The sequence below is a fragment of the Pithys albifrons genome, chromosome 29 (genome assembly GCF_047495875.1).
Source record: "Pithys albifrons albifrons isolate INPA30051 chromosome 29, PitAlb_v1, whole genome shotgun sequence".
NCBI classification, from domain to species: Eukaryota; Metazoa; Chordata; class Aves; order Passeriformes; family Thamnophilidae; genus Pithys; species Pithys albifrons.
The window spans coordinates 5076620-5147809 of NC_092486.1; the positions used below are offsets into that span (position 1 = coordinate 5076620).

Sequence of the window (71190 nt, forward strand, 5' to 3'; positions counted from 1 at the left end):
GACAACACTCAAAACAAAGATGAGACTTGCCAAAGTGCTGGTTCACACTGGTGAAGCAGAGCTGGCTGCTTTTCTCATGCAAATGATTTAATAGCTCGGCTTCAGAAGCTTTGCAGGTCCCCTCAGTGCCTGCTGGGTGTATCAGAGACTTCCCCCACCTTCCCTGCCCTGCTCACCAGCTCTGCTTTGCTGCCCACCAAGTCAGAGCAGCAGCAAAGGGCCCATCACTTTGCTTGTAGCTCTGCTCTGTAGGGTTTTAGGTCAGAGGGGATGTTTGTTTTCCCTGTAAGTTACTTTGCTTTAGCTCTTGTCCTCCCTTTTCCTTTGCCTGTTCCAATTTGACTCAGGAGTAACTTACCACAAATTCCCATCCAAATCCACTGGGGATGAAGCAAGACACGACAGTCACTCAGTCACCTCTTGGTCTGTTCCAGGGGATGGATCCTGAAGTCTTGCAGGTCCAACACGTACAGTCCTCAGGGCCTCAGAGCCCAGGACTCCCCAGCCAGCAGATTGAATTCTGCATAACATTGGCCCTTCCCTCTGCCCAAGCCAAGGAAAATCAACCTGAGAATTTGGGGGGTAATCATTTGGGGGTTTTTACATTAGCTTTGCCTTTTTACATTTTAATGCATCACTGCACTAATGAACTAAAAATCTGCATTAGAAAGTGAGTCATGGTGGGAGAAATCGAGACAGCACTCTGGAGGTTTAGAATGATCTGAGGATCTGAGCTGGACTCAGGCCAGACCTCTCCAAAGGAGCAGCTGCTTAAACGTGTGGGAACAGTCAAAGGCATCACCTGAGCATCCTGTGCCTCACAGAGGGCAGGCTGAGTGAAGAATCCACACTGGTACCTGTTAGAAGCAGAGCCTCACTCCTGGCAGCCCCAACCAAAATGCCCAGTGGCACAAACCTCTCCATCTTCGTGCTCTGCAAGGCTGAACACAAAGGCAGCCTCCTCACAGCATCCATCTGAGGGCCCCCCTCATCCCTGGCACTGCACCATCATGTTTCTGGCACTAGCAAAGTTACTTTTCCATTATTTAATGCTGTGCACCTGCTGGGTTCCACATTCCCTAACTCAGATAATAATTTCCTCATTAGGAGAAGCCATTGAATCGATAGCACCGAGCAGTGGGTGAATTGAGGTCGTTTGTCTGCTAAGACCAGCTCTGGTCTCATTAAAAGTGTGAGTGCAGCACTCCCCTCACTGCAGCAGGGCTCACTCTTCCTCCAGCCTGGAGCTGGGCTGGTGGGGAAGTGCTTTTTCCTCAGGATTTTTTTTTTTTTGTATTTTCCATTTGTATATCAGGGTTTGCACTGAGCCACTCCACAGCCCTCGCTCCTGCCACTCCTCCTGCACATCCTCTCTGTGCCACAGCAGCCGAGTTCCACCTGCCCCCTGTGCCACAGGGGTCACTGACACCAGGATGGCTCATGAAGCCAACACCTGTGGAGCTGGGAAGGGCTGGAACCTGGAGATCAAGCAGTGCCATGGTTCATTCTGGCACGTTACCTGAGCTGCTGAATCGCTGCCACAAACAGCTCCCAGGCTGGGGCCACCCCTTGCCATTTTACAAGTCAAAAACACTGAGCAAAACTGTGGTATTTAGCTTGGAGCTGTCACAACAGGCACAAAATCTTGTCCTATCCTCTTGTCAAATGATCCTTGTTCTAAGGGGAAAAAAAAGATTAATGAATGCATCCATATGAGCCATTAAGAGCAAAATAAAGGCAGAGATAAAGGAAGATAGAGGCAAAGAATGGACATGTTTTCTGCCAATGTCATTCTTTATACAATAGACGCAGTTTCCTTCTTTCTTTCTTTAGATGGAAGATGGGCTTGACACCATCTCATCAACAGCAGCTGTAATAACAGTTCCTTGCCATTAATATGCAAATTGAAACACATACACTGATTAAAAACATGTTAGACAAAGGCTTTTGTCAGAGCAGGTGACAGGGCTCAATTAAGGAGCAGTGGCCCACCACAAAATTCATCATAAAGTCTCACACTTGAGCCCAGTGCAGGAACTTCAGTGGGGAACACGCCACAGTGCTCATGGATATCTGCTCTCCCTCTTGAGATCCCAAATGTTCAAGCCCAGCCTGGGTCCTGTCTGTGCCCAGATGGGCCCCAGCCCTGGGGATTCTCCACAGCCTCTCCTGGTGGGAATGGGCTGGTTGGGTCAATGCCCTTGGACAGCACAGCCCGGAGGAAGAATCAGACTTCCATGTACTTAATTTGAAGATTATGGAACGTGGTTTTAAAGGTCAGGTCTTGCTAATTAAGTTGATGCAATAGGAACTTAACAAAGGAAGCAGCACTTGGGAACCAGGAGCATTCTCCTCCCGTGATTAATCCCCGGGTGAAGCCGCGTGTCTCCGGGCAGCCTCACCTACACCCTGTTGCCACAGAGCTCTGTTGCCTCCACACAGAGCCAGATAAAACATATTTGAGTTGTGCTGTGTCTGAGCAGAAACCACCACAGTGCTCTGCCCTGATGTGGCACATCTGCCCCAGAGCCTGCAGAGCTGCATTAGTCCAGGTGACAAACTAATGAAACACATCTAAAAGATTACAGTTTTGGTGTTAATAATCACATTGCAGCTGTCTGCCAGTGCCAGCACTATTCCAGTTAGCACTGCTCTGGAAAGGTTGTGTAGGGCAAGACCCAACCAGAGTGAGAAATTACTGAGATTTACTTTCTTTACAGAATATCTTGCACAGAATTTTAAGCTGGGAAAACATTTGGCCAGAACAAAACTAAGTTCAGTAATGTATAGATGGTATGCATGAAAAATGCAGAGTGTGTGTTTGGAGTTTTTTTTTAAATTAAGAAAATAGATGCAAATGTTTTCACCCTTCAGTTTAAAGTAACCCTGGGGGATGAAATGGTTGCACTTTCAAAGTTCTCTCGTACATCTGCTCACAGCATTTCAGACTGGGGTGGTTGGACCAGGCTCAGCATCAGAGATCTGGAGGCATTTCTGCAGGGATCACTGACTTACCACGAAGAGATTTGTCTTTTTACGTCTTGCTTTGAAGGTCTAATGAACTTAGGAAAAGCAAGAGATTAGAAGGATTTAGGAACCAAAGCCTGATTGACTGGACCAGGACAATACTGGCAACAAATGCAAATATTGCACTGCTCTGTCACTGGGGGTGAAAGCAGGAGAGCCAGAGGGATGTGGTGGGACACCTCACTCCCACCTCCCCTGCCTCCTGCCAGCCAGGGCAACGTGGCAGGTGGGATGTGGGACATGGGAATCCCATCAGCAGTGCTGACCCTCCTGCTCTGCAGTGCCACAAGACAAACCATTCACCTGAGAGCTGCCAGAGTGGCATAAAGTCGAGATTTTTCTAAATTAGAGGCAGGTCCTCTGTTCTCTTAGACCAAGCAAGCCACCAACTCCAGGCCAGGCCACAGAGCCAGGGCAGAAGGACAGCCAGCCTTGCACGGAGGCCAGGTCCAATCCAGCTCACTGCAGAGCTACCTCCACACCTGCCTGAGGAAAGAAATTGTGTTTATGCTGTAATTAATTTGCTGCAATTAGCTTGTAGTGATTATTAGAGCACACAGTTGGAAGATTTTTGTTTTTCTCTCCTGACAAAAACGCCTCTGCAGCACCCTGTGTGCCGCTTGGGGGAGGGCTCCTTTGGGGGAAGGAGGCTCAGAAAAGTCAGGCTGCTCCCACATGACTGATGTGCCCTATTTCTGTAAATCATTCTCTCTGTAAAGAGGCAGTTTAGCTTCGGGAACACTGGCGGCTTGTGTTATTACCCAAAACACAATAAATGAAACCACCCCACAGCTATGAAACCCAAGGAGATGTTTACTCATCTGTGAACAACCCATTCTCCTCCACACACGAGAGGCATCGATGCAAGAGCACAGATTAATCACACAGAGCTTCTGCAATGGCTCTGGCTGTCCCCACGCTGGGAAGGAGGTGATGCTGCAGCGCCCCTGACCCATCCTTTGGCAGCACCAGAGGCTCAATTACCACCCAGAGGGCTGAGGCTCCCGACCAGCAGAGCCCTGGGCAACCCCTGGGATGTGAAAGAGTGAAAGTCTCTCCTCTGACTCGTCTCCTCCATGCTCAGATCCCCAAACTGGGCAGAGGGAACAAGCTGCTGGCTGGCACCCTGCAGAGTCAGAGCTGGACTCAGTGCAGGGATAACGCTGTGTCCCCACTGCCTCTCATCATGTCCCTGCCCGTGCCAGGTAACCTGTTGGCAGCCAGTTACCTGCCCAGGACTGCCCATCTGGCACAGGGTCCCATCCCACCGTCCCTCCTGCAGATCTCCAGGAGGGCTCTGGCTCCCAAGAAGGGCTGGTGGGCTCAGCAGCGTCCGGCCTCAGGCTTGTATCAAAGTTGATAAAGCAAACAGCTTCTGTGGAGCCTGCAGGAATCCTACCAGCAGGGAAAGGAATTCACACTTCCATTTTTGTGTTCCTTACTCATGGAACCATTTGTTTCTCTAGAGACAAAGAGGGAAGGGAAAAACTCATCTGTTACACAATCCCCGTGATTCACTGATGTTGCTCTTTATGTGTTGACACAAACCATGCTGGAGAAGGTGAAGAAAGTGTGTTTATTTCTGATTGAAGACTGATTACATCACTGTCATGGATAATGTAAGAGAATAATCTTATACTCTTGGGAGAAATCTAAGAATAAATATGAAAAAGTAAAATAGTTTGTTTCCACTGTCCCTGAAGATGATGGATGAGTAAGTGCTGTATTTACAGGATAGTTATCATACTCTAAACTCTGTGCTGAATAAATATTGTCTTGAAAGGGTAAAAAAATCCATCGAAATATTTTAACTCACCACAAAATTAAAAAAAAATCCATGTATTTGTCCAAAGCGAAGGTTAGTTACATGTTAATTATTGAATCCACACAGGATCATTGTCCAAGAAAACCTCCTCTCCACAGAAGCAGCATCAGTGCTTGTTCTTGTCTCCACTGATGAGCTACTACTGGTTCTTGAGGCTGCAAGAGAGAAACAAGGCCAAAGTCACTCTCCATGCTGGTGTGCCCATCCCACTCTGGAGCTCTGCCCATCATTCCTCCTGCCTGGGCAGAGCAGAGGGGACCTGCCATTGGGCAAACCCACAGTTCTCCACAGAATGACTAAAGAAATGCTTTATGTGAGCCATGAGGAGACTTCAAATCTAGAAAGTGTATAAATAAACTCTTTCCACCTAAAGTGTATTTGCAATTTTAAGGGTCTTTTTGCATTTTATGAAAGAAAGCCACCATAACAATTTGGAAAAAGTATCCTTTCTCTACATCCTGAACTTTAATTTGAGAGCCTCACAAACCCTGCCCAACTTGACTCCTCTGTGGCCCAGTGTGGCTCAGCTGATGAGGAATTCCTCATTGGAATTGGTGTTGGCAAGCTCAGGTTTAATCTGCACACCTGACACCACGACACAAAGTGCACAGGCCATTCTGGGGCTTTCAAATTATGATCAAAACAGAAGATATCAGAGATATCTTTATTTGCACTTACATTAAAACAAAAGGGAGGCAATTTAGACCCATGATGAGAGAAAGTATTACACACTGTCTCTTCACAGGCAGTGCCATTTTTCAGCTGTTCTCTGGAACTGAAGCAATGACAAATTAAAATGCCTTTCAATTCTGTGTACCTTTTATAACTATTCATCTTCTGGAGTTGCTACTGCTCTAAAGGCTTCTTTAGGCATCAGCCACTACCCATTACAGAAAGCACATGAAAATGTTACTGCTACCAATAAAAGCTGCAGCCACCAAGGTAAGAGCAAACTCACTTGGCTTGGGTGTAAAGTACATGGTACAACTCAAGTATTTACTCTAATTTCCAGAAATGTATTGGAAATCTCGTATCAAAGAGCACACTCATTCTGGGTGAGGATGTGTGGGAGGAGCCCAACCTCCTGGCACCAGAGACAGGGCTGGAAACATCCAGAGGAAACAGAAATCCCATTTGGCATTACACCTGCCCCACATGGAGTTGGGCCAGGCAGCCCCAGAGCCTCCCATGCGTTGGCTGTGCCAGACACACAGAGCCCAGGACGTGCTGCAGCCACAACAGGCTGTCAATATTTGTTCACACCTTCTTAAATAGACAGGAAAAGCGATGCAGACACAGCCATGGGGAAGGCTGACATTTCTCGAGGCACGATATTTACAATATTTTGATTAGCTCTGATTCCTGAATAGCCAAGCAGCTTATGGTGATAAATACCCTGTTCCAATTAGACATCTGTGTTCTCAATGAGGGAAAAAAGGGAGGGAAAGAGAAAGGAGCGTGCCCAGGCCCAAGCCTGCTGTCCCTGCTCCTCAGCAGGACATCAACCACCTGGGCTTCCACAGGGTGCAGCCCAAAGTCGAGGTGAAGGGTTGTACAAGAAGGGCTGCAGAGCCACCTCCCCAGTTGGACACGACAATTCTCAAGCCTTCAGAATTCATTTTGACCACAGAATTGGTTTTACCCCAGTGATGGCTGAAGGAGCAGGTCCCCTTTCTTCAAAATCCTAAAATTAATCAGGAAGTTAAGAGTCTGAAAGGAAAACCCAGACACATATTAACATCTATGAAAGTGTAAATGAGTGGTTACAAAACCCTGGAATACATTTATGAGCTCGGGATGTGGCAGAGAGGTCTGGCTGATCAAAGAGACAAAATGAAGGCGAGAAGATAAAATTCTTTTTTATAGAAGTGGTAATCATTATCTCCACATAGACTCTTAATTACTAGGGCTGGATCTCAGCCTCCCATTGCTGACAGCCCGAGTGGTGGAGGACAGCTCCCAGCTCACAGCTCTCAGCTCACAGCTCACAGCTCTCAGCTCACAGCTCACAGCTCACAGCTCACAGCTCTCAGCTCTCTCTCTCTGGCACTTTATTGCAATGTGTGAGAGATCCACAGCCAGCCCAGGGATGGGATTTACCCCAAGTGTGGGTCTGGGCTCTGTGTTCTGCCAACACCACCTCTGGTCCTTCCACCCGCATGCTCTGAAGAGACACTTCAGACCCAGATCAGGTGCTCTGGAGCATCTTCTCCAAAACACAGCCCTTTTCTCCTGGCCACAGAGATGTCCCAGCACTTGCCCCCAGCTTGTCCCCAGCCCCTTCCCAAGAGGGAAGCACTTTTTCCAAAGCCCCAAGGTAAACATTCCACACCAGCACTGCTTTAACCCCGGAATTTGAGGATCCTCTGGCTCATTTCACAACTACTGGGACTTCAATCCCCGTTGTTTGTTGCAAATCACTTCGAGCAGTAAGTTTTTCATCTTCGCAGTTTACACAAAGCAGAAAAGAGGAAGGTTTTGTTTCTGCCAGCCCATGGCAAGCAGTGAGGAGCAAGGCTGGCATGTGCTTCCCTCCCAGTCCTTCAGAGGTAACATTCACAGCTGGCATTTTGGCTGCTGCTGGTCCCCACAGGAAGAGCTGCTGGTGCCCTCCGGCCCCGGCCCCTGCCTGGCACCCTGCCCAGCACTGCTGCTCCACTGCTCCTTGTGGGGAGGAGGGAGGGAGAGAGGAGATAAAAAAACCCACATCTATTTCTGAAAAGCAAGTCAAACAATGACTCAATCATCTCTACGCAGTTCATAAATCCCTAATTAAAGGTTTAGTGCTCCTCCCCGCTGCAGATGTTCCAGAGTCCATCCACATTCCAAACCCTGCTCTGTGCATCGCCCATCAGAGCTCAAACCAAGCCCTGCACTGCCCACACATCCAACACAGCGTTTTTCCTTAATTTTCAAATGTACAGCTCAAGTACCTGCACTCTGGAGAAAGAATGGGACAGGCAGATATATCTGCTTTGCATATTCACTGGCCAGAGGGACTGGCTCAGTATCAGCTCCTGCCTCCTGCATCTTTTATTCAACACCAAAATACCAGCCAAGACACTTCCAGCTTTTCCCCCAAGCCCTGTTTTCCTGTTCTGGTCAAACAAATGTAGTCAAACATTTGGGGAAGGCCCTGAAATTCCTGTGAAAGCCCAGCTCTGCCTGCCAGACCACCCAAGGAAGAGGAGCTCAGCTGCAGGGTAAGAGCTCCAAATTCTGTGCTGCACATGGAGTTGCAGGACCCCCAAGCCCATGCAGGGCAGTGATGGGGTCCTGGTCACACAACAGCTCACAGTGTGTACAGCTGGTTACTTAAGGCAGGGACTCTCTGTGTGCTGCTCTCTGCAGGGCTCTCAAAAATAACAATAAATAACCACAATGCTGATCATTCCTCATAAAAGTTCTCTCCTGTAGCAGTTTTCCAGCAGACCCACCTGCACTGTACTTTTTGGGTGCTATCAGCTTCCACCATGCAATCACATTCCCTGCTCACCTGTGCTGGAGCAAAATCCCTGTATCCCTTCATCCCTTCCCTTCATAAAGTGCTGCCCCTTCCTTCAGGCTTGTTTAGTTTTTAATTATATGAAGTATGACAGCTACATAAAATGTTTGTTGCCTTGGTAACTGCAGTCCACTGGCTTCAGCCTGAGTTAGGAGGCAGAGGACAGTCTTGACATTAACCAACAATAATGAGAACAGTAGAAACCAGTGGGAAAATGCTGGCTGATGTCCAAGGAGGGGACAGTCCTGTCCCCCAGTGCAGAGCACCCCTGGGAGTCACAGTGCTGAATGACCCAGTGGGACACCACGGCAGTGGAAACTCCGCAAAGGACCAGGTCTGGATTTCCAAATTCTCTTTCTTTGTATAGAAGAGGTAATTGCTCATAGAAGGCTACAGAAACATAGATGCAGCCCTGCCAAAATCTGTTAATGGAGGCACATCACTGACACCTGAGAGCCCAAGGCTGCCACCTTTTATCTTGGCCCAAAGCTCAATCCTTCCTTGGCACCTGCGGGTCCAGGAAATTGGTATTTTTCAGGCAAGAATTGAAGATGGACAAAGACTCCTACCAGGGAAAAGGTGCCAGGACAGAAAGGGATTGCTGCTTTTCTAGGGTTAATGGAGCCACATCATTGGCATCTGAGAGCCCAAGGCCACCAACTTTTACTGTGGTGCAAAGCTCAATTGTTCCTACTGTTTCCCAGGAACGCCAAGATAAATCTGTTGTTTGTGCTGCCCAGCACATCCCTTTGCACTGAGAATGGGCTGTGCTGAGGGTGCACGTGCTGTTGGTCACTCCTACAACAGCCAAGGCACAAATAACTTCCCAGGGTGTTCATTCACAGCACTACAAATGGAGATTTCTTCATCTCTGCTAATTGCAGGAGACTGCACAACAGAGCAGAAGGTGTAGGGATAACCCAGAGGACCAGGCACCCTGCTGGCACTGCAAAGTGGTGGCACATCTTTCTGCACATCTCTATTTTCCATCCATGAGGTTGCTCCGGTTTGAGATTAACTCCTTCATCCTTCACAATAATACCAGCAGCCACCAAAGCAATAATCATACAGCCTCAGAAGGACTGGCAGGGGAAGGATAAATTACAGCTCTGGGCCCGGGCAGCACAGCACAGATGCTCTTGTTCCCGTTTCCAATGGGAAGAGCTCTCAGCTCTATTTTCCAGCAGTGGGAATTTGTTGCACTGGATACAGACCCCAACCCCTCTGCACTGTCCCCACATAACCTGGCCGAGCAGGGATCACCCATCAGGGAGCTGTGCTGAAGGAGAAAGGGAGAGGGAGGCGACAAAGGACCTGCTGAAGGTCACAGACTGCTCATGGCACAACCCAAACCCACAGCTCACCCACCTGACCCCAGCCCTCTGCTCCACAACACACCTGCACCAGTAGGTGTGCTGGATCACGACATTTGAAGGATTTTAAATGCTCCCTGAATAAATAGGATAGAGCTAATGTGAATAATACTTGGAATCTGTGAAGGTCTGACATCACCTGGGGAAGGGCAGGGTTTATCCTTTGCTGGCTTATCCCAAATGAGCCATTAGTGGTTATTGCTGGTTCTGCTCATCCTGTTCACCTTTCAAACTGCCCTCAAAGCTACCTGAAGCACTTCAGGTATATCCCTTTATATCCCTCTCCTAATCTGGGCAGTCCTGAGTGCTTCAGCCTGAAACAGTTCCCAAATGTAAGTGCATTAAGAGCGATTAATTCATTAATCTACTCTCTGGTACCATGCATCTTCATCACTTCATATTAATAATTTGCACTAATTGACAGAGCAGACTCCCCCCAGTTCTCAGAGCTGGGTAATACATAATTGCTCCAAATCACAGCAAAACCAGTTTCACTGGGAAACACCTAATCCCATTACACTCTCAATGTCTCTTCTGAGGTTTCACACATGAAAGAAGCTGCAAACTCGGTATCATTAACCACAAGTCAGCAGGGCTCAGGAAGCCCACGTGTTCCTCAGGATGGAGGTTTGCACAGCCCCCAGAGCACAGCACAGCACCCCAAGTCCTGTCCCCAGAGCTGCTCTGCTGACAGGGCTGTCGGAGTGCAAAGCACCATTACAGGCAATTCCCCCTCGGCAGACACAGCCTGAGTGGGGCCCACGGGGAGAAGCTCAGCAATACCCACTTGGTCTGATGTTTGGAGCCCTTCAGGTGTGCGTGGTACTGCTCTATGGAGTTCAGGGTGACGTTGCAGGTGTTGCAGGTGTAGCTGCGCTTCAGGCCTGCGAGAAAAACCCAGAGTGTTAATTAACTGTGTGTGGCTCTTGGCTCCAGCTGTGCCACCCAGCGAGGCAAAAATCACCTCCAGGATACCAAATTACCAGAATTTGATCTCACTGGAGCTCCACAAAGCTGCTCCTTGGTTGAAACTGGTTTCATAAAACTCAAGCTTAACCCCGTGGACCATCATCAACCCCATCAGCAATGGGAAGGTGGTCCCAGCCTGAGCAGTCTGTGCCAGGAGCTGCTGGTACATTCCCTTTTGCATCCTCAGCACTCCCTCCCCTGCAGCGTGACACGCATTCATGTAAAATTGAATGTCCTCCTATCCCCATTAAATAAAATATTAACAAGTCAAGTCATTAATGTCATTCTGCATAAAATGCATTAAAACCCATTCCAGGGGAGTTCTTGTTAAACTGCTTCTTACTAAGCACAAGTGACAGCACAGAATGAGAAGTATTTATAAGGCATACAAAGAAATTATGAGCTGAGATAGAAAATGAAACTCAGCTCTTTGCCTGACTCTGCAAGACAGTGTCTGCAATGCCACCAATACACCTGAGAACAGAAAGGCTCCAGGTGACATCCCCATGCCCTTGTCCTGCTGTACTGCAGAGGGGGCAGTGCTGTAGTTTAGGGATTCAGGGGACTTGTTGCAGAGTTTGACTCAGCCCCAGCACCAGACAGAGTCTGTTACAAAACACCCTCCCTGTGCAGCCCACCTGCCTTGAGAGCTTGGCCATGGGGGACACCAGACTTGAACTAAAACTGCTGAGATGTGACCTGACAGAGAAAAACCTGCCATTCTTCCTTCCTGTGCCTGGTACAGTCTGGGGAGGATGAGAACTGCCAGATGGAGTTCTGCCAGCACCTCCAAACCAAGTCACTCCACGCTGCTGAACCAGACACAGACTGTGGGAACAGAGCCTGGAATTTGGGGTTTGGTACCCACCAGGTTTTGTCTTTCTGTGATGTATGCCAGGGCTCAGGGGCAGCCAGGGGAGGCAGCTCTGCAGGAAGAAAACTCCTAATTTCTTCCTCTTTCAGTGTATGTCCACATGCTTCCCTGTCCAGCAGGAGCAGAGGGGGTTCCCCTGGGAGCAGGGGGATCTGGAGCAGCTCTGTGCCATGGCTGGGAAGAGAGGGCTGGAGCCTGCCCTCCACTCAGCCAAGGCACAGGGATACGTGCCCATGCACTCCCCTGTGCTGCAGCTTTAACTCAACACACACTGCAGAAAAGGTGCTCACTTCTCCTTTTTTTTCCCTCTATCTCATTTCTGAGAAGAAAATAAGACTTCAAAATTGCAGGATGAGCACTCGGTGAGAAGAACCAATGTTTTTGTTTCCTATAAATATCAGTTGTCCAAAAATACATCTCTATTCTTATTTCTCCAAATACACATTCATATTTATCAATAAATATTTTATTACAGCCATTATCAAAACATCAAAGGCTGCTGAAATGTTGTACTTCAACTGACACTGCTTGTTCCAGGCTCACACAATGCATCAAATGTTCATCTCCCACACTAGTCAAAATAGAATTAATATTTAAGCTGTGATGGGAGAAGCCACCAGGGATGCAGGGGAAGGAGATGACTTGCATTCCAGGAGCAGGGAGAATATGGGGCCACAGTGCCCACCACGGTCACATCCCGCCAGCACTGACCCCCTGGACACGACAGTCAGATAAGGTGACAGCCTGGGATGGGCCAGCACCAAGGACCTCTGAACTGCCACTGTTATCTGGCAGCCAGACATGACGTCACCTGCCAAGGTGAGGCTGTTTTGTCAGGCACAAGGTGGATCTCGTTCTGTGTTGGCCACTGCAGAGATTGCCTTGTAAAGATCTGCCCTTGGCTGGCAGCTGGATGGATCCAGGAGAGCACCTATGGATGGGCAGAGATGGATGGAGGGACAAGGCCCAGTTAAGAAAAACTGGGAAAAAGAAGGTTTCCCAGCTGGCAGGCTCAGGGACAGCACCACATGAAAGGTAAAAACCAACAGCTGATGAGGCTGTGAAGGCCTCCAATTTCAACTCTCCCGGCACAAGCTAAATGAATAAACCACTTCAGAATCGATTTATTTACAGTTAATGACATCCTCGGCCACCCTTGAGTTTGGCACAGCTCACAGTACTGAGCACTTCCATGTTATTGTCCCAGGTTTTATTCCTGCATATTTCCAGCAGCGGGCAGTGACTCAGCCACATGAATCATTGATGGCACCGTGAGTCACACTAGGTAGCAAAGGAGGATATGGATAACCATTACAAGGTTTATGGGAGATCAAGAACAGCACAATATACTGTATAGTCATTAGGATCTAAAGGAAAATTGTTTCATTTAGGAAGGAAAAAAAAACAGTTATTTTAAAATGTTATTGCAAAGCCTGGCAAACCAAACCTCTCCCATATGGCTCTGAACCAAACCTGCCCTGCTCCCTCAGTCTGTACACAGGATGGTATGGTAGCCCAGACCTCAGAGGCAACAGGCTTGTGCCTCTCCTGTAGCTGCACCTCAGGGCAAACAGGAGCTTTGTCAGGATTCAGTCCTGGACACATCCTCAGCTGACACAAACCACACCTCTCTGTCACAGGCTCCAGCTGCTGAGCCCACCAGGCTGGCCATGGCTCTGCTCTGCACCAGGGCAGCTCCCACAGGGGTGCAAAGCCCAAATCTGTGTGACCCCAGGGCACAGTCCCCACAGGGACCCTGCAGAGCTCCTCCCATAGGGCCAGCACAGATGGACAGACACCCAGACAGAGCAAGGCTGCTCTCCCTTCAGCAGCAACACAGAAAACTTGTGTTTAACATCCCCGCAGAAAATGCTCAGCTCCCCTTGCTGCTGCTGACCCAGGGCCATCACAGTGTTTTACAAGCACTAATTAAATCACAGAAGACAGCTCTGTCCCGCTCTCCATCAGGGAGATGTAGGGAGTGCTCTGCCTCCAGCAACATCCTCCCAACCCCACCTCCCCATGGGGCCGAGCTCTAACATGTTCTCCTCTCCCAGGGAGAGGCCACACTCGCCCGAGGACAGGCGTGTGTGCCAATGGAAGGGACTATTTTAGGAGAAGGCAAAAGAGATACCTAGGAAACAACTTTGATGGGATGCTGCTAGAACTGCAGGCAGACATCCTGGAGCAGGGGATTTTTTTTCACACAAGCAGGAACCTCAGGAAGCAGTAACAGGACCCTGAGTTCCCTGGAGCAGTGACCACAGTGGGCTACAGTCACTGCATCCCACGGGGAGCAGATCCCTGATCTCCACGTGCCTGTCTCTCACCTCTCAGCTCCCCCAGGTCCAGGGTCTTGCCCAGCTGCTCCAGGAGGTCAGCCCTGGCCGCGTTCTTCTTGTGCTTTTTGCCATCATAGTGCTGCTGTGCCATCATGGGGTTGTTGAACCAGGCTGCGCAGAGCTGGCAGTACCGGTCCGAGTCCCGGCGCTGGGGCGGGCACGGCACCGCCGGGGCACTGTCCGTGTGCGGCGCCTTCAGGGAGCCCAGGGCAGCTTCTGCAAAAGGCAACGTTCAGACATGAGCTTTGCAGGCTTGTGCTGCTGCCTGAGTAACAGCAGACCCTGAGGCAGATCCCACATTAGACACGGGGAATAATTAGCAGCAGTTACAGGGTCCCAGTGGGTATTTTGGATGGTAGTGCTTGGAAATCTACCACTTCTCATTAAAAAAAGCAGCATGAAAGGACAGCCCAGGACTGTTCCTCAGCTTTCTGCATTTCAGGAGCTGGGGAAGGAGGATGCTCACAGTTCAATTGCACGTCTTAGCACTGTTGTGACTAACTCTGCTAAACTTATCCTGCTTGAATTGCTACTCCAAGGAAAAATCACCAATGGAGAATAAATATACCATGCAGAGCCATCTCCTCATGATAGAGAGACAGATTTATCACTATCTCAGGATTCTTATTTTTTAATTTATTTGGTCTCAGAAGAAAAGGGAAAATGATAGTCATAGTAAATTGCCACAGATGAAAAAAAAATACTCAACAGTCAACCCCATCCTTCAAGGATATTTACACAGTGAATTGTCAGCTAACAGCAAGCCTTGATCTTAACTCCATTTTCCAGCCCATCCAGGAACACAAACACAACTCCCAAATCATTCCAAAATAAAATGGGTGATTAGTCTTTCTATAATGGAGTGCACCTTGTTTGACACAGTTTCCCAACTTTGCACAATACAAGTCACAGAGCCACAGAAAAACAGTTTAAAGTAAAATAAAGTTCAGATAGCACTGGGATACAAAAATATACAATGACTAGCACTTAATTATCACACTTCATTCAAAAATTCCCTTTTATGTGGTTTTCCTTTTCTTTTCCAGATGAAATGTCTGCTCCCTAAATAATTAACAACCTGCTCTCTCCGTGGTCCCGGAATAGGCACATTTGGGGGCGGTGAGAGGTGTGTGGTGGCTCTCTTTGATCAGGAGATGATCCAGCTGAGTCCTGATGAGCACACAGGGCAGTGAATGCCAAACCCACCTCACTGTCTGACACCAGGAATGGCAAGAGGGATATATTTAGCCATATAATTATGCCTGGAGCCCACTGTGATTGACTCCACGGCTTGAGAAAGTTAATATTGTTATAAATCTTCTGCTGACCTCCTCGTCTATTAACTTCCTTCGAGGAAATTCTATCTTACATATAACATTACTTACAACCTTATCAGTTTCCAGGGGTTTGTAAGCTTCTATTGTTTTTGGTGACAGCTGCCAAGGTATCAGAGTTCCGGTGCTGCCTCCCAAGAGCTGCCACGGGCAGGCAGAGGGCAGGGACAGGGCCCAGCTGCATTTTGCTCCTAAAATCAATGAATTTTCTGCAGTTCCAGCATGAGAGACACAGCCCAGCCCCTGCAATGTGGATGTGGCAGAACTGCAGGTGCCAGAAGAGCAGAGCCGGGGCCAGCACGGCCATTGGGAAGAAAATTGGGGAACTGCAATATTGCCTGTCCAAACTGGGATTACACAGACTCTGTAGGTGCTTGACTCACTAAAAACAAGAGCAGCTTGCCTATTGCAAACACATTTCTGTGCTCCAGGAGAAGCCTCCCTGCAAGAAGGGGTCCATGCCCAGCCCCCAGTGATGCCACAGGGACTGGGAACAGCCCCAGTGATGCCAGAGGGACCCTCTGCAGTACCCCAGGACAGGGCTGAGCTGTGCTGGGGCACCAGACTGAGCTGCAGAGATGTTTGGACCATTATAAACAACCAGAAATTTCAGCAGCCCAGGAGCTCTGACAGATCTGACTCTCTCTGCAAGCCCCAGGCTATAAAGTTAAATCTATCCCATCTTCTGGTCAGCTTTCTCCTTGTTTCTATGTTTGCTGCTGCCGGAGGGGAACCAGGGAGGCTGAAGCTCACAGAGCTGGTGGTGTCCACAGGAGTTACATCTCCCACTCTCTAAGGGAACCCGACAGAAGCATCTCTGCTCTCAGCCGGCCCAGCAGCCCCACAGTTCTGAGCCCTCTCCAGACTGGTGGCTTGTCCTCCTCCAAACACAGTGCAGGAGGGAGGCTGTCAGCAGGATGGCACCACAGGCCCCCAGCCTGCTCTGAGCCCACCAACACACCTGGCTCCCCACAAGCCCATGGGCTGCAGCCCCATGGCACAGATTCCCTTCCTGCATCACAGAGGGGCTGCCACAGGCAGGGATTTCCTCTTAGCACTCAGTACAAAACACCTTCTTGTGAAGTCACATTCCTCAGGTCCCACTGACAACCCCCACCAGTCCTAAGGTGTGCTAAGCCTAGCCTGGCAATTAATGAAAACATCCCAAGTTTACCAAATCCTCCTGAAGAGAAACGGATGAATGTTGACTTCTCCACAAATGTGAATTTATCATTTTGATATGCACCACATAACTGCTACAAAACAGCAAATGCCATCATTCCCTGAGCAGTGACATGAAAATTAATAATAAACACTCACAAAACGTCAAACGTTAAAAATGTTTCTCCATCTAAAACACAAACATAAAAGCTGAGAGTTTGACTATTTCAAGTATTTCAAAATGCTAAATAGCTCATGACAGTCTGCCTTACGCTCCCTTTCACTGTGGGAGGGAAGTGAGAAAGTCTTACTTTGCTGCAAGAGGCAAAATACAAAGTTAGAAACACTTTAGCACTCCAGCGATGAACTCCTTTCTCACATGCAAAGCTTTTTATTCTGAGCTGGATTTAAATGGCACCCAACTTTTCCATTGGCACACTCCAGGAACTCAGCATGAGGACAAGAAACACCTGAGCCAGAACAAAGGGGCATCAAAAAAATCCCAGAAGTCCAGGATTGAGGGAGACTCCAACTGCTGCTGGACAGATCCTTGCACCCAAACCCCAAAGTTATTTCCTCTGTCCCCTTTGGTGTCCCAAAGCCAGGGCTGTTGCCACTTCCATGGAACAATCCCTGCAAGTCCCTGCACTTGAAGGCAGCAGCTCTTTCCCCATAATTCTTTGGTTTATAACTTGTGGTGATGATGGGATCCAAGCTGACAGAGGATGTTGGAAATGACTAGAGGAATTCGTCAGCAAGAGCAGTGCCATAAAGCCTCTGAGAGGTACAACCTTGTACAGCAGAGCAACAGGAAAGATCACAACTATTTCACTGTCATGATGAGACATCGTTTTTGTGAGAAACTCAACTGTTGGGCACTTCTCCCTCTCCCGAAAGCACCAGCAGAGAATGAGAGATCTGTGTTCCATCTGGATGCTAACAGCAAAGGGGAAGGTGTACCTCTGCAAAAGGCCTGAGAATAGATGTGATTTTCTTCAGGATTGATGAGAAAAAAAAAACAGAATATCAAGCAGCAGAATATCCTCCCTGGGACTATCCAGCACATTCAGGGCTGTGCTTGGTTGGCTCCCAGGACTCACGAGCACTGGAATCTCTGAAGCTCTGTCTGAGAGAATTAAGGCTCCCTGGTGCCAGCCACAAAGGACTGGGACAAAAATCCAGTGGAAAAATGCTGGGGGAAAATGTAGGAAGCCCAGAAAAAAGCTGTGTCCAAAGGGCTTATTTCTGACAACTCCTGGAGAGCAAGAAGGTGCTTATTAATGTATTCCTGAGCTCAGCTTCATCTTTTAGATCAAGTGCCTGGAAGAGTTGATGAGTCCTTGAGTTGCTCCTTCCTAGTGATTAGGATGGCTGAAGAACCCATTACTCTGGAGCACGAAGTGTGGCTCACTTAGAGCCCTGTGAGGCTGATTCAGATGAATAAAAAGTGAGGCAAAAACACAATGCAAGGCTGTAGCCCTTGGCAAGCCCTGCCTTGGCCGGGCCCCACAGTCCCTGTACCTGCCTGCACAGTCCCCACAGCAAAGGAAGTGCCACTGGCAGCAACTCTGGGTCAGATCTGTCTGCAGGACCTCAGCCCGGAGAACAGGGAGTGCCTTGCTCGAGCATTCTCAGTCCCCACAATCAGAGAGGAATTATTTTTTTGTCACAGATTATTAGCAGTTTTCAGGGATTTTATGGTTAAGCAAACAATAAGATGGCTAAATTATCCAATTCCAACATTTGACTTTTTAAACGTGAAAGTTAATAGGTTTGCATTAGTGGAATCACTGTGGAGGAAAGCACAAAACCCAGCGGGGCAAAAATCAAGAGACAATCAATCCAAGAGTTTTTAAAGCCTGGATTTCCCTCTGAGGTAAGAACAGATTATGCTCCATTCTATACAGTAACACCAAAGGTTTGTTAAACATATTAGCTGAGCCGTCGAATAACTGCTGATAATTAAAGCCTGGCTTGGCTATCTCTGCCCAGAGGAGACATTGTCTTCCTCTGAGCAAAACACTTTGGAAACGTGGAGCCAGAGATAGGGCTCTCACCAGGGCCAGCCCCAGCTGACAAACCCCTAATCTGCACGAACAAAGCAGACAATAACGAGCATCAGCAATTTTTAAAGGTTGTTATGACAGCAACACAGATGAATAGCTGCTTCTGCTGGCCACCACCACTCAGCCATCCACTCTGCATCTGTCTCTGCCCCCACACACCAAGCTGGTTCCTTGGCCAAGCCCCCCTGTGCCCCCCACACCAGCCCCCCCTGCTCCGCTCGCTGCCTCTGGACCTACCTGTGGCCTTTAATGCTGGTTGTTCCCCTAGCAACAGTTTTAACCTTTTGGCATGGATTTTCCCTTGGTAATGCGAGTCGGCCACCACTGCTGAGGTAAAGGACATGTTACATAGTGTGCAGCATTTGTTCTTATCCACTGAGTCACCATCACTGCCCTGCGTGGAGACAAAAACACAGACAAAACAAAAGAGGTGTATAAGCCCACCAAGCACAGTCACAAAGAGAGGAATCCAGGTGGTTATGCCAAGGCCATGGCTGCCAAGAAGTTTCCCTTTCTCGTGTCTGTCAGCCTTGCTCCCAGATGGTCCCAGCCCTGCCCAGCCTTGGGACACCTCCATCTCCCTGGCACCTTTGCTCTGTTCTGCGCTGGGAGCTCAGCCTGTCACTGTGTCCCCACAGCCACAGGGCTCCTGGCATGTCCCCCAGCCTCCCTTCCCTCAGCCTTTATTCCTGTTCTCTAGCTGAGGTCACACAGAGCTGGAGCTTCCCCACCATCTGACACCAGCACCTCCTCCTGAGGCACTTCTGGAAGAGACCCCAAAACTTCTGGGGGATGAGACCTGGGGGGGAACAACCCCCTGTGCAGGTGGGAGAAGCAAATGGACTGTCTGGAATCATGCATGTCCCCCCAAGCAGGATCCAACACCAGCCCTGGGCAAACCCTCCACCTGACCCACCACTGAAGGTCATTTTCTCCCCAAAAAAAGAACTATTAAAAAAAAGACCAATTTTCATAACTTTTTTGTTGTTGATAACTGTAAATCAACTTAAACCTTAGGGAGAAATCTCAAGAGGTGATTAGTACTGTTCTGAGTGCAATTTGCACTTCTTTTAAATAGCTTTCTCTCAAGATATTTTATGTCTTCAAAGGGAAATCACTTGAAAGTTAAGAGCAGAGTAAAAAATTTCCAGACTCTATTGATCATCAGCGGTGGCAACATATAAAGAGCCTCCAACAGAGCTCGTTTGAAAAGCTGATACACTTCGGTGTTAATGCACCAGGGTCTCTTCCTCTGCCAGGGCTGCTCTTCAGTGACACTTCTTGCTTTCCAACCTACTTTCTCAGCTAGACTGCAGTTAAAATAAAAAGCAAAAAGCAAACCCTCAGAGACCCCTCTGACATGTCAAGCAGAGCCCAGGGTCCCACTTACAGTGACCCACTGCACAGCTCAGCCAGGTTCACCCAAGTCTCTGGGCGAGCACCTCCATGAGTGGGTAGGGGGTTCACCTCCAGTGGAAGAGGGGCATCCCCAAACTCTTGGTGGGTCTGCAAGTCCCTTTGCACACACATGACAGACCTCTGCTCCCCAGCAGACAGTTTCAGCCACCAAGAACAGCTCTTCATTAGCAGGATGCAGGAGGTGTTCGGGCTCAGGTGTTATTAAGCATTATCCACATTCCCACCCTCCATCAGGAGCATTGCCTCCCTTCCCTCCCCCACCATCCAAACCCCTGCACAGAGCCATGGGCATTCCATGCTGATCCAGCCCTGAAGGGTAATTATGCCTTCTCATTTGTCAGTGGCTGTTTTACCTGTAACCAGAGGGGCTGGGGAAAGCCGAGCCGGGTGTCTTTTGTCACCCGCTGAGTGACACCACACGGACAGGATTGTGCAGCCAGCTGGTGAAATCACACGCCTTGTCTACCAGGACACCCGAGCTGGGGCACAGGGCCCTGCTCCCCATCCCTCCTCAGGCTCCTCTGAGCTTCCATACACCCACCCAGCAGCTCCCTAACCCCGTTTTGCCAACCAAGGGTATTTCTCCCCTTTGCTCCTGTAGCCTTCTCCAGCTGAGCCTTCACCGTGATGCAGCACAGGAACCACTGGCTTCACACAGACTGAAGCACAACAGGACACACCACAGGCTCAGAGTCAAAGCATCCATCTCCCAACACTGACATCCCTCTTCTTCCCCCACTCCATAGCTGTGCTGAGCCAGCCTAATTTATAGGGCTTCTTTTGTAATATTAGAAACTTCAAAGCCAGTCTGGTACATCCGACAGAATTAACTTCAGTTATTCCATTGCCTGTTAACAAGCTGCTAAAAGGCATAATCCTCACATAAGGCCAGGCACTTGCAGCCTGGTTGCTGGATGTTCCTTAAACAATCCACAGAAAAAGTAAGGATTTTTATTCCACAGATACAAATCTGCTGTCTTCATTTCCTAGGTTTTACTTAGAAGAAGAGATTACACAAACCCTTGAATGCAGCAGTAGAAACCACAGCACTGAAAGCACTGCAAAGTAACTTTTAAATTTGAGTTAATTTTCTGTGCATGAAGGTGTTGCTGTTAAAGAGCTGCTTTCTGTAACGCTCCACAGGAAATTCAGGCCATTCCTATTCCGGAGCCTGGCTATCTCATGGCACAAAAAAAGGAGCAAGTACCAGTTTACAGCTCTCTAAAGCATTTAAACCTGCTGGAGAATGATTTCAAGTCTTCCACTGCTAATTTCTTTCACTAAACCAACACCTGATGCATTGATTGGAAACCTCTGGTTGAGAAAAAAAGACACAGTAAGAATATTGGCCCTAAAACCAGTCGTTTCACCTTGGTCTCAGTGGAGGTGCTGAAGATTTCAGCTACAGCACATGGTAAATTCTGCCCCAGAACTGTTAAGGACTGTGATTTCCCCCCTGATGGGGAGCTGAGGCTGAGCCTCCCCAGGCAGCTGCCCTGGGCTCCAGCACCACCTCACAGCACAAGCACCACCTCAGCAGCAGAATCTAATACCTTGCTGGTTAAGACAAAGCTGGTTAAAGCAGTTTACTATCTTACAGTACAAGTAGGGCTAGAAAGGATTTGAAGGCTTTTCTCCCATCCCAAAAATTGGGTTTTATAACACATCAGACATTTTCATCATGTCTGTTCAGGTCATAACCAGGGTCCTGTTAGTTAAAGGGAGTGAGAAAAGGCTGATTAAATCTGATTTACCAACCCTGGGACTTGAGGAAATGACTCCTGATTTTCAGCAGGGCCCTGACACCTTCTCAGATTACTTTCAGCTGAAATGTTAAGCAGAAATAAATGTCAAGACACGAAGTTCTCCCCCTCCTCCACAAAAAATTAAACAAATAATGAAGAGCACAACAACCGAGTCCTTATCCAGTGCAAGACTAATTGCACTAATTGCATTAAGTGCCTCCCACTTCTCTCTCCAAAGGGCTAACGGGTGTTTTGGGAATGCAGGGTGTTTTTGCAGTCCTCAAACAACAGCCAACACCACCCCTGGCCTCAGAGAAAGGTCAAGAAGCAAATGCTGCTTCTGATCCCTTTGCATGGAGCATCCACAGCTGCAGCTGCCTCTCCCTCCTGCTGCCACCTGGCAGAGGGACAAGGTGTTAGTCCTGTGGTCAGCAGGACCCAAACCCAGAGGGATAGAGCCATGTAACAGTTTTGATGAAAGAAAGGTTAATATTCCTTTTTAAGCTGCAGATACTTCTACACGAATTTAATTGGTTTTCATGGATTATTTCTAATACTCATTAAAGTGGCTGTGCCATGGCCCAGTGACACTGCTGGGATTGGGCACCTCAGCCACACATGTATGTGGCAGGGCTGTTACTGTGCAGCATTAAAGATGTCCTAAATAGTTCTGCTCTCTCTCAAAGCAAAAGCTTGGATTGTATCTGATCAGCAACAAGATTACTTTGAGCTGTAAACATTGGCAAATTTTCCCTGTTATATTTTTATAACACAAATAATTTTAGAATTTAAGTCTGGCCTAGCCTAGCATTCACCTAGAGCATGAGAACAAATTAATCCACCCCCCACTGGGGCTTCCCTTGGCACAAGCACCAGCAAACACAGAATTACATTCCTTCTCCATGTTGCCTTTCAGAAAAGAAATGGCAAATAGGTCAACTTTAACTTATTTGAGGACTGATTGGTTCTCTGTCCTCCAAATCCCCGTGCTGAGGTGCACATGCAGTATGTGGTTCCTTGTTAGACATAATCAAACCCCTTGGAGGATCATGTTCCCAGTCTGTATGTGCCTGCCCACTGCACCTTTCACACTGTCATTAATAACTCAATAAAATCACTGTGAGATCCTGTTGTCGAGGGGCAGATTGCATCTGCAATTACTCTGTGTGCAACAGAAAAAAAGCTCACTCATGTTTTAATTACTGTGTGAAGGAGCTTTCAGACTCCTTGGGCAAAATTTGCATGCTTCCCCTTTTAATTAGAAGATATGTCAGTAAATATCATTAGCACTCAGCCCCAGTCACACTGGACTGGTTTGGGTGCCGTGTGCTGGGAACCTCACCACAGCTCTCACACCATCCCCAGAATGTGGGAAGGAACCAAATGAATCCTTTTCTTACAAATTCAGCCTCCTTATTGCCTGACAAATGGCTGTGAGCTGGTCCAGTTCCTGCCCTTCATTTACTTGCACACAGCTGAGGAACCCAGTGGGCAACCCTTAAACCAGCAGAGAGTGTGCAAACTTGGGTGAGGAGCCTTGAGATCCAGCACCCTGTTTGCACTGACTCCCAGAACAGCAGGACTGCAGAGCCCTTGGAGGGCTCAGGCTGCTCTCAGGAGCCTCTTGCTTGCCCTGGGGGTTTTCAGCCACAGCACAGCAGTGGCACCACTGGCATCCTTTGATATCCTGCTGGCAGGAGGGCATGGCACCCCATGCCAGGTGTACACACACAGCTCCTTACATGGCACCAGCACACCAGGTGTGCCTATGGCAGCTCTGCACAGGGCACAGAGTGCCAGATATGACACACAGCTCTGTACGTGAGCACATGGCACTGCCACACCCCGCTGTTCCCCAAACACTGCCCAGGGGTGAGCCCACCCCTCCAAGCAAAGTGACCCTCGGGAGCAGTGGAAGTTGGGGGAAGGGGTCTGGAAGTGACCCCAGTGCTGCTCCACACACAGCCCCCCCAAAGGCCTTGGCAGCAGCCCCCCAGAGTGGCTGTGCCCCCTTGCCTGGAGGCACGAGCCAGCACTCCCACCACCCGCCCTGGGTGCTCACCAGCAAACTCAGCCATCACACTGAAATGGAGTAAGCCCTGGGCATTTGTTGTCAGCATATTTTTTCCTATGAAACAACATTCAATAACTAAAAATGCAATTACTGTTGCTGATGCACATAATTCTTGTGTAGTTTATTGAAAATTATTTCCAGTTACTTTGCATTTCAGCTCATCTAAATGTTACCTCTGGGCACCTGATCGTCTGCAGCTGTAACAGAGAGAATGTTGTAGCCCAGAGACAGTGATTCACAGAGCAGCTGAATAAACAGGGACTTGGATTATACCCACGTTTTCTGACCGGAGCTTTTTCGCTGGGCAGCCTCCGTCGATGGGGTGCAGCATGTAATAGAGGCGGACTTTGCTGGCATGCTTCCGACTCTGGAAAACAGAAAGAGAAGGAAAAGGAGAACTGAAGTGGCAAGGAGCAAGAGACTCTGCTGCTGTGCTCACTAAAGCAACCCGCAGTCAGATTTCACACCCCCTTGGGGACATGTGTCCAACACCGGAGAAGAAAAGGGGGAAGGACCCAGGTGAGGAGCCTCTGCACTCCACAGAGGTTTCACAGAGCTCTGCACCCAGCTGAAGTGAGCTGTGGGATGAGTGTGGCACCCGCCATTAGCAGAAGAAATGATCCACCCTGGCCAATCCTTAAGTCCTGCTGTCTGCAGCCTCTCCAAGGCACAGCAGGGATCGGGTGGAGAGTGAAGGGCAGGATTTGTTTCCAGACCATTTCCATGGCGGGGCAGATGGAAAGATGGGTTTACTGAGCTGAGGATGGCATTGTGAGGGGTCAGAGGCTCACACACAAGCCAAATCCACAGCTCCTATGCTTCCAGAATGATAAAATACAAAAGGGGTGTAAAACCTTTCACACTGCCCTTGGGCAGGGCTGGAGCTCACTGGCAGGTGAGGGTCAGAAGGGACAGGAGACTCCCTGCTCATCCCAGCAGCAGCAGCAGCCAAAGCAAATCCTTGGGGCTTGCAAAATGCAGAGGAAGATTTCAAAGCTTCTACAGCAGGAGCACAGACATAAACCTTCAAACCCCTGACTTACAGTCAGCTCTTGTCTTCCAGCAGATGCAGGGAGGAAAACCCTGCAGCCACAAAACACCTGCAGCCACAGAATACCTGCAGCCACAAAAACAGCTGCACCCAGTGTCCAGACATGTGGGCAGCTGCTACCATGCAAATGCCTCCTCCAAATCTCCACTTTCTGGTTGTCCCACAGAACAGCACTGCAATATTATAACTTCAGATCACAGAGCTGCAATTTTAAAATATTAAATTATCATTAGTGTGTTCTGGAACATTCTTTTTCCTGTGATATGAACTTCCAGCTAAATTTGCAGGGAGCTATAATTTGTATTTGTATGCAGAAATGTGACTATGCAATATTTTTTTTTCCACAGAGCAGATCAGTCAAGATAAATAACGTCAAGGATCTGTCCTCAACTTGTCTCCCTGCTGCATTTAGCCAATGTGACCTGCCACAGTCACAGCTAAGTGCAGGAAACCCCACAGCTCCAGCCATCAGATGAGCAGCCCAGACAGCACCAGTGTAATTAGGGAATGACAAAATAGATGTTTGAAATGCAGGGACAGAGGTGCAACGTCACTCCTGGTGCTTGGCCACGGTCCTGCTTCCTGCCCGAAGCACCACACAGAGAGCCAAACACACCCCAAAGATGATGTGGGCAGAGCATTCCAGCTGGATTCCCTCCCTGAGCATGGACACCTGGCAGAGCAGTGACACCTGGCAGAGCAGTGACACCTGGCAGAGCAGCCAGCCTGCCTCGAGTCAGCCTCCCCCCATCACGAGGCTCTTCCCTTGCTGAGTTCATCCAGTGCCTCACGATGCCCACACACACAGAGCCTGCTCGGTTTAGAGGGTACAAACTTGGCAGGGGGGGTTGCTGGGTGTGTGTAAACTGCAAAGGCAAGATGTTCAGAGGAGTCATTGTTATGGTTCTGCTCCATGGCGCTCAGCTGGGCCATAAATGATGCCCAAACGTCGGCGTGAAAATGCAGCAAAGCTTCAGCCTTGTGTAAAACATCTCTCACCTTTACTTACGCATTTGTTTGGATTTATAAAAGCCAGGGTAAGGAAATAACTTATGTTTGGCATAATCTAAAACCCCACAGCTCCTTATGCAGCCTTATTATCCTACAGTTATAAAAGCAGAGCTTAAAATCCTCCCTGGCCTCTGCATGTACGTGGTGAGCATCTCCTTCCCTCTGCGGAGGGAGGAAGCACAGACCATTTGTCATCCATTTTATCTCTGGTATTTTCTACATTTACATGTGTATTTATCATCCCAACACCCCAGCAGGAGCACGGCAGGACCACTGTGATTATTCTGAGTGTGCTGCTCACAAACAGCCCGGAGGGTTTTCCTCTCCCTCCACAAAGCAACTGAAAATCTGCAGCTCCAAGGCACGAGGAGGGCAAGTGCCAGACACACAGTGGGGCCAAAGGAAGAACCGTGAGCAGGAGCCAGGAAACCAGGACAAACTGGGATCAGGGCACCTCCAGCTCCCACACTGAGCCACCTCACCACATGCACGAGCCTTGGAAAACACAACCCCTGCCACATCCACAGTTTGGAAGCAGCACAGTGTCTGTGCAGGCACCTCCAACAGCCACCACAACTCATCTTGGGTGCAACGAGGGTGTTTCTGTGCCTGTGAATATTTCTTTTGTAGCTCTACAGAGTGTTACACCAAAGGCATTTTCACTTCATTTCCCTGTCTCTAGTGGGAACAGCACCTTTCAAAGGCATGAAGTCTGGCTTAATACTGTAGGCTTGAAAACCAGCCCTGGCCACGCAGGGAGCTGAGAGAGAGCTGGTTTTCACACGGCTGCTGCAGAATTCTGCATTGCAAGCTCGTGTGCTACTCTAAGGCTCATCAATAAAAGTAAATAAATGGATCATTTCTCTCTCTATCAAATCTACTCCAATACAAAGGATCGTGGCAGAGACAGCAGAGGTCTGGCAATTCAACTCTAAAACATAAAATGCCAAAGCAGAGCTAAACTGTGCTATGAAATGCAATTTGATTTTGCATAAATCAGGTTTTGCAGCACACTCTGCCTGGAGCAAGTGGCGAGAGCAGGCAGTGAGGTCTCAGTGGGAGCAGGGGCAGCTGGAGGGGCTGGTTTGGGATGCACAGCCCTGCCTGCCCCGGATGATGAGGAGCTGCTCATCCCTGCTCTGCAGATCAACAGCTCTGGGGAGGACTGACACCTCTCCCCTCCCGGGCTTGCCAGGCTGCACAGACACACATGGATCCCCCATCCCTGTGTTTGCCCAGGGGTCTGGGAGAGGAGACCCCTCAGCCACACGAGCTCAGCACCTCACCACAGCCCCAGATCTGCTCCCACTCTGCACCACTGATTCCAGCTGTCCAGACAGTCTAAAACAGTTCACCACCTTGTGAGGGACTCCTTCCCATCCGCCCTCACCAGGTGCAAATCAACCATCTCTGCACCTTCCCTCGTGCTGTGCTGGCATCTGATCTCATGTTCCTGTTCTCCACAGAACACTTAATCAATCCTCGCCCTCTCCTGTGCTGGAAGCTCTGTGGTTTGGGTTAGTCTGCCCTTTCCCTCCTGCTCTCTCTCTGTGCCCTCTCCTCCAGCCAGAGGGACCCCAGCACTGGGGCACAGGTGGCCACACTGAGCACCAGCAGAGACATGAGTGGGAGAGGAAGGAAGGAACCACCCTGGAAGCCCAAATGGCCGCAGCTTCTCTTAGTTCATCAAAAATTCTTTTTCAGAAGCCCCTGGGTTGGGTTTTAATCCTTTTAGTGTACACTGTTGATTTCTTTGTGTGCTGGCAGTTTCTTAATTAAATTGCCATGCAACATGCAGTCACGTGATTACACCAAGTTTATTATCTGTATTGGCCCTACTTGTAATCTCATCAAAAGAGAGAAAGTTATTTTGGCTGGCCCAGTTCTCCAAACGTTGTGCAGAAACCCAATTACATCATCCTTCAGCCCCTTTCATGGAGCCTGCTGTGCCCAGGAGCTGTGCCAAGCTGGAGGGCTCCAGCTCCCAGTGCGGGTCCCCCAGTGCTGCTGTGCCTGGCTCTGCACTCATGTTCTCCTGGAACCTTCCTCCACTTTCCAAGCCCATGGAGAGTCAGCCCTGATGGTGCTGAGAGCGTGGCCAGTGCATTCCATACACTTGCTTGTGAATTACTGGACCTGCCAACTCAAACAACACTACCCTGGATTTCATAATCGCTGCCTAACTTCCAAATTTCTACTGGAACAGAACCAATCTATTCCTCCCTCTGTGATATAACAACATCCTCTGCAATTTTTAAATAGAGGGCAGAAGTATTTTCAGCAAACTCCTTCCCTTTTCTGCCTCTCCTACCCACGCGACCAGCAAACCCTGTCAAGATCCTTGTCGTCCACCCAGAGCCAAACTCCTGCTGTTATTCCAGACACTGCTGGTTGTCAATGTCCCTTTTCTTCCTTTGTAATTTTTGCAAAGCCTCATTTATAATTTATGGTCATTTCTATCAACTTCCCCTTTTACCTCCATGAGTTAATTTTTTAAAAAGCACCTGCTCATTCTTGTGCCTTCCTGGGCACACAGATACGTGTCCACAGCTGAATTTTCACTCCCAACAAACCAGCTGCTTCAAAGCCACAGAGAGGAACATTACTGGTTTGGGCATGAATTTGTTTACATGCAAAGGCAATTACTGATGATCTATTCAGCCAAGCAACCACTAGCTCCCTTCATCTTCCCCACATCTGTGATCATTCCTCCTGGCTTCCCAGGCTGACTCCAAGTGTGGATCCTGAGCCTGAATTTTCAGTCTCAGGAATCACCACTGCAGCTGTGATCTTTAACTTTACCTCCTATATTGATTTTGACTGTAAAGTATTTCATGTCCAACACACTGCTGGGGACCCTGCAGAGAGGAAATAACTACTTAGATGCTGTTGCTGGAACAACATGGCAGGAGCAGCTGGGCTCAGAACGTGGCTCACACGGTCCTGGCACCCACCAACCTGTCCCCCAACACCCAGGGTCACCACAGGATCTGCTCCTCCCCAGACCTACCAGAAGCCCCTTCCCACATCACTCCCTCATGTTCCTTCTGCAGTGGATCTTACATCTACACAAACACAACCATGCATTTACTTCCCCATCAGTGTTGAGGGATTTTTCCAGGCAGTGCAACCCCCTGAGCAACCTGATTGAAATGAAGGTGTCCCTGCCCTTGGCAAGGGTTGCACTAGACCTTTAAAGGTCCCTTCCAACCCAATCCAATCTATGATTCTATGAACATGCCAAGGGAAAGGTGACACAGGGACAGAGTGAGTAGGCTGGGAACTTAAATGTGCTCCACAGAGCAAACTAAACCCTTCCTGCTTGTCTGCAGCTGCAGCTCAGGCTCCTCAGCTTAGGCCAAGCATTGAGTACCAATGTTTGAGGTGTGGGGGAACTTCACTGCTGGTACAGCCCCACCACCCCAGTACCAGGTGGGCAACAAGAGTGAACACAAACTCAGTATCTCTGGTGCTCAGGAGCTGCCCAGCACTGGCTCTGCAGAGCAGCAGCACCAGCTGTGATGCTGTTGTTCCCATTCCAGTGTGAGTGTCTGAAACAAATCCCTGCTCCAGCACGTCAGTGCCAGTCACTGCGGAGCGCCGAGCACGGGGGCGGCTCTGTCACAACACACGAGCAGAACGAGAGACTCTGCTTTCAAACACTTGGAACCCCCACCCAAACACGGGTGGCAAGTTTAATGTTTTAAAGACAGCAAGAGTGAATACCTGGAACAAAGAGGTGCCCTCCTGTGCAGGAGGATCAGGAAGGGAATGCTGTGGAAAGGCAAGAGCTGCAGGACTTCTCCTGGGGGCACTGGCCAGCACAAGCTCCTCCTGGGTAGCAAAGCAACCTTTCATTGCTTTCACTCCATACAGGCTTAATGTGACATCCCTTGTGCCTCTCCATTGCTGCTAACACTGGCATCCCATTCCCAGCCTGCTTTACTACTGCTCTGTAAGGACCTTTGAACTTCAGCTATTTTTAGCGAGCAACAGATCTCTGCACAGAGGCAGCTGGAAGGACGCTGTGCTCAGCTCAGGGCTTCATCTGCTCTGCTGTTGCTGCTGTTTAGCAATACATTTTGACACTGGGAGTGCATTAAAAGTAATGTTCAGCCATAAATGTTGACAACAGAGCAGTAACAGGGAGCCTTGTAAAGTCCCATCCCATCTCCACTGGTTCCTGCAGCAGATGTGACAGAGGACCTGCTGCTGTCCTGTGTGTCCCCACTGTCCTGTGTGCAGCACAGGGGACAGGCAGCATGAGCCCTGGGCCCTCAAACACTGGCACCCACCCACCTCTCTCATGTACAGTGGGTGGCCACACTGATCTCAGCATATTTTAACTGGGGCTGTTACCACAACATGAACTGGGTGCCAAGGAATCTGCACACACAAAGAACAGCAGCACCTTCAGCACCTCTGCAACACAAACATGCCCTCAGTAGCTTTTTCTCCTCAAGCCAAGGTTCTTCTACCAAACACCAGCCCAGCCTGAAGGATAACAGTAATGTCTGAGCCACCAAAACCCATGGACACCATGGCAGAGCAGATTCCAGCAGTGGTAGGGAAGGATGTAGGAACAACAGGTAGGATGTCCCTTCCACCTTCATCCTCTGAAGGATTTACATGTTACAGCCACCAAAGCAAGACACAATGTGACAGGTGAGCAGCAGCAGTGGCAGAACACAGGAGAGAGATCCTGGCCAGCAAATGTCACCTTCCCTTCCATGATCCCTGACATCAGCAGAGCCCCGACACACGAGAGCCCTGTGCAGCCTTTATTTCCAGCTAAAGCACATCCTTTCCACTCCTCCATCCTGGAAGTGCCTGCAGCATCTCACACAGGGAGCTGGGAGCAGAAACAGAACATTCCAGTTCCTTGCTTTCTAGCACAGCATTTATTTTGTTAAATAGAGTATGTGCTCTTGCAGCGCATTAATATTTCAGACACAGGATTGCCTTTCTGAGCACACACATCTTGATCCTTAAGGCACTAATGTGCCAATAGTAAACAATGTTTATTATTCCTTCAGACAAGCCATCGCTTCATGCCGTTTCCAGCCAAGGACAGCCCAACTGGAAGCAGATTAACCCCAGCCCTGCTCCTGCCCACGCAGACAAGGAGTATTGATGAGCCTGTCGATATCGCTCCCCTGCTCCGCTCCGGAGACAGAGTGGGAAATTCCAAGGAGCACTCAGCTCCGGAGAGGAGCCAAAGGGCATGGCACTTTATTTGTTCTTCCCAGCTTCCTCTGCATTTGAATTTTAATATGCTTTGCCTCTGCCCTCCCCTGCTGCTCCACTGAGAGCATTCAGGCATCATTCCCTCCTCTCAGGGGGTGAGCTGACAATTGCACTGCACCTTCTTGGGCTGCTCTTCCTCCAGACCCAGCACCTTCCTTCATTTTAAATGGAAAAGCAAAGTACCATCTGAACACCTGAAGCAATAAAGATTACAATGGAGAAAAGCATTATAGCAGCTTGAGGAGCAAATGTGGTGATGAATGTGCAGCTCAGGGTGAAATCTGAGAGCAACTTTGCATATGAGGCAATTTTCCTGCAGGATTTTCAAGAGCAAACATGAAAATAAATGGAAACATCTTCCTAATGGCTGTGAACACTTCTACACAGAGATGAGGACTCAGAGCTAACTAAGAAACCTTAGCTCTTTCTATTTTTATTTTTTTTAGCTTTTTAACTTACAGAGCAGCTCACCAAAGTGATTGATACAACCTCTCAAAGACAGAGCTGAAAGGAAGTGTTAATTTACAGGTGATCCTGAGAGAATCCAACAGCAAAGAGGCTTCTGGCTCCAGAGGGAGACGAGATGCAGAGACACAGAAAAGAAAGAACTCAAGTCTGGGGCACAGACTTTCAGTGTTATTGCAGCAAGCACAGCACATCGACAGTGGGACATGAAGCAGAGTGAAATTCACTCTCTGCACTGGCCATCACCCCATGTCTGGCCACCTGGCAATGGCATCACCCTGCCTTTCTCTGCTCCCATTCCCTTTTGTCCCTCCCCAGGAGGAAAGGGGAACCAGGGCACCCAAGGGACTCTTGGCACGTCACTGCAGCACAGAGAGTCTCCCAGAAGGGGCTGTCTCAGGCATCCACACTTGGATGCTTTATTCCAGGGAAGGGAGTTTTCTGATACTTCAAGGGACAAATTAAGATAATCACTTGCTTTAACAATTAAAGTGTTCAAGTGCACACTCTTTTGGGCATCGACACCAACGAGTGAGACAAAAGCTGTCTGGCACCAACCCCCTGGGACCCTCAGCACTGCAGTGTGCACAGGGCTCATTAAAGTGCTTCCTCCTTTGGGAATGCCATTACAAGCCAACATCCCAAGGCAGCTACTGGGCTCAGCTCTGTCCTGGGGTGAACCCTGGAGAGGAGGGCAGGACCTGGCAGTTTCACCCACATGGGAAGGAGAGCCAGGGCACAGCAGATGCATCAGACAAAGCCAGAAATGCAGCTACACAAAGCACATGAAATAAGGGCAGAATTTGCTGTATGTCAAGTTGGAAGCTAAAATATGCTGCAAACACTCTGATCCTTTTGTCATTTTTCCACTACACTTGCCCTTGGAAATAATATCGCTTAATATTGTGTGACTGACATAAAATTATTTTTTATTCCTGGCAAAGTAGCGCAGAAGAAGAGAAGAGTCATTGGTTGGTGATTTGGAGAAGGAGACAAGACAGTGATTGGAATTGACTATTTCTGTTTGGCAAGATAAAAACATCCCCCTTTCATAGGCTGTTTCCCTCTATTTTCTTACAGAGAAATGTCTTATTTTGCATGCACAGAGAGCCAAGATTCCAGTCCCTGGCACAGGAGCTGCAGAGCTCACTCAACTGCGCTAGCGAGGCAGTGGATCAATCCCCTTTCTCTCCAGGCTCTGACTCAAGAAGGGTAAGGGCAATGCTGACCAAAACAAAGCCCAGCATCCCCAGCTCCACAGACACTGAGAGACAGCAGTGCCTGTGGGCAGCCAGGGTGTCCACCCTGGGGCTCCTGAAAAGGGATTTGCAGGAAATATAAGTCTTCTGAAGCTGATATTTCCACTATGAAAAGAATCGGGTTTTAATTATATAACTTTTTAAAATTAAGAAGGAGGGGGAAAAAAAAGGGATGAAAATTGTGAGCAGCTACTTTGTCAATTAGGAAGAAACAGTGAATTTTACATTCCTGCTATTAACTAATGGCCTGCAGCAAGGCCTGGCAGCCTCAGGCAGCAGGATGGAGCACCCAGCTCCACCTCCCTGGAAAACCTCTGGATTTTTTCCCTGTCACACTCCAGAGTGGTGACCAGAACAGACGCCCCAAAGGGATGAACTTCTCCATCAAGAGCAGCAGCTGCTGCAAGGCCAAGGCAAAGTGTGGCACAGCCACGGGGCAGGGGCACCCCCAGCCCCAGGGCCACCTGAGCAACCTCCCCAGTTCACTCCCTCCATCCCTCTGCTCCGTGTTATGCAATCCACAGGCACGATTTGGGAATGACATTACTGTGCCAAACGTCTGCAGCGTCTGCTGGGATTTCACAGGGGATGACAAACGAGCACAACACCTCGCACTAAAATATACAACAGAAAACCGTCTTGTTTTCCACATTTCAAAAACATCTGCTATGAATTAATGATTCAGCTCATACCTACAGTGACAGGAGCAGAGGAGAAGAGATTGGCTGAGCACCCTGTGGCTCACCAGGCACTGCTCCTGCCTCCTGTAGGCGAAATTCTGCACCCACAGTGCCCAGGATCAAGACCTGAAAGGTGTCCCTAAAACTTCAGCCTTCGACTTCCCAGGAGCTGCCAGGGATCTCTGCTGCACACCAAGGGCAGCCAGAGAAGCAGTTACAGCAGAGCTCTTAAGAAAGTCACCCAAACAGACATGTAAAGTGCCTTACAAGGAAACGTGCATTCTTGTTCCCATTGTTAATTAATGCAGCACAACATCCTCGGATCACGTACATTCAGCTCCTTGTGTGTCTGCACTGGCCACACAAATGTCTCCACTGTATATCTATTACAAAACACTCGAGTCAGAGCAAATGTTTGGGGAAACTTCATCTTCCAGGTCCCTGGGCACAAGCTCTGTGTCTGTTGGAACACTATAGACACTGTGTACCCAAAAGCAGGCACAAAATACAGCTCCTCTGAGTGCACAGGTCCCTCATCCTCCACTCTTCACACAGAACCACAGAATTGTTTAGGCTGGAGACTTCCAAGTCCACCAAATTTAACTGAATAATTTCATATTATCTAAATATCTGTATTATCTCTATATTATATGTGACAAATATACAAAGTTAATATGGTTTATTCTGTACACACACACTATGCAATATAAATGATGTAAACATGGATCACTTCTCCTGGAGTCCTCCAGGAGAGGCTGGACCATGTGACACATCCCTCCTCAGGCTGACATCCCTGGGGGAGGACAGTCCCTGTGTAGTTCATACCATGCAAGGGGTGATGGACTGTGATCTGACCCCTTGTGCACAGCCATAAACTGAGACCCTGCACCTTCCCTGCATTTGGACCTGAAAATCTGTTCTCCCACTGGGTGAACACTGAGAGCTCACCATGGCAAGATCCACCCCAGGCTGCTGCAGACTTGCTTGGAGCACGTTCCCCACAGTGCAGGGAGCAGGTGCTGACACACAGAAAGACAGTGGGTTTCCTTTCCTGAAGGATTTTACATCAGCATATCCCTCAATAATTTCCTCCTTACTTAATAGGAATGTATTTAAGTTTGGTTTGAAGATATGCAGTGCTGTTAATTGCTGTTGCAACATGTCACTAATAATCCACACTTTCTAATTGTTCATTGCTTGCTTCCTCTTAGGTGCTTAAATACATTCCCAAATACTAATCTATTCTCTGCACAATCAGTGATTCCCACTCAGCAAGGCACAGTGCAGCAAATTTAATACAACCTGAGCTCGTTTTGCTGCACTCTTAATTGCCCTCCTTGCTAACAGTGTTTCCTTCAGTTCTGTCTAAAAGGCAGCCTGACTTGGCAAATTCAGACAGAAGAAAAAGCCAGACATGCAGCAGACACGGCTGCAGTGGCTTCACTGACAGAGTGAGACTCCACCAGTAGAAGCAGTTCTTGGAATGCCGAGTTTTCCAGAGGAACTGCGACAGCACAGCCACAGACGAGAACATCCTACCACAGACAAGAACATCCTACCACAGACGAGAACATCCTACCACAGACAAGAACATCCTACCTCGTAATGGGCCACGCGCTGCGACTCGGAGATCAGCTGAGCACTGCACACCTTGCAGTAGCTCTCAGTGAACAATTCCTGGTCGATGTCGGAGGATTTCATCTGTTCAGGACAGAGAAGAGACAAGAGGCAGAATCAGTTACAGATGTGTCTGACGAGGGCCCAACAGAGCAGGGCAACCCTTGAGCCCAGTGCTTCTCGTGACCAGGAGGGAACAAACCAACATTATATAGGTGCAAATATGACAGTCCACACCATGTCCACAGGTTTATACATCACCAGCCCATGCCAGAAGTTTGTTCCTCACGCTGGCACTGCTGGGGACCAGTGGCATGTCCCTTTACCTGCTGCAGTGGGGGCAGCTGGACACACACCTGTGCCCAAGCAGAACCCAAGCCCTGAACACCTTTGGCCACAGACACAGCACAGGCTCCTGTGCTGCCCTGCCACAATATCCATGTGTGGAGCTACTCGTGAATGGCTGTTCTTCTCCATCACCCTTCCTATGCAGAAGCACCATGTACAGAACCAGCTGAGGCAGAGATTGCTCAGGGCTCAAAACACACTTAACCATTTGTTATACAACACTGACGAGCTTATAAAGAGTTTTACAGAAAAGGCAAACAGCATTACAATCTGGAGGAAGGTGGTTTTAAGCTGCAAGAGCACTCTGCTGTATTCCTCAATTTAGACGTGAAAGGAGATTGCTCAGATGATTTGCTGGGCTGTGCTGCTCTCCAGAACTTCCAATGAGGACACTTGCACCCACAATGAGGACACTTGCACCTACAAAACCAGCTTGCTGAGAGTTCTGGTTCACAGGAACACACTCCTCCTCTGTTCATAGCATCCTCCTCTGAACTCATAATGAAGAAACATATCAGGAATGTTGAGACTTAAAACAGACTGAAACCCAAGCAGAGACAGAAAATAAGAGAAGCAGCTTCATAGAGAGAATACTTAAAACCAACCTCTGTGCAAATTAAGAGGGAAAAGAGAGGTTGATGCCTTCTAACTTATGCAAAGATAAAGTCTATTAATTCACAGTTATAACAAACCTGGGCACAATGAAGACTGATAATACAGCTTTTGTAGAGTCCATTCCACTGATTGGGAAGAAAAATATGGAAATGAACAGGCTACGAGGTGTCATTAGCAAAGTCAGGTGGAGAAAGGCCAGTCAGTGCTGGGTGCATGGCAGAGCTGGAGGTGGTTTTGCTGAATGCCCAGTGTCCTGCTGTCCCACAGTTGTTGGGGTCCCTGTGTGTTTTATACAAACAAGTAACTGAGTTAACATCAGAGATTCCCAGCCTAGAGAGACCAGCCAGCCCCAGCTTCAGGAAAAGGTTTGTTCAGGTGTTCTGGTTTATCAGACAAAAGACACAAGTCTGGGAGCTCCTCCACTGCTGCCCTTGCATTTTGATTCTGCAAAGACATTTGCTTGTTTTCTCTTGATATCTGCCTAAGTTTAATCTTCATTTACTCTGTCCAGAGAGATGCTGCATTAAGAAACTTTCAAAGACACCAAAAGGCCCTTTTAGGAGTACAAGAAGTGTTGCAAAATCGCATCAAAGGGAAAACAAAGTGGGGGGAGAAATCTCACTTAAACTACAACAGATTGACACAAGGCATACCAAAGACTCTTGTCAAACCTCAATCCAGCAGCCGAGGCAGAGTCAGGTAACATCACCTTCATTTGCATGCAGCCTGCAATGCTCACAATACTAACCCTCACTGCAAAAATCAGAGTAAATCAAAAGCTTCTCAGTATTAGTTCAGCTCCCTGTGCCCTGATAACAGAGCCCAGGTCTATTCTGCCTCCTCGACTGGAATCATCTGTCTCCCTTTAGAGCAGTAGGGGCTGAACAGGCTTATCCAGGAACAGGATCTCAGGTGTTTCTCTAAGCAGTAAGTTCTGATACAGGTGTGGGATGTGTTCCCCTCAATATTGCAGGTCCAGCACCAGGAGAACAGGGTGGTTATGCTGATGATGTGATTGCTTGCAGCACAATTCATGTGTAACTATTTGAGTTACCTCATAAAAGTCTCTCTGGAATAGCAGACCTTCACATAACACACCCAGAGCACAGTTAGACCCAACAGAAGCTCCCGTTCTCCCGCCCTGCTCCCAAATCCAGGTGTGTCCCTGTGCCCTTGGGAAGGGCAGCAAGCCTGGCATTGCCAAAGCCTGCAGGATGGCAGAGTCCCTTTGGCTGAGCACATGGGTGTCCTCATGCCTGGGATCCTGGCCCAGGGTTTCACTGCTGATTTCCCAGGCACTGCTTTTTCCCAGTGATGAGAAGGACAGCAAGGCAGAGGAGAGAGGAATGGGGATTAGGGGGAACAGGAGAACAAACAGAAGAAAAGCTTTCTTCATGCTTTTGCATGAATATATTAGGCTAAACTGCTGCAAGGATTCAAGCATATGTAAGCTTGGCTATTAAAAATAATTAGAAAGCTCTGCTAACAATAACTGCCCTGGGTGAAATTAAATTTTGACAAAAAAATAATAGATTCACCTTAGCAAAGCAGATTTCCACACAAGCAATCCACTACCAGCACCCATTTATACAAACCACCCTTGCAAAGTTGCCACGAGACCCAGACAGCTCCAGCACAAGCTTAAACTGAAGTACCAGCCATTGACTTGAGAAAACAGACTGTTACCTGTCCCACAGAAATGCAACTGAAGAGCAAAAGCCTCTTCATCAGCAACTGCCAAAGGATGTCCAGGAAAACATGCAGTGAAATGAATGTGTGAACACTCCCATTTCCATGTCACAGCTTTTAAAACTGCCACAATCCCCAGGGTGGCACTGGCTGCTCTCACACACAGACCACAGGGAAGGTCCAGGGCTGATATTCCCCTGGGGATCTGCACAGGGACTCTGTTCCATCCTTTGCTTCCTGCAAAGGGACAGGTGCAGCGATGCTGCAGCCACAGCAGGGTCACAGGAGGTGGCCCCAGCTGGTGGCACCTGTGCATAGTTGCAAGGGCTCCCCTCTGCAGCATGAGGCAGACTAGGCATGAAACCCTGGGAAAAAGAAAACAGCTTTGTGCTGTGGGAGCCTGGCCTAGAACAAGTGCTTCCTCCTCTCCAGGAAAGCTCCCCTTCCCTGCTTCTGTCTCCTCTCAGATACTCCCTGCATTGCTGTTCTGTGGCTTAATCCATGCAGTGATTTATTAACTTCTTCTGCCTGCAAGTGTCATAAAGGGAGTTCATAAGCAATTAATATTTATGTATTTCTAATCACTGAATTCCACTGTGCCTCTCCCTGCCCACACATGCCTGACTGCTCCAGGACTGACCAGCCCTGGGCTGAGATCACCACACAGCCTTGTCTGCCAAAAAGGAGGGTTTTCCCTGCCCACAGCATGTCCTCAGCTGTGAGGGACACTCGAGGGGACCCACAGATGCTGAGCAGCATGGGATGTGTCCTTCAGCACTCTCTGAGGCTTTTCTTCCTGAGAGTTGAAGAATAAATGTGGGATTTGCAGCCTTGTCACCTGGACTGAAAGCACTGTGCTGAGTAGAAGTACTTGGTCTGCACACCCAGATGTAAATACCTGAAACACCTGGAACCCTCTGCCTCAGGTGGGGACATGGCAGGGCCTCCACCACAACCACTCATCACTTTGCCTCTTTCAGGGGGGCTTATTGTGGCCTCCTGTGCTGCAGTCCAGTGCAGAGTCCCCTCCCTGCTCCAGATCTGTGACCTCTGCACGTGTCAGCTCAGCATCTCCAGCAAGAGCTGAGTGTGTCACAGGAGACCTCGTTTGCAGTACCCTGTGCCATATGGCTGCGATTCTCCTCAGCAGTTTCAGTGACTGTAACAGCTCAATGAAAATCAATTTGACGGGGCTGACTCCAGTTTTTGGCAACAGCCAGAAAGATGCTAACTAAGTTGCACTAAATATTAGAGGACAGCAATCCACAACTGACATCAGAGGCACAGGCAAAGCCAAATTCCTTTTTAAGGAAATGCTTTGCAGCAGCTGAATCCCACCAGGAATGGACATGGGCTGAGTGTGTCCCTGTCACACAGGGGAGTGGTGAAGTGCCCCTGTAGTAAGTGTTTTTGGGATCCAGACCCAGCAGAACAGGTCCTGCTGTGGCCATGGGATGTGGTGTCCTGTCCAGCCTGTGACTGGGAGATCCAGCAGCACAGAACTGCCTCGGACTGTCCCATCCCAGCCCTTTTCCCAGTGCTGGGAGGCTGCTGTGGCCTCCAGCACCCCGAGTGCTCCATCTCAAGGTGATGAAACAGGAGGAGAATTGCACTCATGGAACAGGCTCAACCATCACCATCCTGGGAAATCAGGCACTTCAAAAGGCAGTTTTGCATTTCTTCAGATGCCTCAGTGTGAGCACAGAGACAGAGTTGCTGAAAGCACATTAATTATTAGTAAAGACTTTTTTTCTTTTTATTGCAAGACAAATTAAACAACAGAAGAAAACAGGAGGTGTTACATGAGATGTTAATCCACAGGAGAGTGACAGCAGCAAAAGCCACAAATAATTCATAACATGAAAGTCAGGACATTTCATTTTTGGCTTGTTGTTTGTATTTGGCATTTGTGCTCATGCTCAGTTGCCACTTCTCTCATGCCCCAGCATGGAGGTTTCAGAAGCTGTTAATTCTGGGAAAGGTGATTACAGGCCTTCAAGAGTAAATTGGATAAGGGACCACAATTTTTTTCTTTCCTCTTGACTGGAAAAACACAAGTTGCTGAATCCAGTGCTTTACCATATGGCAATCCTTGTCCTCTACTGGGCAATGGGAAAAATGAACCTATGCAGGAATTCCTGGTGCACCACAACCAGCAGGTGATGGACTGAGTGCCTCAGGGACCAGACTCCTGGCAAGGTGCTCCAACTATTCTGTGATTCTGTGAGTCCTTCCCAGGGCAGGGCCCTCAACTGCGAGTGATGTAACAGAGCCCAGACAATCCTGCATCCCAGAGGTGATGGTGGCATGTCCCTACCCACGAAGACTTCCCTTGGAGCCACATCTCCAGAGGATGCATGTGCTATTTTCAGGTTTTCCCCTTCTCCTGCCAAATCAAAGATGCTCCACGTTCCTCCAGCTGTGTTGCACATCTGCTGTCCCTGCCATGCTTCACCTTCGCTGCAGTTCTTGGTTGGTTTGGGGTTTATACCTATTCCCTCCATTCCCTGAATCCTCTACAGAGTCAATTTGCCTCACTTCTGCACTCAGTCTTTGATGCATTTTGACACGCTTTATAGGAGCCTTGAAAATCAGAACAAGATTGTGTGTGGCATGACTGGGGAGCAGGAGGGATCCTGCACGTGGCTGCTCCATGTGTCAGCACACAGAGAGAGGCTGTGGAGAGCAACAGAGATGGTACCTCAGTGCAGATGAGGCTCAACCTGAGCAAGCCCAGTGCCCAACTTCACACAACTTCCCCCAGAGTAAGCAGGCAAGTTGCTCCTTTAGTGGGATTGACTTCTTGATGGAAGCACCCAAGGCCAGGCTGGATGAGACTCTGAGCAACCTGGGCTAGTGGAAGGTGTCCCTGCCCATGGCAGGGAGCTGGAACGAGATGAGCTTTAAGGTCTCTTCCAACCCAAACCATTCTGGGATTCTGTGTTTGCCAGGACTAAGAAAAGGACACTCAGACAGCAACAGTGTCCTCTCAGTGGATGGAGATCATGTTTTTAAAAAGATGCAGCCTTTTAAAAAAAGCTCCTCCACCGTGGGGAGGAAATTGCCAGGGATGTCTCACTGAATTCCCAAGATTCATGAGCTCCGGGGTGGGAGGAAAGGTGCCAGATGTTCCCATCTCCTCACCTAATCATCAAGGTACCATTTATAAATAGAACCAAGCAAGAAAATAGCCTGATGAACACATCAGAAAAAGCAGTGTCCTCTGGCAGGGGGAAGCCAGGAGGGACAGGTGATGCCTCCAGGCAGAAGACCAGCAGGGCCAAGGCTCCAGGTGTGCCCCTGCAGCCCCTACCTGACCCATGCCAGGCAGCACAGCACCCACCTGGCAGGGGAGCAAAGGATGAGACTGAGCTTACACGTGGCAGTAAAATCCAGCCAGTGACTTTTTGACCTCCTGCCTGTCTGAAGTGGAAACAAAAAGCAAGAGAAGGAAATTACAGGCACACAAATCCAGAGAGCAAAGGACAGATCTGAGTGTGCAGCGGAGACAAGCCCTCCATGCCCTGAACTGCCTCACGGGGGATGAGGAAATGACACTGCCAAGTTTAGAGGGTTCTGCAGTTCTGGGAGTGGCACCATCCCTTCCCTACAAATGTGAGTATCCCGTTATGCACATGAATTCTTCTAATTATTCACACTACATCGTGTAGCAGGGTTTAATTGCAGACATGTGCTGACTTGAATAAAAATACATTTTGAAAAGGAGATTGATATATTGAGACTGCTTAATACAGTTTGTAGGAACTGAACAGAGAGCAATCACATTTTGTGCCTCAGGGCAGTGATTCTGCATCCTGCACACTTCAAGGATGGGGCTCTGTCTCTCACTCCAGCACAGCTCGACCCTTCCTTAGCAGCAGGGACAGCCCAGAAACCCGCTGAGAGAAGGGTTAAAAGCAGACCCGTGCAGGCTCTGCAGAGGCTGCACCGAGATGGAGGGGCTGCTGGAGTCAGAGACAGAGGGCAAGGACTCACTTGCCCTGGCATGGAGAGGAAAGGAGGCACCTTGGCGTGGGGATCCAGCCGCTGTGGGCACCTCCCTGCAGGAACAGATTCCCCTTGACTAAACCCCGGCCAAGCCCCAGCCTGGGGAGGACGCCTGGTCCCACGCCCTGGTACCTGCTCCCTTCCTTTCCCTCGCACCCCACCACGCAGGGGCGCGGGTTTGGCAGCTCCGATGCCCCCAGCCCCGAGCCCCGGCTGCCCCCGGGCCCCCCAGGCTGCCCGGGCCCCGCCGGCCGTCGGGGCGTCGCGGGAGCCGCGCTGGGGGCGCAGCGCTCACACGCCGCGGTCCCCATGTGATGCTCGCGTTGCCATGGAAACGGCGGATTCGCACAAAAGACCCCGCACCAACAGCCTGCGCTGTGCGCACCCCGAAAGCGGCGCGGAGCAGCTCCCGCACAGCCCTGCCCGCCACTCGCCATCAGGGCACCACGGTTATTTTTGGATAAGCAGGACCTACTTTTTTGCTGTGGCTCCCTAATAACAGACAAAACGGCAGGAAGCGAGGCGAGCCCAATCCCATGCCGGCAGCCCGTCGCCTCCGGTACTTTGCATAATCAGGGCTTGTCAGTCCCCATCAGCCTCAGCTCAGAAACCCAAGAGGCAAAGCCATGTAAGGTGGCAACGGGCTTAGAAGAGGCCTCGAGAGAACAAATCTGTCCATCGCTGATGGGGGATTATTTTAATTCTGGATCCCTGATGAAATCCTGGATGCTGGCCTAGCTAAAGCACCTCTTCTCAAAACCAGCTTGAGCCTCAGCAGCACTAACCCCAGACGAGCTTAATGTTGCTGCCAACAGCACTAAACACTCCCTGCCCAGCACAGGTTAACCAAGTAAGAGACAGCAGAGACAGAGATGCTCCTGGTTATCCCTGCTGTCAGCAGAGCTCCAGTGGGTTGGCTGAGCCTCTCCCCTCCCTAGGATGGTCCCTCACCCATCCTGTATTTGCCAGCCAGAACTGCCTCACCAAGTGCCACCTGGTGAGGATTTACAGGACTCCAGGAGCCTCCGTGCTTGCAACAACTGATGGATTCTACTCCCTTCAGCCACAGCTCCCTTCTATAGCAGAGCTTCTTGTCATCAATTAAATGATTGAGGAACAAGACACCAGGAATGCAAATGCTTCCAGAGTCCCCCAGTTGGCACAGGGGAACTAAACCCCTGGCCTAATTTAACTGTGCATCCAAATTCCACATTCTCTAGATTTCATTGAACTCCTTCATATTGTCATGTAGTCTGTCAATCAGCTTTGTGAGCACCAGCAAACAACACGAAGCGTTACCTTAAGTAAAACTCAAAACATTTACATCCTTCCTACAGCTTTTTCTTTGCCCATCCTTGATTTATGAAAGAGAAAACAAAACTCTCCTTTCCTTTGCATTCACTCTCTTGTAAGAAGCAGGAGCATCTCCCACGCTGAGCAGAAGCAGGCTGGACTTTTAAGTTTATGTCAGACCTGCCTTCCTTGTGTTTGGAAGCATCTCAGCAAGCCACTCAGATAATTCATGCTTCATTTTCCCCTCTGGAAAAAACCACTATTCTGTCCCTTACCAACAGATGAGCAATGAGAAATGGTTCATCAATGCCCACTGCAGCACTCCAGCTCCATGTGCCAAAGGGTCTCCAGAAATGCAAACTGTTCTATTTTTGTCAGTGAGAAATTAAACTGCCATTGCAGAAGGGCTGGAGTCGGGCACACTCCAGGCTGGGCAGAGGCTGCTCCTTTCAGAGACCAGCTCTGACTCATGGGATTGGAAAGGTCTCCCTCTCCCTGCATAGTCTGGGGACTCCTATTCCTACAGTATTTATGAGGCATCCCCTGTGGTACTGGAAAGCCACAGAAAGGCACTAAAACAAGTTAAGGTGTTTCATACAAACATTGGTTTTCCAAGTGGGGTTTGTAGGTTATCCTGCAGCCATAGCCATCAGCCTCCCAGTCTGGCTAAGGAGGAAAAACCGTTCAAAAATGGTTTGTGCATGTTCAGCAAAACCAAAAACATTCCCACTGCTCTGCAATGTCCTTTCTTGCCCGCTGCCAGAGCAGGGCATGAATTGCTCCTTGTGTCCCTCTGCCTTCAGTACCCAGATGTGAGAATCCCCCAGAGCCCCCAGTCTGCTCCCTAAGGAGCCACAGCCCAGCACCTCTTCACACACTGACAATTAAAGAGAGAAAATAATGGGTCCCCACACTCTCTGTGGCTCCTGTCCCTGCCAGACTCCCATGAACTACAGCCGCGTGCTTGAAAATTAGATGGATTAATTATCGCTACAATTAGGAGTATCATGAAGCATCTCTGGTGGCAGGAAATAATATTGCCATAAACTTGTCTAATTGCTCAATATTTTCAAATGAGCAGTTGAATCCACAGTTATCATCTTGATGCTTTCACCAGTGGCATTGTAGGATGGAAAACACAGAATTGATTAATTAGTTTTCATTTTAAGTCAGGCTAAACTCTGGCTCTCTGTGCCACGTGCTGTCACTGCAGCCAAGACTCTGAAGCTTGGAGGTGGCAAGCACAGACATGGAAGATACCCTGGGATGCAGGGATATGGTTGAGAGCAGGGGAACTGCCAGCCTGAGCACCCTCAGCACACAGGGAGGCCACAACAGTTTCTGCCTCTAACACCCCCAGCTCACATGTGCTTATTATATATCAGATAATAGAGGGGCCTGCACAGCATTCTGTGCACCAGTGGGTTTAACTGACTAATTTATGGCTTCAGAAGCAGTGGGTGTTCAATTCCATCCCATTCCTGGGGCTTCTGACGAGCCTCTCCAGGCGCTGCAGATCCAGAGCTCCAAGCTCTCCCCGTTTTCTCGGTGAATTTTGAAACCAGAGCATGTCTCACCTTCGCAGTTCTCTGCTGGGTGTCACGTCTCTGGCTGCATCCTTCAAGGCAGCTTTAAATATCAATACCTCACTTCACCACCAGGTCCACCCACTGTTTTTAAGCGGCTGGATCAAATTTAGGAGCAGCTTTGAGTTCACAGTGCAGTTCCCCACATCTCCTCGTGTTCATACTGTTTTCTGAGAGCTGTGTGTGCTGCTCCATCTCAGGCAGCTGGAGCTTTGCTCAGGCGTCCTGTGTGACACCCAAAATAACATGTATGTGATACATAAGCAAGTAGATTAAAGCAAGACAGGTGACCCCTCTAGGGCTTCAAGTACTGAGGCTGATACTGGAAAGGTTTATTTATACTCTCCTATCTGCAGGATTTGTTTCACAAAAAAAAAAAGTTGCCTTGGCAAGAAGCAGGTCCAAGCTTAACTACATCTTCTACCCAATTTCCCCTTTAACAAGGCAGAGTAAATATATTTCTGTTTGAAATTAGGAGCAGCAATATCCTTCTCCCCTATTGCTTTCTAAATGAAGCCCCTGAAAGCCTTTTTTGAAGTTTCCCAGTTTCATTTCCAGACCTGCTTCCCTCTGAGCTCGGGAGAAATGGATTAAACAGGCCCTTTGAAGTGCAGCTGCCCATGAGCTGCTCTGGGGCCAGCTCAGCTCAGCTTTCTGTGTCTCCTGGAAGCAGGACAGTGGCCACCAGAACTCCCAGGGCTCAACCTCCACATACAGGCAAAAAGCTGCCATGGGGTGAGTGCTGCAACCCACATGTGAGTCCCCTGGCAGCAGAGTAAAGGCCTAAAACCTGTCAAGCATTGCACAACAGGCAAGTTTTGATATTGTGAATATTCATCTCTAGCTATTTCTAGTTAATGGGACAAAGCAAACTGTCGAGAAAAATGGGAACATTACAGTAAAAACAACAACAAATTAAACTCTAATGCAATTAGAGAGCAATTAGGGATCTATCCTCTGGGAGCATTTTGGAACTCTGGGCCTTTCTCAAAATCTGATCTCTCTGCAACTTTATTTCTTTCTAGTTAATAACAAAGAAGTGAGTGGTTTAAATCCCCCCAGTCCCCTGCAAAACGCCATCTCCTGCTCTGCAGGAGCAGAAGGTGGTGGCAGGTAAAGCATTCACACCTCTGGGCTGAGGAAAACGCAGCTGTCAGCAGAACAGGGGGCAAAGAGGAGCAGAAACCACCACCTGTGCCTGCTGCAAGGTGACCAGACACACAAAGACCCAAATGCTCTTGTGCAAGAGCCAGGCTGAGCAGGCACGAGCCAAGAGCAGAGCACGAGCAACCCTGGAAAACCCTTTGTTTTCCTGTGCATAGCTCCAATACGAGCCACAGCCCAGAAAAATAGGTATTTAATTCCTCTTGACTTTTTCAATGTACTCCCTTATGCCTGTAGATAAGCCCCTGCATAACCAAACCTTTTGAGCTGACTGCAGGATGGAGCAGGGCAGCCTTTGGGTATTGGTCCCTGCTGTGCCCTGGGCAGGGCACAGGGACCCCTCAGCACCCAGAGGTGCCCCATGACCTGTGCACTGCCTGGGCTGCCTCCCTGTCACCCCAGCAGGTCTGCAAAGGAGCATTTGGCAAAGCCTTCCCTGGAGTGCAGAGGACATTGAGTGTGGTGTCAGCAAAGCACCCTGGAAATTGCAGGAGAACTGAAATGAAGGGGCAAGGATGCCCTGTCCCATTCAGCCATGTCTCCATCCAGGCTCACCACACACTGCCTGAGGGTCACAGCAAAGCCTGGCTCTGTTAAACCTTCCTCTGGGGATGCAAACCCAGAGACCCCTCTCTGCAGAGGGTGAGGTGGTGCAGCACCGAGCAAAGCTCCCTCCCCATTCCCTGAGGCTGCTGCTGTTCCTGGGGGCAGCCACGTCTGCACTTCACAGCTCCAGTACCTCTCAGCAAGGGGGGTTTTTCATGCTTTGAAAGGAATAATAAAGCTTCCATATGTCCTGCTACCTGCCCAGCAGCTGTCAGGGATATGACCCCCTCTGCATTCAGCAGAGGAAGGCACCTGTGCAATAGAGAGAACTGGGAACCTTGACCTTCATCCATTTCTGTATCCAAATCCATCCTTGGGGACATCAGCAACCCATTCTGGCCTAGAAATTGGCCCAGTTCTGATCTCTCAAACCAGTTCTGGATCTCAAGTCACACCTCTTTTCCTTGAGAGCTTAACCCAGATAAAGTGAGACACCCAGATCCAAAAATGCCCAGGGCACCCAGTGCAGGGACCAGCCCCGAGAGCCCCAGAACCTGTCTCAGACTGTGGCCATTTCTGGGAGGGTTTGGGGAAGCCCTCCTGACTCTGAAAGAACACCTTGCAATGGAAAGAGCTCTGCTTATAGACTCATGGGTCTCAAAAAGATGCCAATCTTTGGTCTAAAGTTGCTTCTTGAACAATTCTCAACAATCCCCCACTATTGTTGCCTCCCCTCAACCACTGATACAGGGGATGAGGGCTGTCTCTTGCGGGGCTTGGGGATCTTTCCTTGCTCCCTCCAACACTCCTGCAGGGAGGGATGATAAACCCACAACCAGACCAGACCAGTCATCAGCATTCCCAGGTAAATCCACAGGCAGGAAATGCAGGAGAGGTGGTGCAGAAGCCATAAAACCCCAGGGAGAGGAAGCAGCTGCTTGCTGGGACTGAGGTGCTCAGTCTGCAAGGACCAACCAGATGCACCAATTCCTCTGCAAACTGGAAGCAGCAAATAAACCAAATCCAGGCAAATATCAGCAAAACTCCTTACACAGACACCTTTCCAAGAGGGCACAGTCAGCAATGCTGCAAATTGCTGGGGAGGCCCCTCAGGGTGCAGCACACCTGGGAAAGGGAAAGGCAGCAGCACTGCACCTGCTCTGGGCTGTCCGGGGCACAGGAGGACAGAAGGCTGGATGTGGGACTAAAGTTAAGTCTGAACAACTCAGAGCCAAGAGAAATGGCTTCTGAAACACCCCAGCCAGCCAGGCACACACAGAATCATGCAATGGTGCAATGTACGGACAAGGATCAATTATTTGGAGTGACTCAGAAGTGACTAAGAATGATCAGATAAGATCAATTGTGAGCGCTGGAAATCACCCCAAATTGTGGAACAGTCAAACCCCAGGACATGGCCAGAAGGCAGGATCCTCCTCAGGGACAAGGATGCAGGAGGCACTTGCATCAGGAGGTTTATAACCCACAGGTCTACACTGTTTTGGGAGTAATAAGGGATTCCTGAGCTTCTGTTTCTGGTATAATCAGGGGGAAAGACCCACTTTAACTCTAGAAAGCTCCTGTGCGGCCCCTCCCTTCTGTCCCTTCCTACAGTAGATGAGTCACTGTCTAGAACCTTTAGCAAAATACCTCTTACTGCTTATCAGGTCCCTGTCATTCCCCTCCCCACGGCACAGTGCAAGAAACGTCGGGCAATGCTCCAGGTCACTGTGGAATGCCAAGGGCCCCAAAGCTGAAGCCCCTCTACCCAGCGACCCCCTGTCCGATCTGCCCCTGCCCAGCAACATCCCACCCCCCCAGCACCTCTCACCCTCCGGGGCTGCTGGTTGTGTTTTGCAGAGGGACTGCACGTGCTCCTGTGAGAGCAAACAGCACAACCTCCTGCAGAAGATGCAAACTGGTGATTTTAACTCCTCAACACTCCGCAAATCTTTTGCAAATCTATTCATCCAATACCGCCCACTCGGGTAACTTCAGAATCGCAGAAGGGCAAAAGGCGTGTGTTGCTGCCCCAAGGGCAGCAACCGGAGCATGATTAGCATCAGGGACCGGGAGGCACTGCCCAGGTCGGGTATCACCCGCCGAGGAATACGGATCGTCAGCAATCCAGACGGCTCGGGGTCAGTTGCCAGAAATCCTCCACGCAGCCCAAACCAGGTGCCACCTCGCTCATGTTGTGTCAGGGCCAGCTTAGGCTTGGCTCTGACCTACGGACACCCCCCGTGCAACACGTGGGGCCAGGGGGCTGCACGGACCGACCCCCTTCTCCGGCCGGAGCAGCCGCCGCAGAGGGTCAGGGCTGTCCCCGGGGACAGCGGCCCCAGCCTCCAGCTCAGCCGCCTCCCTGCAATCCTCTTTTTGCTCTCCACGACCCGCTGGCTTGGGAAGTTCTCCAAACTTCCCAAACACAGAGCACAGGCTTGTTTTCCTGCGCCTACAGAAAGCGACGCTCGCATCCCGCAGCGCCCGGAGCTCCCGTTCCCACGCCGGACCGCGGGGACGCCTGTGCAGAGCCCATCCCACCAAAGCCCCTCGCGCTGCACTGACCATCGGCACAGGCGCTGCATCCCGGGGGTCCCGCACCCAGGGGCCTGCCAGGTGGGCACAGCATCCCGAGAAAACTCCACCGGGAAAACACCAACCCCTGGAGCGGGGCTGGACCGCTGGGGGGGCGTGCGCCGCTCAGCGCCCACCTCCCCTCCCGGCGCTGGTCCGGGGGTTCCCGCGGGGCAGAACCGCCCGCTGCCCGCAGGGACGGACCCGCATCCCGGCCCCGTCTGCAGCAGCGCCCGCATCGCCCGAACCGCCCCGGCAGCGGCTCCCGGCGGGGACCGGCTCGCCCCGCACCGCCCGCGCTCACACCGCTGCCGACCGGCTGCGATTCCCCCGCAAACTTTCCTGCAACTCCCATCAACAGCTCCCAGCACCAGCCCCGCTCGGGCCGGCGGGTCGGTGCCCGGTACCTTCGGGTGCTCCCGGTGTGCTCGGCGCGGTGGGCGCTGCCGCCGGGGCCGCTGCCTGGGGCGCGGCGAGGCCGCTCCAGCCGGGGCCGCTCCCGCGGGGCTCCGGCACCGCCGCTGCCGCAGCTCCGCGCCCGCCGCTCCGCCGAACCCAGGCCGAGTGCGGCGGGGGGCGGCGGGCGGGGCCGGGCCGGGGCCGCGGCTCCTCCCCGGCAGCGCCATTGGCTCCTCTGCGCTCCGCAGGGCCGCCCTCCCGCAGCCCCCGACCCGCAGCCCCCCACAGACCCCGCTCCAGCAGCCCCCGACAGATCCCGATTCCCGCAGCCCCCGGTCTCCGCAGCCCCCGAAAGATCCTGGTCCCCGCAGCCCACGGTTCCCGCAGCCCTCGACAGCCCCCCGGTCTCCGCAGCCCCCGGCAGCCCCCGGTTCCCGCAGATCCCGGTCCCGCAGCCCCTGACGGTCCCCGCAGCCCCCGGGACCGAGCGCCGGCGTGGGCAGTTCGGGACACGGCAGAGCCGCCCGGCCCGGCCGCCACCCGGGGGACAGCTCTGTCACGAACAGAGAAGCGACAGGACAAGGGGGAACGTCTTTGAACGGAAAGAAGTGAGATTTGGATCAAATCAGGGGTAAGATTCCTCCCTGTGAGGTTGGCACAGGTTGCACAGAGAAGCTGTGGCTGCTCCATCCTTGGAAGTGTCCAAGGCCAGGCTGGAGAGGACTTGGAGCAACCTGGGCTAGTGGAAGGTGTCCCTGCCCATGGTAAGGTGTTGGAACTGGATGATTTTTACTGCCCCTTCCAACCCAAGCCATTCCACGACTCTGTGATTTTCCTCACTGTGAAAATAGAAGGATGTGCAGGTCTGATTTGCAGGGCAGAGGCTGTGAAGGGTATCAGAGGTGCCAGGGGGAATATATTTGCTTACAGACTCATACTTTTGCAGATGACACACTGATTTTAATGCCCTGGATTTATGGAGCCAGCACGCCTGGCACTGCAGGCGCCTGCACAGCACACGGGGACAGCAGGAGGCAGTCCCTGCACGGGCAGGAATGGCTCCCTCAAAGCTGTGGCCAGAGGAGAGCAGAAACCAAAGGGAATAGGATTCATCTTGAGCCAAAGGGTCGTCACGGACTCAGAGGAAGCAACAGGCAATGAACAAGTCCCCAGACCAGTGGCAGAGCAGAGGAGGGCAAGGCAATAAACAGGGGAAGGAGAAACTGGTGTGGACACAGACCCCTGAAAACTGTGTGCAATGAGGAGCTGATCCCTAATGTAGCACCAGGCACTTGTGCCCTGGAGTCTGTGGTGCAGAGCCAGGCTCAGAACAAACCACCTGTCCCTTCTGAAATCCAGTAACAGCTGAATCTGGAAAGAGGGTGGATTTCCCTTATTTCTATGAACAATATCCCCAGGCAAAGCCACCTCAGAAGTCACACTGACAGTCCTGAAAGCCACAGTGTGGGAGGGCACAGTCCCATCCACCATCCTTCTGCCAACACACACCTGCAGCAATGTCATCTCACCGCCCTCCCTTCTGCCTGCAACGGAGAGGAGGGTGAGGACTGGCTGGTACCAGGGAGTGTTTCTATCCCAGCTCTGCTGAATTGGCAGGTGCCTCATTTGCCAGCAGATGAGCCTTGCAGGTGAGGTAAGAAATGGGGAGGTGGTGGAGCAGAGAGATGTTGTGCTTCAGGCCCTGCGAGGTGACGTTTCCAGGTGTGCAGCTGTGCAAACAGCCAGGACAAAGGCAGTTAATCTGGCTCTGCTCCACCTCCCTCCATCCCATAACATCCCTCAGCAGGGATGAGGGTGCTGGGTCCCCACAGGGGAGGGGAGATGGCTTAAAGGTGATCAGGAGGAACAGGGGCAGACTCATCTTGCATGCCAAGACATGGAAAGCATCCTTTGTGCCTTCACTTCCAAAGCTGGGTGAAACTGTGTTCATCATTCTCCTCCTGAACATCTGGTTAATCAGGGTGGATACAGGACTCCCCCTTTTCTCACCAAACTGCTCTGCTGTGCAGGTGCCAGCTTTGCCAGAGCCTGACAAAAGTGCTGCACCTTCAGCAATTCACCTTTGTGGAAAACACTTGTGGCACAGATCATGGAGCACCAGCAACAGGGGCCTGGGACCTGTGAGAGCTCTGCAGGCACCCACAGCCCAGCTGTGGCTCAGGGGCACTAAGGGGGTGTTGGCAGGACCTGAAAGAAATGAGTCTGTGTAGTTTGATTTGTTTCTAGTAAATATACTTTGTAGACAAAGTAAATATACTTTGTCTCAGGGATTTTGTTTGTGCAATGCACCAGGCTGAGCCACGCCAGGGCCCTGTTTCTACCAGTTACCTGCGGCCTCACCTCATGGGGAAATGGACTTTAAGTCACCCTCTATCACACAAATATTAGAAAGAAGAGAAAAAACTTCCCCAACAAATTTTCCATTTCCACCTTAATCTGCTTGACAGCAGATTTAGTAACTATCTGAGCTGTGATGCTTCACGACCCTGCTTGGCTCTTTAGCTGTAAAAAAAAGTGCTAAGGAGCATTTAACTAAGACTCCAAAACTGACACAAACCCTTTAGAGCCGCCACCTGGAGCCTCAGATACTTCTGTGCTAAGAAGGGCAGATCAGACAATATTTGCAATGATACAGCTGCCATCCAGGGAAGGGATAGTTCTTAAATCTCTTCCTCACTTTTTTTTAGGATTATATCATTCCCAGGAGCATCCCATGCTCCCTGATAATGAATGGCAGAATCATCACAAAAAATGTTGGAAATAATGTTGAAAATTCAGCTTTTGCTCCATCCCAGCACCCTGCAGGGCTCAGGAATGTGTTTCCCAGCCCTGAGCTGGGCTAACTTTGGAGCAACCTGAAACACATCAAAACAAGGAGCTGTAAAGCAGCAGCTGTGATTGATTAATCACAGTAGCAAAGCTGAAGGGTTTGATCATTTTCTAAAGCTCTTTAACATCTTATTCTCCAAAGAGGGAGAGGTTGCCACTGCCACAGAACAAAGCAGAGCACAAACTGGAGCTGATTCTTCCCTGGAAAGGCTCTGGACATGCTGTGCTGCCTTGGATGGTGCCCCCGCATGCAGAAGATCAAGACAGATGAATGAACTTGCCAAGCTGATGCTGGCTGGGAAGGAAACACTCTGATAATGTTTTGGGCTGGTTCTTAAGGTGTTCCTGTGCCACCTGCAATGGGCATTCCCCTCCCAACACCCACAGCCTGACCCTGCACACACCCTGAGCCTGACAGACACAGCACCCTGAGCCAGCCCAGGGTGTCCTTCCCTCTCACACCAGCCTGGTCAGGCTGGGTCCAGCCCATTCCCTGGGTTACTCTGCCTCAAGAGGAACAAACCTCTCTCCCTCACAGAAGGCACCCACAGCCCTGCAGCTGAGGGAGGAATTGCATTTCCCATCCCACCTCCTTGCCCAGAGGAAGCTCAGCCTTGCCCTCACACTCATTATGGCTGTGAATTGTTTGAGGTTCCTTGTAGTTTTATAGGAACTCTGTTTTTCCCTTCCATAAGAAAAAAATCCATTTCTCTCTAGTTTTACTCTGGTGGGCAGTCACATTGATTTAATTTGCCTCTTCCACCAGCCCTGCTTCCTCCCAAAGGCCACGCTAAGCACTGCCCATGGCAAGCACATGGTCCAGTAACCATCACCCCACAGGGCTGCTCAGCAAAGTATTTTTCAACCCCCAATAAATATGGACCCATTATCTGGTCAGCAATTAACTGGCATTACTTAAGCATCAGGAGGTGCAGGGAGCCAAGCTCCAGCAAGCAGGGCCAAAGGCACAGCCCTCACCCAGCACAGCAGCATTTGGGGGCTTCCCAACAAGGGGCCTCAGTCCTGGGACAGCAAAGAGCCCCAAAGATGACAGAGAACCAGGCTCTGCAGGACTATTGATCTGCCCTTGTGTAAAAGCTCTTTACTCTCCTTTCCCCAGAGAGAAAAAAGAGAAACCCACTTCTTCAAAGCCATTTTCTTAATCAGCAGCCATGGCACAGGTCAGGGGCAAGGCAAAGGCACTGGTGGAAGGGAAACAAGCAAAGAGAAATTAATACTTGGGTTTTTCACAAGGCACAGGGAGGCCCAGCTGCTCTGTGTGTGTTCACAGCTCGGTGCCTGCACATCAGAGCACACCAAAGGACACTGCAGAACCTGCCCAAGCACATCAGCACCCGGACTGGGTGTAGGTCACCTTGTCAGATGGAGGGGATTTGCTGCAAGGAGCTGCATCTTTCCCTTTAAAAACCTACTTTCTGTCTCATTCCAATAAAACAACTGACATGTGGTGAATGCCACACTGTCCAGGGGACATGATTCCAGGCCTTCCCCTGGAATGCCTCTAATCGAATGCCAGGCTGCAGATCCAGAGTGAATTCTGAGGAGAGGGGAAATGATGCTCCACAGTGCAATGCAGCAACATCTGGTGTTCCTCTCTGCATTTGCTATTTCCCTTCCCTCCCTTGGGCTATCCTGTGCTTCTCAGGTTCCATTTCCTGCACTGGCAGGCGTGGGAGAGTGAAGAGGAGAGGAAACTGTAGGCAAAGGCACAGTCACCTGTGCTTTGTGTATGAGCAATGTTTCCTTGCAGCAAACCCTGCCTGAACTGGGACAAACAGAGCTGCTGGTGCCACCAGCACAAGCAGCTGCAGGCAGGTGAAAGCTGCCTCTGGCTCTGCACCCCTCCTCTCTCACACCCAGTTCCTATTTCCAATAAGAACAGAGATTGATGCAGAGCTCAAAGCAGAACTGGCTCAGGGCACAGCAGCTTCTCAGCTGATCTGGAGGAAGGAGACAGAGGCTTGGGCAAAGCTCCGTATCAGAGTTCCCAAACTCTGTGGCCACCAGCACACGTGGGGCTGCCAGGCTGTCATGGCACTCACCCCTCAGTGCCCAGAGTACTGCCTGGGCCGTCCCTGTGCCTTTGCAACAGCCACAACTCAGATTTTCTTCTGCTCTTTGGGCTTCTCCTTTCCTGCCATTCAGCAGTGAGATCAGGGTGGACACCAGCAGGGTCTTTGCAAAACAAAGTTTGCTGAGCATGTTTAAAATACTCTGTGCTTCTTCACTGAGGTTTGTGGGCCCTCCTGCCAGCTCATGCTGACTGAAACAACCTGAAGGAGTGCCTGACCCTGGTTCCATCACACTGCTAAATATGCCTGCAGGATGTCCCTAGATAAGTTACTTTGATTTTGTCAGCTCATCCCTAACTGCAGTTTTTAATCCTCAGGATAACAAAAGGCTGATCCGCAGTCGCCTTCCAGGATTTCCGGCTCTGGAAGAGCAACGTTAGCTCTGTGCTAGAATTGCAGCACCCAGGGAGCTTAAACAAAGAGCCCCAGGCAGTCCCAGCCTGAAACACTGGGAACAATGCCATCATTCCCAGAGAGGGGAAGATGTTTGGAATTGCAGTTTCCGAGGTCACCTTTTATCATCCAGGCACACCATAGGCACAGTACAGAGCAGGAGTGCAACTTCTGACAGCCAAAGCCAGCCCTGGGAATCCCTGCAGTGGCAAAACAGCAGGTGCCCTGTTTCCAACAGGTCCTCTCCCTCATCCTGCTGCCCACCCCGGCAGCAGCAGAAGGGAACACCTGCCTACAAGGCCTCTCTGACAAGGATTTCAGTCCTGTTACAGAGGAGGGCAAGACTTGGTCCTCTAATCTCAGAGGCTAAAATAATTTTCCGCTTTCTTTAGACAAATCCTCCCAGCAAAGCCTGGAAGATGCAGCGAGCCCAGACAGAAACATATTTCCCCTGTGGATACGCTGCTGCCTGGCTGCCAGCACAGACAGGCGATTTGTGCCTCACTAGGCAAAACCCAGTGAAGTGTTTAACTTGACAACGGGAGCGTTTCTCTGCTCGATGCCACCTCAGCTGACCCCAGCACAGCACCGTGGCTCCCCCAGTGCCTGGCCAGCACCCACTCCCTCAGTGCCTGCAGGCTCCACTTCCCAGCACTGGGTACCTCCACACCAGCTCTGCAGGCTCCTCCTCACACATGTCCAACATCCAGCACTTCTCCACTGCAGCCTCTTTTCTGCTTCAGAGAGTTCAGGGTTCCTCCCAGCTCTCCCTCCTACAGCAGCTGCCCTGGTGCTGGGAATGTGGAATGGGCACTGGGGGAGCTGGCCGAGATGAAGCCCTGGCACTGGGAGATGATGGAGCCCCTCAAGCAGAAAGATTGGCTCTTGCACAGGGAAAACATGGACCTCAGCCCAGGCTGAGCTGCATCTCAGAAACCTGTAAACAGCAGCTTGCCTGGCCTGTGGCTTACTGAGCATGGCCAACACCACAGTTTCTCCTCTGGCTCAGAGACACACTGGCCAGCCTCTGCCCATGCCACCAGCATCAATCTGGAGTTCAAGAGTGGCAACACACCGAGTGAACAGGCACAGCTGCCACAGGAGTCCCTGAGCTGGGAGAGAGGGGAGTAATGGGCCCTTACCTGCCAAAGCATCCCAAAAACTCCCTGGTGGCTGAGCCCAGGTGTGAGGAGCATGGGGTGGGATGCAGGCACAAGCTGCCAGCCCTGAGCAGCAGCACAGATGGGGAGCTGCTGGCACAGGGAGCAGCTGGGGCTGGGGTCAGTCAGGCCAGTGGCTATCAGTGGTCTGCCAGGACTGCCCATGGTGATGGGAGATGCAGACCAGGTGGGCAGACACCCACAAGAGCCTTCATCCACAGGCAACACAAGGCTCTCCCCAGGACCCTCACCCCTGAGATGGTGACAGCCCAAAGGGGAAGTCAAAGCAACTCCCCCTGCCCCAGCCAGCCAGAGTGTGATACCTCGGTCAGAGGAGGCAGTTTGCACCTGTCTGAATACAGTCAGAAAGCAAAGTTCCCTCCCAGAAGCAAATTACCTTCTTGATTTGGGCCCCACAACACATATGGCAGCAGAAGCAATTTCCATATCCACCCTCGCCTCACGTGCAGGGTTTTCTACCCTGCTATAAATAGTTTCTAGCACTGCTGAGCAAGGATTAATGACTTTTCTAATTATACCACCATCAGGTGGTGACAGGGGAATGATACTATGCAGATGTCTGAGCCCACTCATGCAGCATGGCAGGATTGCTCAGTGAAGAACATACCTGTACATCACTTCCATAATTCCAAGGAATATCAAGTCACAAGTGCAGGAAAAAGAAGGTCTTTCTTAGTATTAGAGACTTCTGGAAACCATACACACTCCATGTTACTAAAAGGAATCTCATCAGCCTTGGGTGGCATCTCACAGAGCTGCAATGCCATGTAAACATTACCTGTGATTTGTACCCACTCACAGTACCACTCTGGAGCACACAGACATGTTTCATGTCAGCTTCCCAATGAACCCTTGATTTTAAATTGGATTGCCTTATTTAGAAGGAAACTTCTTGCTTTATCCTACTGAAAAGGGACATTTTTCACATGCCTGCCCTGCCCAGGACCCCCATGGCACTGTCAGCCCTGGCAGACTCATGCTGGAAACCCTTTGTCCAAACATTCCTTTTCCATGTGCTTTGCTAATAGTGCACCCAAGAGTTTCTGTAGAAGGGCTGTGACTTCAGAAAATGCTAATGCCAGGAAAACACATCTTGCAACACCTGAAGGGTTTCAGCCCACCTTCTGCTGTTTAAGTTTTCCCATTTAAGACAGCGCGAACAAGGTGCAGTTTTGGAGGGGAGTGCAGTATTTCAGTGCCAAAATAACTTTTCATTTTCTGCACAGTGGATGGATATGGCAATAAACATTTTCTCCTGAGGCCATGGCAGGTGCATCCTTTGCCTGGGAAAATTACTGGAAAACTTAACAGCCAAGGAGCACTTAGCTCAGCAACACAGCGGGTGCCACCTGCAGGAGCCCAGCTCTGTGGCACAGGCTCCAAGAGGCAGCTTTTCCATCCACTGTGCAGAGGCTGAGCCCTGCTGGGCTCCTGACAGAGCAGCTCTTTGCAAGCACTGTCAGAAAGGAAGGGATCAGGCAGATTCTTTGGCCCAGTCATCTGGAAACAATCCAAGTTGTTCCTTGCAGCAGAGATCTGTCTGTGTGGGGTCTCATTTGCAGCAATAACTATTCTGTCAGTTCCACGAGGCAATTCCTGTGTCCTGCAGGGCAGGCTGAAGGAGTTTCCATGGGGTTTGGATGCCATCACAGGGATGCAGTGCCTACAGTCTGTGTGCCTGACTCCCCAGGGCATTGCCCACCAGCACCTTCAGGGTGACCCAGCAGCCCAGCGAGATGCCAGGAGGGCTCAGGCAGCCTGGGAGAGCTCTGCCCTGGAGTCAGGCAGGCACAGGGAGCCATCCCAGCCTGGCAGTGCTGCCCACCCTGCCCCTTGCCCGGGAAGCTGCAGTGCACAGCCCTGGCCCCCATCACCATATGGTGGCTCCTGGCCTCGGGCTCTGAAGCGTCTCTTCGTTTCTGTTCCACCGCCAGCCTTGTCAGAGTGCCCCAGAAACCACTGCCGCTATTTTTAGAGGGTTAACAAGGACCTCTAGGAAAAAATAATCCACTGGTACGTGACTCCCTTTCAGCCCAACACTCACCAAACGGCCACAGCATCAGTAGCTGTGAAGATGAAACGAGACTGATGAACTCCATCTACCCTCACCCTCCTGCCCACAGCACAGGAACAGGAGAAAACAACCAACCTTCTCTTTGGTTGCCAAGGTTTCTCATTTTTATGTATAGCTATGTATATTTATAGTGCCCCTTGCTATCAAAAATGAGCAAAGGGAACAGCAGATAAGACAGCCCAGCAGGATTGTTTCTCAACAGAATGTTTTTCACTTTTCCACGAGGCGTCAGCAGCTCTTTAAAGTCTTTTTATTACATTCTGCATTAGATGCAAAACCATATTTCAAAGACACTTTAACTTTGAAAAAGCAAAATGCAGATTCTGTACTGAGCCACCTGCAAACACGGAGGCACGACCCACATTAGAGAAACCTGGGAGGGAGGGAGGGAGGGAGGGAGGGAAGAAAGGAGAAAGGGATCTCTGTGGATCAGACCAGGCCATTTAAAACACTTTAAAAATAAAAGGTCACAGAGAAATCTCTGCCTTCCTAATTAAAGCATTCACTCTCGTCTTACCAAGCCACAAGTCAGGTTCCTAATTTAAATTGTCATTAAGCCTTGCTGCAGGCCCCATAACTTAATGACTTTTGGTATGATGGCCTGTTCTCCAGCAAGGAGCTGAGGAGCATGTTTGTATTAGAGATGGGATAAGGAGAAACAACACATGGAGCTAAATAAGGATCCAGATCGCAGGGGCCACTCCCCCTTGTCACAGAATCTTAATTCAATGTACTACACCCACACAACAGGCTGTTCTGGTCTGCACCTGTGGCTTCCCCAAGGGGTGTCTGAAGTGCACAGACACTCAGGCAATTACCCCAGACACTGAGGAGTTCTAAGGGACAGCACCAGCCATTGCTCACACTTGGAGGGGAGCTCCTCATCCTCTGCCCGGTGAGGCTGGGGAGGTCTCAGGAACCTTCACAGTTTTCATTTAAAGCCATGTAGCAAAAATTAACCAGCTTGGATTTTCTGTTAGAAGTTAAATAAAACCAGCAAACCTTCCATTGTTTTTTGTTCTTTCCTAATTAGAGCATTAGACCACAAATTAGAAATCAAAAGTCTTCTCATCTCCACTCCTTCCAGCACAGAGACTGTTATCAATTCCCGAATTTTCTGGGGTTTGACTTTCGCTTTTTTTTTTTAATTATGAAAAGCTTTAACAGCCGCAAGCAATTAGTGAAATGCACAAAGCAGCAGCTCGTGTGTCCAGATTGGTCATGCCGTGGGGAAGCACCGCTCTCACTGGGCCAGAGTGGGAGCTCTGCTGCCTGTGCTGATCCCACAAAGCAGGACAGGTGCGAAATGCAGCAGCGATTCCTCACTGTCACCACGGCACCCTCGGCACGGATCGTGATCCTTGTTGTCACCTGGGCAGGAGGGAAGCAAAGCGTTGCTGCTGCTGCGGTCTGGTATTACTCTTTAAAAAATGCAGCATTTAGGGCAAATGGAGCCTGCCAAGATTCTCCCCAGCGCAGCAATTGAAATAATAAAATATGTTACAAACATAGTGGATATATGTATAATATACAAATGCATTATATATTTAGGTAAGTTTGGCAAATCTCCAGGCTGAGGTGAGCGGGACCAGAGAGTCGCCTGAGCCCGGGGCAGAATCCCTGACCCGCGGGCAGAATCCCCGACCCGCGGGCAGAATCCCTGACCCCCGGGATGCTCGGGGTGGGGGGGGTAGTACCACGGTTCGGTCCCTCCGCGGTGCCGTTCCCGGGACAAACGCGCCCCCGCGCGGCTTTGGGGACCAAACCCGGGATGTCGCAGCCCGGCGGGGCGGGGGGTGATGCGGCGCTCGGAGCCCCCTGCCCCGGGGCCGCCCCGAAGCGGGGAGGGGGGCCAGCCCGGGGGTCCCGGGGGGTCCCGGGGGATCCCGGAGAGCGGAGGGTCCCGCAGCCCGACAGCAGGAGGCACCACAGCCTAAGGAAGATGGAAAGCTGGAAAATCCCTGCTCTTCCTCGGACCCACCCACAGCCTCTGGAGAGGGGGACAGGGAGGCTTCGCCCCCCGACCCACCCCACCCTCCCACCAGGAGCAGCTTCGGGAACAGAAAACGCCCCTGGCACCTGCTCCGGGGCAACAGGTCAGCAGATGGTCTTGCAAGACACAAAATCATGAAATCACAGAAACTTGGGATTGCAGAATCCTGGCATCACAGAAGCACTGAGGTCGGGAAAGGCACTTAAGACCACCAAGCATTACCCCAGCACTGCTGCGACCACCACTGAACCCTGTCCCCAAGTGACACAAGGGACAAAGCAAGTAAGTGTCCAGTCTCTGTGATCCAGCCCCACAAAGTCCCCGGGGATTTGAGAGTCAGAAGTGTTGGGCAGAGGGGTGAGCACCAATGTCCCAGCCCCAGAGTGGTCCAAGTCAAAAGCTGGGGTGCAATCACAGGCAAAGCACATTTAACAGCTCTGCTGCTGTTAGACAATTTGTCCTCCTACATGCCTTTAACAGGGGGAAATGCATTTTGGAAGGTCTGGCACAAACCAGGAGGTTTGAGGCATTCTGCAGTACCAGCTGCACACTGTCCCTTCCCCTGGCAGCTGATCCTCAGCCCAGCACCTGCTCCTGGCCAGCCAGCACCCCACCAGGCTGGGAGAGCATCTTGGATCTCTGGGATCACTCCTGGTCCTGGTGTGCAGCTCCAGCAGCATTCACACCTGGTTTTTCCCAGCACAGGTACTGCAGAAGGAGCTCCTCTGATTCATAAAGTAAGGTGATCTGCAGGGAATTAACTTTGGATTCCATCCCAAAGAAGAAAGCAGGAGCAGATCAAATTCTTTGCCACTCTGGAAGACACAACAGTGCTTTTCTGAGACTAAACTGAAGAAATTTCAGTATCTGCAGGCAAACAATGAACGTCCTTCATATTGTACACACTGCTGTCTGTCTTCCCTTTAATTCAGTCATCTAATTGCAGACAATTTGGTTTCTAAACTGTAATCTGATATTTGCACAAAAGTGATACAAGTATCTTTCAGTCCCGTTTACTCAGAGGAAACAGTTCAGGTATTGAGAGATGCTTATCAAAGAGCAGGAGCTCTGGGTTCCCAGCTGGAACTAAGCTGTTCTGCCTCTAGCAGGACCTTGTTCAGCTGGGGAAGGGGATGTGTGCCCACCTGGATAAGCAGAGGAGGCCCTTTGCCTTCCCAGAAGTATCTCAACGTGAAGCAAACAGGTGCAGCAGGAGCTCAGGGAGCAGTACAAGGGCATTTAGGAGAAGCCTCAGGTAAGGCAGGATAACTACAGGCACCAGGGAGGGTGTAATCACAGCAAACTGAGCTTCAAGGATCAGATGTGGCTTGTGCAATATTGTATAGGGATTTTGGTAGTGACTTGAGTTCTCAGCTGGACCCATCTGTCTGCTCCTGCTAGATTGTCATATCAGACTCACTGTTCCATCTCTGAGTGAGCAGAAGGGCCACTGAAGAAAAACAGAGTGGAAAAATGAAATTTGGTTTCATTTCTCCCATTGTACAGCCTTCTCTGTCTCACAGATTTTCTAAGGCAGAAAGCCACAGTTTGACAAGAGTGGGGAACTGATTGTGGCACAGAGAGCAGCAGAAACAATGCAAAACATTACAGCCATAAACAGCAGGAGGGTCCCCAGCCCTGCTGTGCTGGGACTGGCTCAGCCACTCTGCCAAAAGAGAAACAATGGCTTGTACCTCGCCAGCTCAGCACAAATTCCAGGCTGCCACCTGGGAGTGGTCCCTGTGCTGCCAGGAAGGAAACAGCAGGAATGGAGCTGAGCACAGCTCCTGCCCACATCCAAGACTCAGGGCAGAGCCACCAGTGAAGGTTTAGAGGTGATGCTGTGCTGTGCTCTCAGACACAGAGCAGTCCTGTCCCAAAAAATCTCTGTATCTGGTGAACTTAACCCAACTTAACTCCCAGCATCACTGCCCTGGCGTTGTGTGGGATGTGCCTGTCAGGGCCTCATGAACTGAGGAAAGCTGCAGGCACAAGTCCCAGCATTGCTCCTGCCCAGAAGAGCACACTCCCTCCTCCACCAGCCCTTCCTGCTGCCTGACCCTGACTTTGCCACCAGCTGGAAGTCAACCTGTCATCCAGGCCTTGCATGGTGGGGATTTCACACCTCAACCTAAAGGTGAGAAATACTATTCTGTGCCAGACACATTGGGTTTTGCTATTGATGATGTGCATTCCAGCTTTGGGAAGTCCTTGGAAGCCTGGTGTTCATATTTCAGTTAAGATTTATATCCAGGAGAACAATGCTCTGTTATAGGAGGGCTTTGCTCTCCCAGACATGCCAGTAATTCTCAGCGGTTTTTCCTGAGCTCTTCTCTGGCTCCACACTTTGAGTCATTGTCTGTTGCTGCACATCTGTCAGGCATAACAAGGAAAGCTGTGTACTCACCTCATCCACGCAAGGGAGTCTCTTCTTGCACTGGAATGTCAGGGTTCTACTCCAAACACCCACAGCGCCACAGGAAAAGCTGGTGAGAACTCAAGTTGGGCAGGCAGACATCACTCTGTCTCCTTTCCACAGTCCTTGCTTGAAGGTAATGTCCCTTGAAAGGCCTTGATGCACCCACATGCCACAGCCCCGTGAGTGCTCAGTGCATCAACAGCACCTCTACACTAACTTGCTCCTGTAGTTCCTTCAAGTTTGGGGCTGAATCTCTCTGTCCCCAGGTCCCTGCAATGCCAGTCATGAAGTTCTGCAGTCACTGCTCCAGCTCAGGAGAAGCCAACGGGATCTGCCACATCTGTACTAAGTAGTTTTCAAGCAGTGAGACCTCAGTGTTGAGTGAAACCCCAGTAGAAGTCACCAAGAGCTGTGACAGCAGCCGAGCTGTTCCAATCCCGTCCAACCTGGCTCTCTGAAGGGCACGGTCAGTGCTCCTCATTCAAGCAGCCCCTTTGCTTTCAGACACTTCTAAGAAGGAAGTTCAAAGCCATCACCAGCACTGCTGCAGCAGCCAGGCCTTCTGCCAGCCCTGCCCCAGCTGCTCCCCACGTCCCCACTGGTGCCAGCAGAGTGGAGCCCCAGGGGGGCACAAGGGGCACCACAGCCCACACTGCCTTTGAGAACAACCCACTGTCACACAGGGTTTGATTATCCAACCCTGACTGTTTCACAGCAAGCAAAAGAGATCCAGGAAGATGTTTTCCTGTGAGTAAATAACTGTGAGAAGCTGCTGTAAACACCAGAGTCCAAACAACACAGAGCCAAGTGTTACCTGTCACGACACACTGCCAGCCCCTGCCCACACATCTGCCAGGACCTGGCTGGGGCAGCAGACACCTGGCTGCCTCTATTTGGTCACCACCACCACGTTAATGCTCCAAAGGAAGGGAGAGACTGCAGCCCTCTGCTATTTGGGAAGAAAAACACGCAGACAAATCACAGAGCTTTTCTTAATGCTGCCATGATATACAAATAAGAGGCCTAAGTATAATTATAGGTTGTTTAATCAGTGTGAATAAAGAAATATGTAGTAATTGATGCCATATTTTATAAATATCCTAACTGTTTAAGAAACTGAAAATGTTTTCAAAAGAAATACTTTAGCATAATGATTATAAAGCCCTTTAATGAGAGTGAGCTGCTTTCTGAAGCCAGTTTTAGATTCAGGCTCATGAACATAAATAGAGTTAATTGCCCTTCTGTGTGAGCTGGATGTTAGCACATTCCAGCAGAGCATGCATTTTCCAAAGTGCCAATTCCAACACATTCCACCCTGTGCAATTTCTGCCTTTCTGCACAGCATTGAGAATGGGCACATCTGGGCAAGGGCAAAGTTAAGTGCTTGTAGCACTGAGCCTTGGAGATGGATTGAGACATCAACTGCTGGCCCAGATGTTAGCTGGATATCCAAGTGCAATTGTTTTGGGGGTTTTTTTCCTGAATTTATCCCACAAGGGAGAGCACATTGTTGTGCAAATGGAAATGGAGGAGAAGGGATGCTCGTGGCTCCTTCCCTCTTCCTTCTCAAAAACTGCAGCTGCACCATGGGGCAGAGCAGGGAGATGGTGCTTCTGGTGAAAAGGGGAAACCCTTCCCCAGAGGCAATTCCTCAGCTGAAGGCCTCCCCAGGCAGCCCAGAGGTGCTGCCAATGCTGGGAGAGGATGTTCAGGGAAAACTGCCAGTGCACTCTCTGCCTCTTCCCTGAAGTGTCTCTCCTGCCCCAGGCGGGTGGCAGGACAGGATCCACTGCACCAGCCACCCCTCAGTCCCCTCTGCCACCCCTCAGTCCCCTCTGCCACCCCTCAGCCCCCTCTGCCAGCCCTCAGCTCCCTCTGCCACCCCTCAGTCCCCTCTGCCACCCCTCAGTCCCCTCTGCCACCCCTCAGCTCCCTCTGCCACCCCTCAGCTCCCTCTGCCACCCCTCAGTCCCCTCTGCCACCCCTCAGCCCCCTCTGCCACCCCTCAGTCCCCTCTGCCACCCCTCAGCTCCCTCTGCCACCCCTCAGCTCCCTCTGCCACCCCTCAGTCCCCTCTGCCACCCCTCAGTCCCCTCTGCCACCCCTCAGCCCCCTCTGCCACCCCTCAGTCCCCTCTGCCACCCCTCAGCCCCCTCTGCCACCCCTCAGCTCCCTCTGCCACCCCTCAGCTCCCTCTGTCACCCCTCAGTCCCCTCTGCCACCCCTCAGTCCCCTCTGCCACCCCTCAGCCCCCTCTGCCACCCCTCAGTCCCCTCTGCCACCCCTCAGCCCCCTCTGCCACCCCTCAGTCCCCTCTGCCACCCCAGCTGCCCACTGAGCTGCCAGTCCCTCTGTGACCCCACTGAGGCCACAGGAACACCAGTGAGGGATGTTCCTCCCCCAGGCCAGGCACGAAGCTCTATATCGAGTTATATATGAAAAATGCAAATGAAAATACAACACAACTCTACCCAGAGACCTTACAGAAACAAAGCATCTGCATCTCCAAAAGTAAATACCACCTCAGATTTGGTCCTGTGGGATGAAAATAGGGAATACTTTGTAAGTAATGCTAAAAATAACAAAAATTTCCCCATTCGGATTTGGCTTTGGGGCACAGCACAGTGTGATTCCCAACTGCCAGAGCTCAGCATGGAGCAGCCCCTGCAGATGACCCGTGTCAGAGGCTGCCCCAGAGCACGGCACTCCCTGGGGTTTTGGGTTTCTGCCTTTAATGAGCTGGTGATGAGTGACCCTCCCTCAACCCTCCTTCGCTGCTGGGCCTTCTCCCAGGAGTCAGGCAGAACCATTTTAAATCCAATTTCCTCTCCGAGGTTTGCTGAGGCTGGGGGTGAAACACACTGCTGAGCCAGCACAAGTCCTGGCTCCTGCTGCAGCCTCACTGCCCAGCCCAAGTGTCTGTCACCACATCGGGTGGCCACGTGCAGGGCGAGTGGCACTTCTGCCACCACCCCAAGCCCCAGCCTTGGCCCCCAGCCAGGGCCTTGCAAAGGTCACGTTTCCACAGGACAGTTTTCTGCTGCTACTGAGAGCCCAGCACAGACCAGGAGCCCAGCATTTTTGGGGAGGGGGCCCACAGGGTACAGCAGCCTGCAGAGAGTCCTGGTGCCAGAGCTGGGCAGGTGAAATCCAGCCCCAGCAGCTGCTGCCTGACTGCAGTGCAAATGCACATCCTGAGCCTGTGCTGTGGAACGATCCTGCAGCAGAGCTGGAGTGCTGGGGTGCAGCACAAGCTCCAGCTGGGTCATGCTCTGTTCAGAGCCAGGCCCTTCTGGACCCTTCCAAGGGTCTGTGCTCTCGGTCATCAGCAGCCCTGCAACTTGGGAAGGACGACAGTGCCTTTGGCTCCATGCCTGAGCTAAACACTGCCCCATCCATCAGCAGTTTGGCTTCTCATTCATATGATGGGCTTGATCTTGAAACCATCTGTTTTCCCTCAGCTTGCATCCAGCTTTCACTTGGACAGCAGAGCCCTTTTCAGCTACAGCCCCTGGGCATGGGGGTGGGAAATCTGCTTCACTGGCTGCTCTCTGCAGCCAAAAACAATAATTTGGCTGGAGACACACACCAACAACCCTTTCCTTGCAGGTAGAGGTAAGACTGGCAGGACTTGCTGGTGGGGATGACCAGAGCAGTAGTCCTAGGACAGAGCTCAGAGGGTGCTGTTGGGGCTGCCTGGGCTGTATCCACACAGTGGGGCAGATCCTGTGCAGATTGAAAACAATCACCCCATCAGACCCTTCAGCACATCAAAAACATCCTTTTTTCAGTCTAAGACTTCAGGAAAGAAGAATGCTCTCAGCAGTGGGAAGAAACCCTCAGCAGTCTGAGAGTCTGTGAAGAGTAGTTTCATTCTGGTAATATTTGCTTTAACCTGTCAGTGTGTTTTCTGCTCCCCAAAAAATGTGATCTGGACTCTGTCACCAAGAGTGTGCTGGTTGTGCCTTAGGGCTTTGTTTCTTTTTCAGGGAATGGAACCAACGTGAACTTCACTGAATGGGCCCTTCCCTTCTCTGCTTGTGATGCTTTTGCTTTATTTCAAGGCTGTTATTAACCAGCAGGTTGGTGTAAACACACATTTAGAAAGGTGGGAGCAGAGAGGGGTGCCTGTGCTCCCTGGCTGTGATCCCTCACACGCCCTGGCCAGCAGCTCTGGCAGCCAGGTGGGGAGAACAAGCAGTGCCCTGGACTGCATGGGCTCACCTGGAAACAAAAGGCAGTTTTGACACGTTCCCACTGCCACCTGGAAGCTGAGCTGAGGGGTGGAGGGAAGGGGCTGTGTGTCCATCTCCCTGCTTGGCAGAAAGCAGAGTCTTGTCCAGCTGAGCAGCACAAAGAGCTTCAAAATCCACGACAGTGAACAGCAGAACCCCGTGCACTTCTAGTGCTGCAGAGGGGAAAAGAGAGTGTTTACTGCAAGTGTTTCACATTCCCTGAGCTAAACCTGGAGCGAGCCAAAGCAATGCCCAGAGCAGCTGATGAGACAGAGCCTCCCCTGATGACACCCAGAGCAGGAACTGCTGCCCAGCCTGGTGGGAACACCACGTGATCAGTCTCTGGGTAGCCACTGGTGCCAAGTTTGCAGGAGCAGGTGAGGTACCACATAGTGGGGATAATTAAAACCAGCTGCCAAGGAAGTGTCTGGAGACAGCAGCAAACTGTCAGGCTCAGGATAAGGACTGTCTCCTGCAGCACGGAGACAAGATAGCTGTATCTCTGGGAGGGCCCTGCAGAGGTCATTTCCAAGGAATGGATGTGGAGGAGATTTTCTTATTAACCCTCTGATTGCCTTGACATTGCACAGTTAAAATCCTGGTGGTTGTTGTTGCTGAGCCATTTAGAAGTTCAGCTGCTAAACAACACTCTCAACCAAGCCTCCTCCTGACTCAGAGACCCTCAGGGACTGCATCTGCAGCCCTCCTTTGATGTGCTGTAGGCCACATCTCCATCCTCGGGGGACAATTGCTTCTTCCCATCACTGGAAGTGTTCCAGGTCAGGCCAGACGGTATCATGAGCAACCTGGTCTAGTGGAAGCTGTTCCTGGCCATGGAAGGGGGCTGGAACTGGATGGTCTTTATGGTCCCTTCCAACCCAAACTGTTTTGGGATTCTGTAACCGTGTTATTCTGTTGAGAAGCCACAGAACTGTCGGCTGGGGAGAGCGAACCGGAGATCGGCTGCAGAGGCAGAGCACGACGGGGCGAGGGGCGAGGGGCAGGCGGTGCCCCCGTGGGAGCTGCTCGGGGTCCCCCACCCGCTCCTCTCTGTCACCGTGAGGTGGCACCCGCCGCCCGCGGCTGCTCCGCGCATCTCCCCCCGCATCGCCCCCGCATCGCCCCCGCATCGTCCCCGCATCTCTCCCCGCGCATCCCAACCCGCTCCCCCCGCAAAGCCCAGACTGCTGCTCCGCAGTCACCCGGTGCTGTCGGAGCCGAACTGTGACTGCCGCCTCCCTCAGTCCCTCCCCCGGGAATGCCGCGTCTGACACGCTGTCCCCAGTCCCCTTGTTCATTGTTCCTCTGGTTGCAGCCGGTGCAATCTGCGTGTTCTGGCTCCTGGATCTGCTCATCAGGAATGAAACCCCACAAAGCTCTGCTCAAAGCTCCTCTCTGCTCTGCTGGAGTCTCCATTGACACCCCAGCCCTTAAACTGCTTTTCTGGGGGCCAAGAAACACCTTGGGGAAAGTGGGAGCGTCTCTGCCCCTGCTTAGTCACATTGTTTAATACAAGTGCTAGAGGGGACAAAAATCAGAACACTCAGATCCAAAAAAAAAGATTTAAAGTCTTGAATCCTCTCTATTTTAAATTAGACTCTTGCCTTTTAACCCTTGAATGACTCTGCCTGGCTTTCTTAGCCCTCCTGCTGAAGGTGAAGTTTCCTCCTCTAGGGAACAGAGAAAACGGGACTTCTGCACCAAATGCCTGAAGCTGCTGAGGCTCTGGGAGTTTCTGGCCCAGGGGTAGGTGGCAACAGAACAGACACACGTGTGCTCAGGGAAAGGCTGCCAGAGTGGCACCAGCTGCCCAGTTGCCAATATATCCATCCACCCCTCTGGCATCTCCCTCTCCATCTCCCCCTGCAGCACATCTCTGCCCCAGACTGCACTGGACACGGAGCAGCCTCACTGGAGGGCTGACTTTGGGAGGGAGCACTCAGGTATCCCAGCCAGGAGCTCCAGCAGCAGCAGCAGAGCATCAGTTTAACACCTCCAGCACCCAGAAGTGCAAGCACAGCTCAGACATCTACCCAGGGAAACCTGGGGCTTGGAAAGCCTCTTCCTTTGGCCAGCTGAGGTGAATTCCTGCACTGAGCCACCAGGACAGAACCCTGAGAGCTGGTGAGCACCACAGGCTGAGGGCTGGCTTGGGAATGATGTGTTGTCTGTGCCATAAAAGTCAAATACATCAAACCAACTCCTCTGTGCTTTACCTCCCGTTGAGATGAACAATGATATTTGCAACCATCATGAGCCAAGCAAAGCCAGGGAGTCTGCTGGGAAAGGAAAAAAATTGGAAGGGCTGGGTAGTATTTTGGGTTAAGGCTGAACCCCTCCTGACTTTCCTTTCAGCTTATACAAACCTCAGTGTGCTCCTGAGGGACTGGGAATGAGCTGCTCACTGGGACCCACTGGGTGAGTGGTACCCAATGTCTACACCAAAGGCAGAGTCCTTGTGGGAATCTGCAGGGCACCTGCCTGCACAGAGAGCCTGGGAGTTTAGCCCAGAAGGCAGTTTAAAAGGAAATATAAACAGCATTTTGGAAAGACCCCCTGCATTTCTGGGGGGTGATAATCTGCTCTCCAGGCCCCAGTCCTTACACTGGGAGCAGCAAGTCAGGTCTCAGCCATGGCATGGGCTTAGAGGGCTGAGTGCCCAGCTCAGGGCTGGGGCTGCAGCTGCTCCTCAGCGTCCCCATTCCTCCTAATGCTGTCACCCTGCTCAGGACGACAGAGGAAACACTCCATTCAATTCAGCACATTCCCTTCAAAGAACTTTTTATGGAAAGGCCTCACCATGAGCCTCCTTCTTAGGAAACCACCATTGTCTCAACACAGAATGGCCACGTACACACAGCCAAGTGTTCCCTCCTCCTGAGAGGAAGATTTGCCACATGGCTGGTTCTGCAGGGAGCATCATCCCAGCATGTGCAGGGAGCTTGGGACGCTGCAGGGTGTCAGTGCCATCAGAGGACACCACAGCATCAGGGACGGGGCCTGGCAGGAATTAGCCCCTCCTCATTCATTGCCTCGAGTAAGAACAGCCCTTGGTCAGCACAGATTTTTTCATGTTCACTTACAACATCTATTTATAATATCAACAAAACCACAGGATATAACAGCCTCAGCACACTCAAGAGCTTCCAAGAGCTGGAGAGACAAGAGGGTTTCCACCAGCAGCAATTCCTCGGCAAAGGCGAGAGAGTTTTGTGGTTGGGGCAGCAGGAGGAGGTGCAGGAAAGCTGGCTCAGCCCCAGCTGTGCTGGCCCTGAGGGCTGCACAGGGCATGGTCCTGGCATAGGGACACAGCTCTGGTGCCTGTGGGCAGTGGCCATGCTGGCCAGGAGCGTGCCAGGCCACTGTCCAGCTGGACACAGCCTGGCTTGGTCCTCACCCTGGCTTGGTCCTCACCCTGGCTCAGCCTCCCTGATCCCTTTCCACTGGATCCTGCACCAACAGCTTATCCCTGTCTCGCTCACCCACTGATTCTTTACAAATCAAGTGGTAATAATTGAAGAATGTCTCCTTCTTCTTGGAGCCAGAGGTCCCTGACTGAAGTCTGGGTTTGAAGCAGCTCCTGCATCTGCCAGACCATGTGGAGCACCCAGATCTCCTCAAGAGTTCTGACAAAGCCAGGACACATAAAAGCCAGTTTAGTCACAGAAAGAAATGTTTCCTTGGGTTCCCTGAGCCCAGACACAACCAAGTTCCATAAGGGCTTTAGGCCTGGCAGGACTCCTCCCTACATTTCACATTTTTGAATAATCATATCCCGTTGCTTTGTTATATCCACGGATTTTTGGTGTCTGCTGGAGTCAGGAGTGTTCACAGAATGGCACTGCCATTTCTGTTCTAGCCTTGCAGCACTCAGACCTTCCAAGTCCAACAGCCAAATCCCCATCACGGCTGGGCTTCGTCCTGCCCAGCAGCACTGGCAGAGTGAGCACAGCCCTCCTTGCCATGGGAGCAAGGGAGGACAACTCCAGGGCTGCTCCAGTGGCCTGTGCTCCAGAGCTGCTGGAAGCCCAACCTTCTCCTTTGTCTTGTACCTGCACCCTGAGCTGTGGCAGTTGTCCTTGACCTCGGGGACACCCCACAGGTGTGACCTGTGTCACAGGGTGGTGGCACTGGGCTTTCCCAAAAACACACTTTTTAACCCCCAGATGCATTTGGGATCATCCAGGAGTTGCTGCTGGCACAGAGCCAGGTGGTTTGGCAAATACAGCTCTAAAGAAAAAGAGAGAGGAAAAACTGGAGGAAAAATGTCCCCTCCAGCCCTCTTGTTGAATTAAACCACATGTATATTTTTAAAATACAGCGGAAAGGAACGACTCTCCAGCACATGTTCAAGAGCAGAGTCCTATTTCAGAGATTTCAAAAAATTAGTGGCTGAATGCTGAAACAATATCGCCCTTAGATGGGGACATTTGGAAGTGATTAACGAGCCCCAGCTCATGCCTTCAAAATAAAACTTAGTACCTCATGCTGGTAACAACTGTCAGCTACTAAAAAAATGGGGAGGGGGGAAGAAATCAAACTTAAACATGCACAATGTAATGCTCCAAATCAGCAGGAGACCACTACCAAGTCCACCATCCTGCACCTTGGCCGGGTGCGTCACCCCCAGAGCTCGGAGGGATGCCCAGCCCCTCTGACAGCAGGGCTCGAGGGGACTGGGCA

The 71190-nt window shown here is 50.7% G+C and overlaps 1 protein-coding gene across 2 annotated transcripts; it reads right to left on the minus strand.

Annotated features, from left to right (window-relative positions):
* Nucleotides 1–4591: 4591 nt before the first annotated feature.
* On the minus strand, nucleotides 4592–49421 carry ZMAT4 (zinc finger matrin-type 4). Of its 2 annotated transcripts, XM_071579102.1 has the most exons (7): nucleotides 49278–49421; nucleotides 35027–35128; nucleotides 23992–24081; nucleotides 18714–18870; nucleotides 13904–14131; nucleotides 10518–10614; nucleotides 4592–5007 (listed from the first exon to the last, which is right to left on the minus strand). In XM_071579102.1, the coding sequence occupies exons 2-7, from the start codon at nucleotides 35126–35128 to the stop codon at nucleotides 4992–4994; spliced, it is 690 nt and encodes a 229-aa protein (XP_071435203.1). In that variant the 5' UTR covers nucleotides 49278–49421; the 3' UTR covers nucleotides 4592–4991. The 2 variants fall into 2 exon arrangements, with proteins under 2 accessions (XP_071435203.1, XP_071435204.1); XM_071579103.1 differs by lacking the exon at nucleotides 49278–49421 and having other exon boundaries at nucleotides 18714–18865; nucleotides 35027–35118.
* Nucleotides 49422–71190: the final 21769 nt, after the last annotated feature.

What these genes read in the sequence shown, in the direction of transcription:
- ZMAT4 (XM_071579102.1), bottom strand. Translation starts at nt 35,128, where the DNA reads ATGAAATCCTCCGACATCGACCAGGAATTGTTCACTGAGAGCTACTGC. An exon ending in ACCAGCATTAAAGGCCACAG is followed by an intron (nt 14,132 to 18,713) that starts GTAGGTCCAGAG and finishes TGCCTTTTGCAG; the next exon opens with AAGCTGCCCTGGGCTCCCTG. An exon ending in GGACCTGGGGGAGCTGAGAG is followed by an intron (nt 10,615 to 13,903) that starts GTGAGAGACAGG and finishes TTTTTCTCGCAG; the next exon opens with GCCTGAAGCGCAGCTACACC.